The sequence below is a fragment of the Miscanthus floridulus genome, chromosome 2, assembly GCF_019320115.1.
Source record: "Miscanthus floridulus cultivar M001 chromosome 2, ASM1932011v1, whole genome shotgun sequence".
NCBI lineage: Eukaryota > Viridiplantae > Streptophyta > Magnoliopsida > Poales > Poaceae > Miscanthus > Miscanthus floridulus.
In genome coordinates this window covers 20363865-20435236 of record NC_089581.1, presented here as the reverse complement: position 1 = coordinate 20435236, position 71372 = coordinate 20363865, and the positions used below count along the sequence as shown (strand labels likewise).

At 46.9% G+C, this 71372-nt stretch overlaps 2 protein-coding genes, 2 long non-coding RNA genes and 1 pseudogene across 4 annotated transcripts; 1 reads left to right on the top strand and 4 right to left on the bottom strand.

The window, feature by feature from the left end:
• The first annotated feature begins 11397 nt into the window (after nucleotides 1-11397).
• On the top strand, nucleotides 11398-13671 carry LOC136538145 (uncharacterized). The gene is made up of 2 exons (XR_010779213.1): nucleotides 11398-12292; nucleotides 12921-13671. It is a non-coding gene; the product is annotated as an uncharacterized lncRNA (long non-coding RNA).
• An 837-nt stretch (nucleotides 13672-14508) lies between these two features.
• LOC136538144 (EPIDERMAL PATTERNING FACTOR-like protein 2) lies at nucleotides 14509-15652 on the bottom strand. Its single transcript, XM_066530123.1, has 4 exons — nucleotides 15574-15652; nucleotides 15363-15488; nucleotides 15204-15250; nucleotides 14509-15047 (listed from the first exon to the last, which is right to left on the bottom strand). The coding sequence occupies exons 2-4, from the start codon at nucleotides 15445-15447 to the stop codon at nucleotides 14787-14789; spliced, it is 393 nt and encodes a 130-aa protein (XP_066386220.1). The 5' UTR covers nucleotides 15448-15488; nucleotides 15574-15652; the 3' UTR covers nucleotides 14509-14786.
• A 2762-nt stretch (nucleotides 15653-18414) lies between these two features.
• LOC136536188 (uncharacterized) lies at nucleotides 18415-32860 on the bottom strand (annotated as a pseudogene).
• Nucleotides 32861-44576: 11716 nt separating this feature from the next.
• Nucleotides 44577-45156, bottom strand: LOC136538143 (uncharacterized). The gene is made up of 3 exons (XR_010779211.1): nucleotides 44902-45156; nucleotides 44754-44795; nucleotides 44577-44625 (listed from the first exon to the last, which is right to left on the bottom strand). It is a non-coding gene; the product is annotated as an uncharacterized lncRNA (long non-coding RNA).
• A 6271-nt stretch (nucleotides 45157-51427) lies between these two features.
• Nucleotides 51428-58788, bottom strand: LOC136538142 (homeotic protein knotted-1-like). The gene is made up of 5 exons (XM_066530122.1): nucleotides 58235-58788; nucleotides 57890-58012; nucleotides 57632-57776; nucleotides 52804-53036; nucleotides 51428-51946 (listed from the first exon to the last, which is right to left on the bottom strand). The coding sequence occupies exons 1-5, from the start codon at nucleotides 58601-58603 to the stop codon at nucleotides 51746-51748; spliced, it is 1071 nt and encodes a 356-aa protein (XP_066386219.1). The 5' UTR covers nucleotides 58604-58788; the 3' UTR covers nucleotides 51428-51745.
• Between the last annotated feature and the right edge of the window lie 12584 nt (nucleotides 58789-71372).

Here is a 71372-nt window from a genome sequence, read left to right as displayed (position 1 = left end):
TACACGGTTTAGAAGAAAATTGCTTTTCAAAATTTCAAAACCACACTATTTGTGCACGTGTATCCGTTTCCAACAACTTTCATTTACTACACCGGCCGCTTTTGTTCAGAACAGGGGCATTCAATGTGAAGTAATTGCGATCTTGAGGAGCATAGGGAAGCATCTGTATCTGCACTCCACGTTGCACGGTGGTGAATAGCAGCACGAGTGCACGGCACACGAGGCCTGAAACTGCATGCTCGGTGCCAGCGTCAACGGCGCCGAGCTTGGCGCTAGTATCTATGGCGCCGAGCTCGGCGTCAGGGTGCCTGTTATGTCACCTTCCACGTTCGCTCCAGCCCAGGAGCTCGATGTCAGAGACGCTGACGCCGAGACGTGTTAGCTCGGCGTTAGCATCGATGATGTAGAGCTAAGAGTTTAAGCTAAGAGTTCATATTGCGAAATCTTTCCTCTAGAGATCCATTCGTGAGAAACTAAAAAAAAGCTACAAAGTAAAAAAAAATCGGTCGGACGGGCCGCGCTCCGTGTCCGTGTCCTTGACTTCCACGTCACAGACAAAAACACGAAGCAACTTGGCGGGCACATGCCTCACGACGACCAGGTCACTCCCAAGTCCGAACAACCCCTCCTGGTCCAGTGTAAGCGAGCCTATTGCCCTATTGGCTATTGTGGTTTTTGTGAAGCATAGCCTGATAGCCAGCACATGAAGCACATGCACGCACATTGTTGCCGCTGTGGCACCCTACCTCTGGATAGAGGCTAGCTGCTATCTGTACGTGTGGAACGGTACCATCTTGACACGCGCGCGGTACTATCTGGCCTGGCGCCATCTTGTGCGCGAGCAGTGCAGTGCAGTGCAGCGCTGCAGCACGCCACGCCAATGGTCCAGGGGTTCAGGCACCTGCCAGACGGACCAGCGGTCAAGCGCCCCGCGGTAGTGCTGCGGTCCCCGGGTCGGGTGCAGACATGCAAGAGCGCTGCACGATCAAAAGATGGCAGCCGGGACGGGAGTCCCGAACAGCAAGCGCAGCTCCTCGCCAGGCATTGCTTCGGCCTGATAGGATAGTTTTGCCGTTTCGGGCTCTATGCTGCTGCATTTGCTCATGGGCAGGGCCCGCAGCTTGCTACAAACACGGGCCGGGACTAAAAACTGTACAAGCCCATGTGACCTAGCCAGAGGCCGAGAACAAACACTGCAGAACCCATCTGAGTCTGCTAACATTATTCTTCGTAGTTATAAAAAAACAGTATTCTTTGTGAAAAAATACAGCAGTACCATGAGCGTGTTTGGAACTTTTACCGGATCCTGTTTTACCTCACCTAGCAACAAAATGGATTGAGCAAGTCATTCGGATCTTATGTTCACCTATCTCGGTTTTCGCGTTAGCAAAATTTTCCTTGCTGCCTAGCTCTCTCGGGCTAGCATGCGTCTCATGGCTTGCGCCATCGAGGGGAGCGTGGCAATAGTTCCAAACACGCACGATATGTCTGTGCAGCAAGAGAAGCAAACCAATGCTTGCAATTTCTGAGAATTCCTTATTTACCATCGGAATTTGATATGGTGCCTTATTTGTCCTAACGTCCTATTTGATTCTTATGAATTGAGAGGAATTGGAAAATAATGTAATAATTAAATGAGAAACACTTTCTAGATATTGGTTTTAATCATGAGATCTAAACAAGCCCTAAAAGTTTTTTTTTGTCCTGTTCGCTTGGCTGATAAACCATAGCTGAAAGTACCGTTGACTGATTTATTGTGAGAGAAAAATACTATTCGTTGGCTAAAAAGTACAGCTTGTAAGCCAGACGGACAGAGCGTTTGTTTCCTTATTTACAGTATCCGCTTAAACTTATCTGCTGTTAAATGGTAGTCCTGGAAAAAGACATTTTCGTCTTTACGTACATCATGTAGTAAAATTTGTCGTGGTTTACTTCCTTACCGCTCAGAACGTAAACATATGATTAATTTGGACTTTGAATGACGCCATGTACAGAAAGCTAAAGGGGAGCGCTGGCGCTCGGACGTCCGATGGATACCGATCCATCGGACGGTTCCGTTGATGCACTCCCCAGCACGCGCCCCTTTCCAGTTCCACGCATGCCCTTTCCCAGTCCACACGCCCTCAGTACACCCCCATATCGCCCCGTTGAAAGGTTCTTGTTTGATTTTGGTAATTGAGTGACAACCTAGGTGGACTAATTGTGTTTATGTGAGATACACAGGTGATTAGTCCACAGGTACATGTGTGTGAGCAACATATGCCATGAAGGTGAAAATAGCTTGGAAATGTTGCAAAGCTCACACATGTGATGATGAAGGAGCTTAAATGCACATGAGACATGACATTGAGTCATGTGATCAAGGTGGAGAAGATCAAGACAAGACTTGGTTTGATGGACCGGTTGCAAGCGTGAAGGGCAAGTCGAAGGCTTTGGAGTGATGGACCGCGTGACGGTGAAGCTTGAGCAAAACTTGGCGCCGATGGACGATGGCAACGGTGAAGAGCAAGTAAAGTCAAGATCGATGAACCAATATGATCACAAGATGATATGAAGTGGATCATCTCATTGATTGATCGTGTTGGTGCATATGTTGCATCGACAATGGAGGAGATGGAATGGAATACGCAAGGCAAAGGTATAACCTAGGGCATTTCATTTCACCGGTCATAGGTGTGTAGAGAAGTTTATGACCGGGTTTAGGATAGATGGCCGTACTATCAAGAGGAGCAAACTTGTTTGCATATCGGTCATCTAGTGTCAGTCGAGTGATCTAACTTTGCATCGTCGCTAAGATCGAGTGGCGTGGCAAGTTGAGTGGCTAACATCCTTTGGGAAATGATTGTGAAAAACTAACACACATACACATGGTGGTGTACACTTGGTAGTGTTGGCACATCTATAAAGGAGGTGGTGTTTGCAGGGTTGAGATGGGTTTGGAAGAATGGAATGCCTATTTTCTATTGCGCCGGACGCAAATTCTTGGGATTGGCACATTGGAGCAAGGGTGAAGAAGTTAGAAGTGAAAACGAGTTGATCGCGAAGATGCTGACGTCGGTCAACTGACCGGACGCTGGGTCTGAAAGCACCGGACCCTGGCAGCGTGCGTCCGGTCAAACTGATAGGTCTGCACAGTACAGAGGGTATTGCACCAGACGCTGGTCTGTGTCCGGTCAAGGTGGACCGGACGCGTCCGGTCGAAGAAATACGTCTCGGGGAGCTTACTAGAAACGACCGGACGCTGGGGTTTCAGCGTCCGGTCAGTTGAAACTGCTGCGTCCGGTCAGGTCAAGTGACCGTTGGAATCGGGACACGTGGTCATCTGCGGGCGACCGGACGCTGAGGTCCAGTGTCCGGTCAACATGACCGGAGCGTCCGGTCAGCCCGACAGTTGCCCAATGAAGGGGTAACGGCTAGTTTAGCCCTTGGGGCTATAAATAGAAGTGGCCCTCGGCCATGGCTGGCGTTGAGCACCTAAGGAGACTTAGTGTCCATGCTTGTGAGTGCTTGGGAGCCCTCCATCACACATATACTTGATAGTGATCATTCGATTGTGTGAGTGAGCGATTCTAGTGTGATTGCATCATGAGGTTGCATCGAGTGGCACTAGGAGATCGAGTTGCAAGCCGGTGGTGCTTGTTACTCTTGGAGGTTGCCACCTCCTAGACGGCTTGGTGGTGGTCTCCGTCGAAGCCCACAAGAAGCTTATGCGGTGCTCCGAAGAAGTGCTTGTGAGGGGCATTGTGCTCGCCCCACGGAAGACGCGAAGAGCAACTCTAGTAAAGCGTGTTATTGAGCTACCCTTACTCAAGGGGTAGGTTCTTGCGGCGCCTGACGTGTGGGCTTAGCGGGTGATGTTAATTAGTCGCCGAACCACCAAGTGAGCGGTCGACACAACAGGGACTAGCGTGTTGGCAAACACGTGAACCTCGGGAGAAAAATCATCGTGTCAACCTTGTTCTTCCCGTTGGTTTGCATCCCCATTTCACAAGCTTACAATTACTTTTATACATATTAAACTTGTGTAGTTGCTCTTGTAATTGCATAGCTTGTGTAGCTTGCTAATTACCTTCTTACTTGTGTAGCATAGAAGTAGCTCCCTTGCATGGCTAATTTGGTTTTAGTAATCTTGTTAGTCACATTGCTTAGTTTATGTAGCTAAGTATTTGCGCTCTCTAATTAGACATTGGTTGCCTTGTTATTGAGCATTGCTAGTGAGCTTAGTTAGCTTTGTGCTTTTGCTTACTAGCATGTGTAGGAGCTCCCCATTGCTTAAAGTACTAGTGGCATAGGTTTGTGTGACCTTGCTCCTAGAATTGGTTAGGAGAGCTCTAGCTAGCCCGGCACCTTTCTTGCATAATTAACAACTTTGCAAGGTGCTAGTGAAATTATATAGAGGGGTGTAGTCTTGGCTAGACCGATAGTTTTAATTCCGCATTTATATCGGTTAGCCGTCACGATTAATTTTAGAAAAGACTATTCACCCCCCCTCTAGTCCGCCATCTCGACCCTTACACCCGTAGTCCGTCGTGTCCGCCCCACGCTCGCGACGAGCATGCTGCATGCCCAGCGTGCCCCCATGACCACAGCACCCCGCGTCTACCGGCCCCAGCACCTCCGCCCGCTTGTCCTCCGACGAACCACGCGCCCCCGCCCGCCCCGGCTCGCCCCTCCCCGGCCGAACAACATAGAAAGCTGGAATAAAACACGTGCAACAACACGGAACAACTACTGCAACATTAGGCTGAAGCAGCTGAAACACCATGAACATATTATTGCAACAACACGGAACATTTGCTACAACATTAGGCTGAAACACCATGAACATATTATTGCAACAACACGGAACAAACTGCTGCAACAATAGGTTAAAGGAGCTAAAACATTTGGAACATATTATTGCAACACTGGTGTCAAGCATATAAAACAACGCTCGAATAAAAAACACTTGCAACAACATAGAATAACTACTGCAACATGAGATTGAAGCAACTGAAACATTTCGGAAGTATTATTGCAACATTTGTGCGAAGCATATGAAAATATCCAGATCAGAACGATTGCAACATCGTCTAGAAACAAGTGAAACATTTTGAAACGGTGCTATCTACAAACCTTTGAAACAAATGCAACGTGGGCAAAACATCCTTAGATCTACTTGTGCAACATCCTTACTATTCAACTGCAACATACCTCTAAAGCGTCTGAAATAACTGAAAGATACAATTGCGGAATGATAAACAGGGAAATTTAAAAATAAACATCTAGCGATAGGGACGAGGATCCGTCTGAGCCCACCAAAAACATCCTCCACACAAGGTACTTCTCAAGTATCACATGCAACAGGGGTAAATAAATCATAAGTACACAATGTACTCGCAAGACTTACCCGACTAGTGGGAATAAATTCCCAACTCTAAGGAATATGAGAAGCTTTATGGCTTGCTGGTTTATTTTAGCAGAAAACAATACTAATAGTGAGTCCTTATTTAGGTTGTTATTATTGGCCGCGTTAAGTTATTATCTATGCAGTCTATATAAGCACATATTCTATTTTCAAGCAAGAGTTGAGCAATCAGCTCCATTTCATCACCTTCCATCTTTCAGTTCTTAGTACGAAGCTAGAGTTAAGACAAAATCGTACCGACTCGGCGGCGATTCACGAACCAATGTGCCCAGCTGGGTGTCCCGAAAATACATGCTCCGCTTGTACCCTAGGCACAAGCAGGTATAATCCATCACTCTCCTATCCCGGGTGTCTAGGTCCCCGTCCAAACTTGGACTCCAAGCCCCCACTCCTAAGTCCCGAACTCAGTGTGGTGCCAGGACCTCCACCATCTCCGCCTCCAATCAGTCGGTCCGAAAAGAGCCGGATTCATGACAAGAGAGCAACAAGTCTTCCCTACGCCCATACCCAAGTATGCGCTTGGGACAATAGATCTGTGACTTGCCTAGCGTCCATTGCAACGACCGGTCCTTAATCGACACGGATAGAGAAAAAGTGTAACCAAGTTATGCCCTGTTGGCCACAGGACACAACCCCTTACACCCACTAGTACCCAAACCATATCCCTGTCCGGTCACCATTTTCCTTTCCACCATTTTATCATGAGTGATCATATTTTATCACCTATTTGCGAGTAACGACAAGTTACTCACGCTACCGATATTCTAAGCATAGCAGCTACTTGACCTGTACTAGTAGGACTCATGGGTAGATATATTTATGCAGGTAGTTTACATAAAATTCATGTAACTTAAATACACATCACATATATATATTCAATGATCATTAAAAATAGGAGTTATGCACCGGGGCTTGCCTTGGGCAGGTGATGGGTCAGTAGGGTCAGCACCAAACGGCTTCGGGGCTCCATCCTGCATGAGGCTCTCCTCCTCGTACTCCTCGATGACCTCATCGTACTCCTATTCGTCGACAGGCACGAATTATACTAGCTCGTGATCTACATGCATAAAATGATGATGCAATACTTAGTAATCTAGCAACAGCAGCTCTTAAAATAAAGTACATCCGTCTAACTACTACGCTAGTGCTACCGACCATGGTATTAAGTTATCTATTGTTATCAATAATAAGTATGAAGTATGGCATTTATCATTATCGCAACTACAGCTATCCTTACTCCTAATGCTGATTTACGCTATATACAATAAAGCAAGGATAATAGCTACTCTACTTATCAACCTACCCTAGGGCTATAAATTTTACATCAAGTACCTACCAACCTAGCAAGCCTACTATAAAATTTTTATATCTATAGCTATCACCAATCTTCCACAAATATTAACCTACATAATATTAGCTCTCTAGTTTTGAATTTATGACCCAATCCTTGTCACAGCTAACTACAACCTAACTGTACTGACAAGTAGATGCTATTTTTGTGAACCTAACAAAATTAGTCTTACTATTTTTGGATCACTACACAATTTACTACAAATTTCCAAAGTTCAGCTTGAAAACTAAATTGAATAAGCATTAACAAATTCACTGGAAAGATGAAACCGCTTCCTACTTCGCGGCCCACGCTAGCACCGGCTCGGCCCAATCCGTCTTCCCGCCCGCGCGCGCATGCCGCCACCGGCGCGGCCCAAACTGCATCGCGCGACGCAGCCCAACGCAAGCGACCCACAATGGAGCCGCGCGCGTCTGGCGCATTAGCAAAAAAGCCCCCACTATTTCCCTTATTAGCAGAACTAACCCAAGCACTATTATTCCAAATCACAGGTTTTACATCTACCACTCTCTCCTTTCTCTTCTTCACCGCGGCGAGTTCCCCCGGCACCCGTGCGTGCACCGGCGCGACGGCACGGGCACCGGGCGGCTACGCCAACCACAGCCAACCTCCCCCTCCCTAGTTACCGAGCCGACTCTTACCTAGGAGCGAACGCGATGCACCGGGCGAAGGAAATGCAAGCCGGGACGCAACAGCGCGGTTTGACCATGGTGGCAGAGGTCCTGCAGCCACGACAATGGCGTTCCGGTGAATGACAGCGAAGCTGGGGCAAAATGGGTATCTAGTGAGCTCCAGTGACTCACCACGGAACCCTATGATGCGGTGGTTTGTCCAGAGATGGCCCAAACCGAACTGGCCGTGTGCAATGAATTGAAACGGTATGCCTTGGTTACACGGCTTGCCGACACCGCAGGCCACCCCGGTCTTAAGGATCCAGCGGAGCGGCACTTCAAACTGAGGCATAGGGCGGCGCTACAAGAAGCGAGGTGGGGTCGGTTGGGCTGCTGGCTACCTAGCGGAGCTGAGAATGCGACTAATTGGATCACGGCGCTGCCATGATGGCGAATCGAAGGAAGCGGCCCTGCCGGCCGTGGCGACAGCGGAGACAGGGGAGTTAGGCATGGCCTGGCCCAGCACTGTCATGGCCGTCAACGCAAGGTACAAGTGTACACGAGCCAAGGGGAACCACGAGGCGTGCTCCAGGCGGCTGGCCGCACGGCCGAACACGCAAGCCGATGAAGCTCGGCACTGCGTCACTGCAGGCGGCGCCGACCAAGGAAATGCAACAGCGCAACGTTGACGCCTAAGGGAAAGCGGAGCAAGCGACTGTCCTACGTGCGTGCAACTGCACGGCGTCAACGACAATAGTGCCGCGTAGGCGGTGCTCGTGAGCGTGGTGTGCCGTGCAGCCACGGTAGTGCGAGCTGCAGCACGAGACCCGGTGGCTCAGCCGACGCGTGCGAGGGCAGGGCGCGGGCAGGCGTCCAGGACGCGGCACGGCAGCAGCGGCGATGCTAGTTGAGCGCTAGCGTGTGGTGGCAGGCGGCCATCCCCGCAGCACAAGGGCCATGCACGTGCGTACGTGCATAGGCGCGGCAGCGCGCGCTGGCAAGCCAGCAGCGATGCTAGGCCAAGCAGAGGGTGGTGACCGCGCCCGGAGATGGACCATGTGCCGTGCACGCTTTTTAAAGTGGCCCAAAACTCAAACCCGAATGCTACAACCGCCAAACCAGTTGTTCTACACGGAAAAGGGTACCTAAGGCTAGCCAATCGTGCAAAAACATCTCACCTCTTCTTAACCCGGTCGCTCTACAAAATTTGCCGAACATGGCTTCGTCGACCCCTTTTCAAACTTACACGAAATGACTTAAACTTCGAACGGTTTCGCGTCGAATTCCAATTCCGGCCTACTGGGTATACTAGCTAGCGAACCTTGTCCTCGACCACACCTATTTCATCGTCGCCTACGAAGTACGTACTACAAACTCTATCAAAGTTCGCATAAACATGCTATAGCATTTTCGTTCGATAAAAAATCGCTTAGAATACTAAACGATATTATGCGACATGAAACGTAGCATTTGTTTCTTGTTTTGGATAAACGTTTCAAGTGCCGAACATTGATTTATACTTCATGTTACACACTATTGCATATAAGTATGATGCTCATGTAGTGTTTTAACAAAAACAGTACAATGTAACACCGGGGGTGTTACACAACTGAACCTGCGCGGCTGCGCGGGGCAATGCACCACTGATTCCGAGCAACGCACAGCGCGGCCTCGGAAAACCCCAACTTGAGAGTAGATACTGAGATGAAAGTACGTTCAGAGAGGGCTAAAAGTTCATCTTTAACCTCCAGTCTCTTCTCATCAAAGCAGCTATGGCATAATTCTTGGAGATGCTCTAGGAGGCTCCATGAAATCAGCAGCGGTAGGGGGGGCTTGAGCCCCCCTCTGGCCCGCACACCATTAGATCTGTCCTTGGAAATGAGGTGATCGTGCATCAATCCATTTTGTTCTACGAAAATATAAGGAGTGAGTAGCACTTGCGAGCATAGCAACTGGCATTTGTTGACTGATGGCTAGAAAGGTGTTGTGCAGCAGGGTTGGATCACAGGAAGGTCGCCGCCTCACTGGAAGCCGAGCTTGATTTTCATCATTGAATGTGGTACTTCATCTGTCGAACAAAAATGCAATTCACTCTCAAGTGTTCAAACGACTTTGAGTTTGATCAAATCTATGCGAAAAAATATGAACATTTAAATCTGTCCTTGGAAATGAGGTGATGGTGCATCAATCCATTTTGTTCTACGAAAATATAAGGAGTGAGTAGCACTTGCGAGCATAGCAACTGGCATTTGTTGACTGATGGCTAGAAAGGTGTTGTGCAGCAGGGTTGGATCACAGGAAGGTCGCCGCCTCACTGGAAGCCGAGCTTGATTTTCATCATTGACTGTGGTACTTCATCTGTCGAACAAAAATGCAATTTTCACTCTCAAGTGTTCAAACGACTTTGAGTTTGATCAAATCTATGTGAAAAAATATGAACATTTAAGATATCAAATAAGTACCGTTAGATTAATTATAAAATATATTTTTATAGTAAACTTATTTGAAGATATATATGTTGGTATTATTTTTCATAAACCTGATTAAATTTAAAAAGTTTGATTTCTCTCAGATCTAGAATTTTTTTTTTTTTTTTGAGATGAGTGAGTAGCAACTAGCATCGACGAAGGAAGAAAAGGAGCACAGGAAAGCAGTGGGTACGGAATGGGCCGACAGACGTTATGGGCCGAAAGAAAAGGAAACGGACGTGGAGGTGGTTTTGACCTCGTCCAACCCAAATAGCATGCCATATTGTCCAGATTGGACACAAGCATATATAGATCCGAGTTCAAGTCAAACGGTCATTCTTATGCATGTTTGTATCCCTACATGCTTTGAATCCAAAGTCGACGACCATGTGCCCACTCATACTTTTTCTTAAGTTCGAAGTGAAATATGGATGGTTGCATGATAAATGTGTTAAAAATTTAAATGACAATTATGCGTACGTTCAGATTCCCTTTTGACAAAAGTTGTGTGTGCCTTCAGGCTTCACCAAACTGCAGACTACTCTAGAAAGAGCATTATTGCCCTGTTCGCTTGGGTAGTCGACCAGGCGCCGGAAACCAATGACCGCATTCTATTTCGGTGCCCCTACTCAGCACAAATTTGATGGGAGATCCTCTCGCCCCTGAGGTCCATCGACACCTGGTCGAGCAACTCATGTCCTTCCCTTGCTGGTGAAATTGGCTGCATCAGGAACTGACGAAGAGCAAGCGCAAAGGTCTAATTTACCTTTGATGGCTGTGGTGGCATGACAACTCTAGAAAGAGCATTATTGCCCTGTTCGCTTGGCTGATAAGTCATGGCTGAAAAGTACTGTTGACTGATTTGTTGTGAGAGAAAAATATTGTTCGTTGGCTGAAAAAGTACGGCTTATAAGCCAAACAAATATGACAATAATACTATGACCTTTGGGAAGCAAGAGGGTGAGGTCTGGATTGCAGTTGTAGCAAGCACACTGTAGCTGAATCGACTTTGGGCTGTCTAGTGCCTTGCTGTTTGGTCGCTTATGTAATTTAAATACAACCTTAACTTTTTTTGGCTCCTCTTAACACAACGATAATTAGATTTGTCATGACATCTATTTTCATCATATGTTTATTTGGTGTCACAAATGTTAATATTTTTACATGTATATTTAATTAAACTTTACTTTAAGCAAAAAGAGTGCATCTAGAACTGCATTCCTTTTTGCACGGAGGTAGTAAAACTTGGAGGCAATACCTCTCATGACTGTCGTCGCGTTTTGGTTTCTGCAACCGTAATGGTCTGGCATAAATGTTCCGGATGCTCTGCTTGTGCAAAGTGAAACGGAGGGGACAAAGGAATCCCAAAGGAGACAGGCGCTTCAACTCCACGCAGACTGCCCGCTGCTGTGCTGAGTGCCGAGGGAGGCTCGGAAGTGACATGACCTCTTGCTAGGAACTACTCCTAGGAGTAGGAGCCGAGAGCTGACTTGATGACTCGAGTGAGAATTCATGGTGGCTCAGCAGTGTCCCTTTCATGGTGGGCAAGGCAAAGAAAGATTCGTCTCCGCCCGCGTCAATGCATCTGAGAATGCGGTCGTTAGACTGTCTCCAAGAAACGAGTAGACCTCTAAACACGACAACCATTCCTAGCGCACCCATAACTCACCCCTCTCCAACAGCGACGCAAAAGTGGAGTCCATCCCGAAACGGAGGACGACCACACGGCCGAGGACGCCGCCGAGCTGCCTACCTCGCCCGCCACGGCCTCGACGTTCACCCGCGCCACGGCCTCCCACACAGCCGCCTCCACCCCCCACGTCCCATACCACACAGCCAGGTCCCTGCCCGGGCGCAGGAACGCGCGGTGGAGCCAGTGGAGGAAGGTGGCGGCGGACCGCACGATGAGCTCGATTTGGGGATGGGAAAGCTCGATTCGACGGTGGGGAAAGTCGATTCGGAGGCGAGGAAGCTCGATTCGGGCGCCGGGAGGCTCGATTTGGGCTCTTGCGAGCTGGAGAAGAAGGCCGGCGGAGGTCGTGCTTGCCGGCTTGCTCGTGCTCGTGCTTGCCGGTGTGCTCGTGCTCGTGCTTGCCGGCGTGCGCGTGAAGGCCGGTGTGCTTGTGCTTGCCCGCCGTTGCTCGTCTGCTTCTAGTGCTTTGCCGGCGTGCTCGTGCTAGCCGGCGGAGGTTGCGTGCTCCTGCGTGCTCGTGAAGGCCTGCGTGCTCGTGCTTGCTGGCGGAGGCTCCTGCGTGCTCGCATGCGTGCTTGCGGTGGAGGTCACGGCGGGGGATCCGGTGGTTGCTGGTGGAGGTCGCGTGCTCGCGTGCTTGCAGACTCTGCTCGGAGATTTGCATAGCGAGGAGAGAGGCGACGCTTTTTTTGCTTTTCGTTTGGGCTGGCAGGCAAAATGCTTCGTGTGGTTGGGTCACCTGTTGAAGCCGGTATTTGACAGGTAAAACACTGTGTGAGAGTCATTTTTTTTTGGTTTAGGTAGCTCTGTTGGAGTCAGTGTTACCTATGAAAACGGAAGAAAACGAATAGAAAATAGCTCTATCGTTTTTGTTTTCATTTTTTTATGAAAACAGGAGCGACCGAAGAGCCGGAAAGGAAAAGGGTATCGGGATAAACGGTAATACGAAAACGGGTAAATACGATCAGAAAATAGACATAAACAAACGGTAAGCAAAAACTTAAGCCGGGATTGCACGTCGCATATCATAGCTCAAATATAGAAACCAAGGTGCATTAGTAAATGAATAATATACCTAGCAGACAACACATAAATATTATTACATTGTTTCTCTGCTGTCATAAGTATTCCAGGCAGCAAGCTGATCACTGAATTACGGCAAATCAGTTCTTCTGATTGATTGATGTTTCTGCTATGGTCAAATAACGAATACTGTCAGACAGTACTTAGTAGCAAAATTTGTTCAGGTCGTGCCTATACTGAACCAGTTACTCGAATGCTTGAAACTCTAGAACTTCAGATTAATATTAATCGATATGAAAACACATAATTAAATGCAGAGCAGTCTCCAATCAATAACTTTCTAACATCAATTTGTACAAAATAGCAGTTGGACACTGCATGGCTGGCTGCTGTGCAAACTACGCTAGGCCTACGATGGTTCTGGCGTGCGCGAGCACATCGACGTTCATGAAGAAGCGATTCGGCATTGCCAGGAGCACGTCGGTGGTCAGCAGGCTGTCGGAGGCGTGCTCCACGCCGAGCGCGGTGACCACCTGCTCCAGCCACCACGATCTCCTCGTCCTCCAGCCCGCGACATCAGCCGGTCTGAGGGTGCGGCTGCCAGCGTCTGGCACCGGAGGATTAGAGGAAAAGAAAGAGGACAGTGAGCGGGGGAGGCCGCGTTGCCGTTAGGGATGAGGGTGCGGGTGCGGTGTTGTGTCTTGGTCCAAGTTGGGCAAGCTCTATGGATGGACTGAGCTCTTAGCAGGTCTAATCCAGACTTAATAAAAGCGGGATGCAAAACGAGATATCCCGATGAATAATGTAAATACGGACGGACAAACGCTCTACCGTTTTTGGTCCGGGTCCCGTTTCACTCCGTCCCATTTTCGGTCCCGTTTCTATTTATCCTGGAAAAAACGAAAACGACAGAAAAAAAAAACGGTATATGGTTGCGGACGGGATTCACACCGTCCGTTTTCATCCTTAGCAGTAGTCACTCACACACCATGATTATGATTACCGTCTGAGCATTACTTGGACGCCTGCTGCCTAGTAATTCAGAGCTGAGACTACTATCAAGTTCTGAATGTTTGATTCTAGTTTAAGCTTATTTGCGCCTTGTTTTGTGCAATGTTGGTGCTTGGCATATACATTTTCTGATTTTCAACGAGGCTGATGAAAATAGCAGCAAGAATCGCCAATCCTAATGCAACGAGATCTCTGTATCTGTTTTGCCATGATGGCTGTGACTGAACTTGCCATCATTCCCGCACAGCCGTGCTGCCCTGCTCCGTATCAAATGCTTACGGTACAGGTTCTTCAAGAGAAAAAAGACAGGCGAGCAATGATGCACGTACCTCCAAGGTTGAAAAATTGGTTTGTCCTACTATTTCAGAGCCTTTTTCTTTTAACAATTTTTTTTTTAAAAAAATCTTTCAATCGCTCTGTCCATAAAAACATGATATGGGTTTCGTGCTGAAAAAAGTAGTTTACATTTGATCAAATTTCTAGTAAATAATATTCAAATTTATGGTTTCAAATTAATTTATTATGAAAATATATTTTATAATTAATCTAATGATATCTATTTGACATTATAAATATTGATATTTTTTTACTAAAACGTGATACTACGCTATGCTAGAATTGCATGTTTTTCTCGCCGGAGGGAGTACCTTGCATGCTAAAAAAAAGATCAACTTGCTACCACCGTACCACGGTAGCAAAATGCTGCAGGTGATGCAAAATTAGATCCTGACTCACGGTGGTTACTACTATACTTGGCGGCTTGTTGCTACTTGCTAGTACACATTTGAACCTCGTCATGCACATCAATAGTCAACTAACGTTGGACATTTCTGCATGCGTACCGCATGAGACATCTTTGTATAAAGAACACTTAAACATCAGATTAGCCCTTCTCAAGAACTGAAATGATGCTCTAAATAATTACACCACAGCACAGCTTAGGCTAACACGAAGCAGTAATAATTAGTTTTGAAACGAGTGATCACCAAGACAAAAGTGCCGAAACCGAATTACAAGCATCTTTCCCTAGCTATATGCCTAGTTGCGTACCGGCTACCACTACCACTACCAAAACCTAGCTACTCAGTGAATAATACTAGTGATCAGAAGGTTTGCCAAACAATTAACCATCTTCTTCGCCGTGGATCGATCATCCAGCAAGCACAAAACACATAGCTACAGCATGGGCTCATCAGCGTGCTATCAGCAGCTGGGGATCAGATCACGGATCCAGGGCTCGCCGGTCCGCGCACCGGCACCTCCAGTTGAGAGGCTTGTAGTCGGTGTAGCTCTCCTCGACGCTGCCCAACAGCCCGTCGCGGCCGCGGCGCCGGGGCTCGGAGGCCTCGCCCCCGCGGCTGTCGATCCGTGGCGCCACCGGCACCTGCACCGCCTCGCACCGCCCGCACGGCGCGCACTTGCCGTCGCACCGCGGCGGCCTCGACCCGATCAGCGACTCCGCCATCGCCGCCCCCTCGCCAACCTGCATTCCACATTTGCCCAACAGCACAAGCAATTGGTTGTTGGTAGGTTGGGTTCACTCACAAGTACCCATGCGGCAAGAGAGAGAGAGAGAGAGAGAGAGAGGGGAAAATTAAAGCAGCATGAAAAACTCCAGGGAAGAGAAGATGTCACTGACCTTCGATGAGTGCGGATCCTTGAGCTGGTAATGCAGCGCTCTAGTACCTGCAATCAAGAAAGCGGCGCACTTGCATAAACATCTACGAACCGAAGGCAGAGTGAGAGAGAGAGATTGGGCGGGGCTAGGTTTTAGGCAGGCAAAAGATGTTTTTTTTACCGTCGGCAGAGCGCAGGCCGTGAGAGGAAGAGGATAGCAGGAGGAGAAGCAGCAGGGATGTGGAGTAGTAGAGCTGGAGTTCCATGAGAGCTTGAGCTTGATGACTGAACGTCGCCTAGCTAGCCACTGAAATGAGGTCGGCAACAGTAGGTAGGGTGCCCGGCTTATATCGAACAGAAGGATGGACGCTACAGTACCAACATGCTCTTACTGTTCACATGGGCAGGGGTTCCTTGTGCCTGTGGTGTTCACGAGAGAGAGAGAGTGCGTTCAGAGAAGAGAGAGAGAAGGGGGCAGCCGGGCAGGAGGTGATGTACAGCAGTGTACCACTACGGATCAGGTCATTGAATGCGCTGAGGCCATAAAGACTTCCGCCGGCCATTGCTTCCGGCTGTTCGGCGGCAGCGAGCACAAAAGCTGAAGGAGAGAGAGAAGCCGGAGACGTGAGGTGGTGGACTGGTGCTGGTGCAGAGACGAGAGATGGCATCGCGAAAACGACATGAGCCTTGCACGATCAGGGGGCACGGATTGCTGTGGTCCTTCGATGAAGCTAAGCGCCGCTCCATGAAAAAGAAAATAATAATGCAATTTTCGGCGCACGCTGAACTGAAGCAGTGCGAAGCAGCCAAGCAGGGGAGATGCAATGCAAGCGACAGCCAAGCCGAAGCAGCTTTACGTGGAAGTAGCCTTGCTGCCAAAACAAGGGGCCACGGGTCGTGTCCTGTGCAGATTCTCCCCCTGCCGAAAGCGATCACAGAGAGGTCCGAGATTGTAAAGTTTTGAAATCGGTTGTGACGTAAGGTGTTAGTACGGGTGTTCGGATACTAATAAAAATCAAATTATAAAACCCGTAAGTAATCTAAAAGATGAATGTATTAATCATAACTAATTCGTCGTTAGCATGTGTTACTGTAGCATCATATTGTTGTTAAAAGATTTATCTCGTAAATTAGTCATAAACTATATAATTAATTAGTTTTTAGGCCCTGTTTGGTTACCCCTCCTAAAAGCTTTAGGAGCTAAAATCTGGATAAAATCTGTCTAAAGAACCAAACACCCCCTTCTAAAACCTCCTAAAAGTTTTAGGAGGCTGGTTTTTCTTTAGGAGCTCCACCCCCTCCTAAAACCTCCTAAAGTTCTTCTTGGACCCCCACTACCCCTCATTTATTACCCTCTCCCCCTCTCTCTCCTAAAGAAGGGTAAAAGTGTCTTTGTTCAACAACATTTATTGCTTTTAGTCAGTTTTATGAGGTGCAACCAAACACTCTTTTAGAAGGTTTTAGAAGGCTGCCTAAAACTTTTAGGAACTAAAGTTTTAGGAGCTCGGAACCAAACATGACCTTAGTCTATATTTAATACCTCATACATGTCAACCATTCGAATATGAAGTAAGGAACTAAACAAGATCTCGACAGCTGTGAATGGCATCGGAGAAAGAAAGAACTGGCACTTGTAGCAGAGTAGAGTACAGTAGTCCATCACACCAGCTGCTACCATTCATAATCCTGGTACTCATCCCTACTCGGATAGCCAGGCGCCAAAACATATTTTTCACAAAGTTTTTGCTTCGGTTTTAAGACCTCGTTTAGTTTCATTTGTCATGGTAAAAGATAAGCTCTTAAACTTTTGTGGCTAAACTTTAGTCTTGCTTCAAGTGTTTAGATCTATGATAAAAGTTAGCTAAAAGTGCAAAATAAGGTATCCTTCACACCCTAATGTTTTTGGCCCAGTTTTGCACTTCCTTAGGTGCAAATGGTAAAACTTTAGCTCCCTTTTTACTCCACCTGTTTAGATTCATTTGCCCAAAACATGGATTAAAAGTGCTGGGTAAAAGTTTTATCACAGGAAATACTCACTACTGCATCCTAGCAATAATCAGCCTGTTCGGTTGGCTGGTTCATATCGTTGCTGGTTCGTGAAGAAATACTGCTGGCTGGTTTGTATGAGAGAAAAATACTGTTCTGGCTAAAAATTTACGATCATTTACGACCGGCCACAGCCAAACGAACAGGCTGAATCTCGTTGTCTTTTGGTGTATAAACAGTCAGACAAATTAAAAGGTAGTCAAAGAACAGTGCAGTGCTAGTGTGCTGCACTGGGGAATGGGAACGCAGCGTGCAACAGATAGAAAAATTAAAAAGGAGGTTCAGGTCAAGCTGGAGGAAAACCTGCTACGGCACTAGAGCAGCAGCGTCATATTACGCGACAGGAAGTCAATAGTCGTAATTCCCGCCATGCATGGGTTCTCTGCAGTCTGCGCCAGAGCCCAAGGCATTCCACAGCACTACAGCAGCACTGCAGCAGCTTCGTTTTTTATTGCGATGCATGGATACAAACCGCTGGAAACCTGCAACAGAAACGTATGTAGGACCAACTGGGCCGTCCGCTTCATTTGCCACGGCCTGTCGCTCTCCTCTTTGGTGGGCTGGTCATGTTGGCCCAGATGCAATCATCTTTTCTCTGGGCCGAGCGACCGCGGCGCCGGTATAGTTCGGAGACGGAGAACGAGGCCGAGAGGCAGGAGGGCGCGTAGTTTTCCAACCAGGGGAAAAAAATATGAGTTGATTTTTTTTTAAGAAAAGAGAGGCTCTTTTATTGCTCATTGTTCAGGTTGCAATCTTGAGCCATAATTTGCTCGATACAAACTGAAACTACATTACGCCAACCAGCCAAACTGTTCGATCTCCACGCCAGTCGTGCGAGCTCATGTGCAGCGCGATTTCCCTCTCTTCTCGTGTGGACAACATTCCACCTCAGATATCAAACTTCCGATCTGGCTCGCCTCCTCCGCTGTTAGGCATAATGGTCCTCTCGATCCCTCGTAAGGTTCTTCAGTAGTGTTTGCACAGAGCACTGAAGTTGATCATCTCCAAAAAAAAAAAGTTGATCAGTTACCAGGAAAAAGATACCTAAAGGACCTTTCAGAGTCACAGACGTGCGTTAACTGAAGGAAAACCGGCAGAAACTTCAACAGTGTCGTAGCAACAGTAACAAGGGATTTGTGTTATAAGTTGGCATAGGACAAAGGGATCGTTGTTCGGAGAAGCAAATATGCGGTAAACTTCATTGCATTCGGAGAACAGATTTTGGTCCAGTACATGAGTACATGTTCAACTGAGATTCTGAAGCCTGAAAAGGAAGAGAAAAGAACCTAAACGGCCCAAAATTTGCAGGAAGGGTAGAGACCCGACACCCCTTTACATACACTGGGTTCTTTACTGCTTCCAGTATAACTGTAATCCTTTCTTAAGAACAAGAATATTTCCCACATGTTCCTCTTTGGCCGAGAAAGATCCAAAAAGAATCTGTACTAACCTGCACCATCTAGTACACCCATCTTAATAAATAAAATGGTCGATCATGTGGAAGATCACGTCAGCTCCATCAGAGTTCAAGAAATAGGTCTTGACCTGCAGCACAAAAGGAAGAAATGGAAAGAATGGATCAATGCTCAGACAGCGACTAACTTATCTTTCTTCTTAACAAAACACTATTTCTAACTCATGAACTGATTGCCAGGGGGGTTAATCACATACCTGAATAGTGCTATGAGCAAAAATCCTTTGTCTGCTTTTCTTGAAGCTAACATCTACCCTTTCCCATGAAAGTCTATTCAGACCTTTGAGCATCACCTCTGAAGTTACAAGGTAATCCGGTTAAGAGAAAAAGAATCTCAATAATTATAAAGACACATAACTAATTTAGCAGACACAAAAGAAGAACAAATTTATAGCTATGGATCAACGGCTCAACGTAAAAAAATATTATGAATGAACATGCAATTTCTTCATTCCGGCTAAAATAAGAGAACTGTGCACCATACCTTCCATTTCAGTAGTTGTTTTTGCCTGATAAATCATCGCATCTGAAAATTCAACATCCTCAACCTTTGGCCCATCCACATATACAATGTGTGGATATCTATCGTTGTTTATAAAACTTTGGGGCTGATGCACAGGAATTTTCAGATTCAGGAACCCAGCTTAAATACTAGAATGATTTTATAGTGAATATATTACCTTAGGAAGGTCGTGTTGACGACGAATTGAAGATGTCCTCCAGCCAACGATAACTAGTTTATTAGTTAAGGCCAAGGTTTTGGTAGTTGGTAGTTACCCAATAACTAAACCAATAAGCTTATATGATGTGCAAACTGGAAGGATTTACAACAAATTAACAAGGATACAGTCATTGCAAACATTGGAGTAAGCAACACGCCGCTTGAAAGAGCGGAGAGCTGACCTAAAGCATAAGCAAAGTGTATGTTGCAACATCAGCACTAACTCCACTTTTGTGAAACAAATAGAATTATTTTTTATTGCATACATGAAATGGAGACCACCATAATCAGTAACCATCTGTAGAAGAAGTGGTGGTTTCTCATCTTCAATATCTTTCATGAAGAGATGTTTTCCACTTTTCCCAGCAATCCAAGACAAACGATATGCCATCTTTTCTAATTTGTTGGAACCACGAAGAAGTGGTATCTGCTAGTTCAGATCAGAAATCGAATCAGTCAAATATGTGGATTCACCATGGCTACAACAGATGCAGCCATGAGACCCGGTAGTGTTATACATGGGCCTTCTTAGATTTTTCTTTTGAAGTCACAGAGTATAAATGACATTGTCTTTAGCATATTGATATAAAAGATCATGGTTGATCTCTAGCATTTGGGACTGTAAAAGTACAAATAAAGACTTGTATTATGTGTCACGTATGAAGAAGTAACATTGGGTACTAGTATGAATATGAGGAAACAAGTACATGCATTTAGTACAGTAGAGCAATCATATGTGAATTCTAGCAAGCAATCATGCAAATCAGATAAAAGAAAACGAGGACATCTTATGTTGTAGCACCTACAGGCACAAATTTGTTATTGTAAGGAAAATGATGCATCTAACTGATTACATTTCTTTATAAAACTCAGTTTATAATTAATTCCCACTCCCCTGTATAAAATTGGACTAATAATGTTATACAAAAACCTACAAATTCAACAGGGATTACCACACATCCACACCGCAATAGGTAGGATACCTGAGAAAGTAATTAAACATCAAATTCCAAAATTAACAGTGGTTGAATTTTTTTAACTTAACCTGTTTGTGTGATCTTGTACCGAGGTGTGGTGTTGCAAAAGTGATGAAGTTAATAGGCTCCAAACCAGCAATTTTCCCTCCAAAGCTATGCTGGTTACTAGAATAGTCAACAGCATGATTCTCACACTTTTCATGAGAATCTTTTTGTGTCTCACTCTCATATAATAATGCAATAGCGTATCTTGCAATTAGTCCACCCAATGAATGTGCAACGAAGGAAATCTTGCGAAGCTCTGGTCTACTGTCAACAACAGAAGTTACCTTCATACAGAAAAGCAACAGTTAACTCAAGGAAACATGTGCAAGAAGCAATAGGTGCTGCTGTGATATTCGATAAAGGAGTTAATAATGAAAGAAGGGCAGAAAATGGCCATTAATGTAAATTATAGAATGTCCATTTTTTATTAGCTTTGCAATATAATACTGTTTCAACGTTAGTTCATTGGCACTTACCTCCTCTGCCAATCTTCTACCCATCACATCAACTCCATCAAAGGTTCGAGCAGCTGAGTTGCACCCACTGCCTGTGCCACCCAATAAAAATTGCCATTATATAGCCAAGCTAAGCAGAACAAAAACGGATAGAAGGGTGCTTGTTCAGATGTCAGATAAGTTTTTGGGATTAAAAGTAGAATTTTTCCTATTGCTGTTTAACTCACAGTGAACAACCACATCTTCAGGGTGTTTCTTGATGAAGTGTTTTGCTGCAAAATGCCAATTTTCTGCACTGCATAAATGAAGGGACACATGTTTGTAAAACGTGGAAATGGGTGTCACCCAGCAATGATATGTAAAAAATCACTGAAGTTGACTTGTTCAGTTAGAACTATCATAAGGTGGAGTGGATATTTTAGTCGACTACAAGATTCATTCACGATTGCAAATTGCATGTGTAACCCTACCGCTTGAAGGCATTGCATATGAACGCAATGAACCTCACTAGCACTCTGGCAGGCTGTTTGGGGGTGCCCCGAGGGACATATGCCAACATTATAGGCTTACAGCATAGGCGTCAGATTGTCACTCAAGGATGACATATAACAGTGTTTTTTTTACTCAAGTAAAAGAAACTCATTCTCATTTCAAAAAAGAAAAAGAAAAACAATATTGTACATGGATCATAATCCTTGAATGAGCAGTTCAGGCTATAGCTGCTGTGTTCATGTTACTGAACAGTAATGCCTCGTATCCTAATGGATTCAAGGCTACTGCCAGTCTGCCACCAGTTAGTCCCAGGATCACCGTGCCATGCCTTTTCCCAAATTGCAAGGCAGCAAAATTTGGTAGACTACCTGCGGATGCAGATGTTCACTACTGCTACAACTGAAACTTTAAGTAAAGCCAAAGCAGAGTTTCAGAATGGGAGTGTAAAACAGAACCAATGATGCGCACAAGAGGGAACCAGATCCTCTAACGTACTGCGAACTACAGCAGAGGGACGTACCTACGCCCGATGACGTTCGTTGGGCATCCGACGGCGCAGCAGAAATAAGCACCGAAGCCGTCCAATTCTTGCCTCGGCCCATATACTCGACCGAAGCCCAGTTCGCTGAGCTCGCCGCTGAGTAAAAAAGGGTGCTAGACCGACGGAAAAGGGCGCGAGACCGGCGGAAAAGAGCGCGAGGCTGGCAAAAACGGGGCGAGGTTGACTGAAAAGAGCATGAGGGAAGGAGTCGATCGCAGAGGAACAGCTTGCCGCAAGAACGATCTTCTCTACTCACGTAAGTCTCACGTCAATAGTCTGCCCTTTAATGTATTTGCCATGAATGGCTTACGGAATTCATCATAATTGCATCATTATGTTTCTATGAACTTGAAGGTCTCCTTTTCTCATGGATGAATCATTTAGTTGAGATCCTATTGGGATGGATGCAAATCAAAGCAAATCTAACACTCCTGTCATGGGAGAACATAGGTGTGTAATAAAACTTCTTGCTTCTTCGTTAGAAAATTTCCAGTCAACTAAAACTATTTGCTTCTTCTCCTTTGTCTATACATCCTTTGTCTATACAGAGAGGGCTTGATCCCCGGTCTAGTGCCTCACCTTGGCATGGAATTTACAAATTCTGACGAAGCTTGGGCATTTTGGCTTAGCTATAGTGGGCAGAAGGGCTTTGAGGTTAGGAAAAGGTATACCAATAAAAGGCCATGTGATGGCAAGATTACATCATGTACAAGCACTTTTCAGGATTCATGTACAGTTCCACAAATGCTAGTCCACCGAATGACTTGTTGATTAATGCTAGACTAAAGAAAAAGGATGTCCAAACAAAAAGTTCAAAACAAAAAAGAACCTGGCTCGATAAGAAGCACAAGGCTAGAAAAAAGAGAGAAAACAAAGCTACATCTCATTTTGGTGAAGCGGGTAATAATGATGTTGTACATGGACAAGAGGCAGTTAGTGGTGGAGCACAAGCACAAGAGGGATTATCTCCATTGTTTCCTGAACCCTTTAATTCAAGGGGTGCACAAGCACAAGGTGCATTCTGTCCATTTTTTTCTGAAGCTTCAAGTTCAGGTGGTACACAAGCACAAGCACAAGTTAGCTTCACTCAAATGTTGTCGGTAATACGCTCATATAGCTATTTTACAGATGTTGAGATAATATTTCGTTTTTAAAAGAACTTACTTCTTCATTTAACTTACAGGGACCAATGACCAATGACCTTCTGTCTAGATTCTGGGGATCTTGTTATGAAGAGCTATTAGTATTTTGAAGTATCAGCTGTATGCAACATAGCGGATGCTCCTAGGTGGATATAGATGTTCATGTTTCTTTGGCCACAAATCAGTTATCTAGTGCTAGATGCTATGCTCCCAGGTGGACAAAATAAGTTTTTTTTGTTGCCAGTTTGCAAGTATCTTGGAAGCCAAAACTCTAGTTCTGTACATATAATTTAGCTTTCTTTTGCTATGTTGCAAATGAGCGTTCCAGTACCATTGGTACATATTCAACCATTCAGAGTTCTCAAATCGAAACAATCATCACAACAGCACTGAAGTATCAAATTCACAATAATTATACTCTCAAATTGGTAAGAATTATCCAATCATCATAAACAAGGTTGAGCCACAATCTCAACTGACAACCGTTATATAGTCACAATTCAACACAACTACTGTACTTATCTACTGCTAGTCTGAACTTTGGAGTTCGGCTTCTCAAGGTGCATATGAGGACAGCTGCGAGTCGCGACCGGCGAGAGCGAGCTTGGCTGCCGAGGCGTGGCGCGGAGAATTGAACCGATGCTTCTGCTCTCCGCAGCACTTCCACTGCAGCTTGGTTGCCCTGCCGTCGCGGCCCAAGGCTCCCGGTCCCGGAGGCGGGAGGCCCGGACGGAGATTGTTCGTTCGTTTGCCTGCGGTAGCTGCCCATGCGGGTTTTTGCGCTGTGTTCTCCAGAGGTCACTCGGCCGCTCCGACGCTTTCCCTTTCTGCTTGGTGCTTTCCTTTTCGTCCGCAGTTAGTGACGCGTCGTCATCGTCGAGTCATCGCATCCGCATACTCGACCATATGGTTTGTGTTCTTTTGCTAGGCATGTGGTGAACGTCTTTTGTTATGTATGCTAGGCGGCCTGGATCCATGTGAGTCATCCGCTTGCTGGCTTTCCATGCCTGCTGCATTTTCACGCACGGCACTTCCATAACTGTGTGAGCCCACAGACATAATCACACGATCCAAATGCATCCACCCGACAGTATTAATTCCAATTCCAAGGCAGACCATGCGCCACGCAACGTTAACACCACCCGGGGTTGTGTTGACACTAAAAAATGTCCTAAGGTGGTTCTGGGCATCACCAACTAGTTGTCCGGCGTCAACAGGTTGGTTGCCTTCCGTTGCGAAATCAATGGAAATGGGGAGATTCCTCGGGTCGAAAAAACAGGTTGGTTGCCAGTGCCACACACTACACAGTGTGATTCACCAGGCATTCGTGTCGTTCTTGGCCACCCATTTCAGTCCTCGGTAATCATTGGCCGGTTTCACCACCGTCAGAATCAAGGAGCATCTGTCCACCGGGTTGGTTGGTAATGGACTATTGGTAAGCTACCTTGATCGCGACCGTCCCTAAGGATTACAGGCACCAGCGTTAGTCAGAATAATCGCCGTTCCAAATCCAAATCCAGAAGGGCATGTTCCAGAACAGAGGGCGACGTTCAAAAAGTCTGACCGATTAGGCTATGGGAAGCTACCCTCTCTCTCTCTCTTCTAGAGAAGAGACTGTTTGTTCTCTAGAAGCCGGCGGCAATTTTCGACCTACTGCAGTTGCAGCTCCGCTAAACCCGACGAACGCATCCACCTAGAGCGATCTCGAGCTTTCTCAAAGGAAACTGACAGAGTAATAGAAAACAAGGTGACACTTGGCTACTGTACACGTAAGCAGGAACCAAAACTAGTCTCCTCTTCCCTTCCCCCCCTCCGTGACGTGAAACGCAAGTGAAGGTGATCTTAAAATGGGGTTATGATCGCCTTCTGCCTGACTTCGTAAACGCTGACCAAGGTTAGGTGTTAGTGGTCGACGATCTTGACGGAGACGGGATAGCTGCAGTAGGGGCAGTTCCCGAACAGGATATCGAACGACCTGCCAACACGAGGAAGACAGACACCAGGCTCGTGACAAAATAATCAGAGGATCAACACAGCAACAGCATCACTATGAGGATTTTGGTAACTTCGGTTGGTTCAGACGTACTGCCTGGTCGAGGTGATGGAGCGCAGCCAGTCTGTCAGGCACACGGAGTGGAAGGCTCTGCTGCAGCTGGGGTTCTCGCACGTGTAGTCCGTCGCGCACCCGCTGTGAGCACCGAGTTCGTCATCTGGAGCATCAGAGAAGAGAACTGTGATCAAGATTCAGGGACCATGATGTGAGCAAAAGGGGTTGGATAGTACAGACACATGGTAAATTCGCTCACCAACTGGCAGATGCTTGGCATAGCATATCCCACAATCAGCTTGCTCGTCATCTTTGACGTTACCACCGGCCGAAGGGGGTGCAGGCAGTGCATAGTCCAAGAAGGCTGCCAAATTCTCAGGGAATTTTTTCTTTGCATCCCTAGTATAGAGAAAAGGTCATATGTTTTAAACACAAATTTTCACATGGCCGTTAATGTAACTCTAGAGAAATTTCAGTTATCTGATCTACTACTGGTATGGACAAGTAGCTGTAGATTTACGGGAAAGAAGATACAGGTCAACAGAGTTTATGTTTAGCACATGTTACATAGGCAAGTTCAGTAAATATATATTTTAATTAATGCAAAAATACATTAGTACATCTACATCAGTATATAAGAAAACGTGTACAATGCAATGCAGGAAATATGTAGTATACCATTTTTTACAATCTTTCTCCAATTTAATATCAGCTGATCAAGTTTGCTGTCTGTGCCCAAGAAGCGACACCTGGAAGAAATGGTGATGCATGGGATCAGCCATGGTTGGCTTCAAATAGAGTCCTGAAATCTGACCTTACTGTGGTAAGGAGTTGGGCTTGCGTGCATCAACATGCAACAAAATGTAGCAATCGTCACCTAGTGATTTCAGGCACAAATAGCAATTTAAGTAAACATACACAGAAGGAGCACAACTATTACTTCCAGATGAGTAAGGGGATTACCTAAAGATATATGATGATGACACATAGCATAGGATGGCTTTGTTGGATCAACAATCCAAAGGACCTTATCAATCTCATCCATCGTAGACCAGAACTCTTGTAATATCTTCAGGTGCTGATTGTGTGAACCCAATAATATAGCATGACACAACATAACAATCCATGAATAGGACAACCATATGATTCAAGCACTAAAAAAAGTTCACCTACCGCTTGGAATTGGCAAAGAACATCTTTCAGTCTTGAGCTTTTTTACCACTGTATTTTTTGGGGGTAAGGTATGTCCTGTTAATGAGACAAGTTCAATTATACGGCATATGACTATGGTTCTGAAATTTCATGCGATGGCAAATTATAATAAAACAAGCCTAGTTTATGGAAATATCAGGATAGAGACTAACTGCAGAGATTGAAGGACTTTCAGGATAGCCCATGGGCAGTGTGATCTCCAGTAAATGAATCCGTCCTGGTTCATCCCTGGCAGATACATAAGCGGATAAGCCATAATTTCAGACAATAGAATAGAATTAAAGAGATGCCCAAAGAAACGCTGCTACACTTGCGATTGTTGTTCATATGCATTACAATGTTCAGGCAGGTTTCTGAAACAACCTTTTCGAACAACTATCAAACTGACAAATTTCAGTATGTAATACATGCGCTAGCCTTGCTCAACCGCCTCAACGGCAGTAGTTTTTTCTCCAAGCAATCGTACACTATAAATATATAGAACGAGGTTAGTGCCGATTGGCAGCACATGAGAGGAATCCTTACACGACGCGGAAGGTGAGACATGACACTCCATCGTCCCCTGTGGTGCTCACCACCTGCTCCCACCCGATCTCTTCGATCTGCACGCGCAAACGTCCAAATAGAAAATGAACAATGTCACCAGCCCACACATGGGGGAAAAAAGAAGGAAACCCAAAAAAATTTTGAACCGATTCCCTTGCGGCATCAGTCGGCGCAGGCATTTCGTCGAGCGGCTGGCGTACCTGCGCGAACACGGAGCTGTAGAACGCGAGCGGCCGACGGGGAGGTGGCCCCGCTTCCGCCTGCGCATCCTGCCGAGTATCCGTTTCAACCTCCTCGCCCGCCCGCGCTTGCGGTGCGCGAGAGTGTAGCCAGCAACTCCATTGCTAACCGGCGCCAATGGAAGTTGTTCCACTCGAGAACCGAGCGGGCGCTCGGTTGGTCAGCTGAGCAGGGGCTCAGGCTGCCCGGCCGCGGTTCGAGCGCTGGCTCCCGCGCGGCGCCTCACCTTTAGTATCCGGAGACTCCCCGTGTGTTCAAAAAAAAAAAATGTTCCACCCCAATGCGATACTGACGGCGGAAGCGGAAATTGCGTGAGGACCATCCGAGAGGTGCCGACGATTAAAGGCCCAGATTTCCCTGGGCTCAAGACAGTCCGGAGCCAAACGGCCCATATCAGTCACGGTGAGCGTACATGCACGGCCCAGTCCACCTGACAGGAGACCGCCGCCGCCCAGAAACCCAACCCAAGTCACGCAGACCTCTCCGCCGCTATGGAGTCACGGAGAGCCGACACTTCTTCCCCACCTGGCCGGCCGGCCGGCGGCCGGACTGCGGCACCGCTCCTGATCGCGTAACTCGTAAGTAAAGCCCCTCCTGCACAACCCAGCCTCGTCGCGTCTCCTTGTCCAGTAGATTCCGCCGGTGGCGTGGCATGGTGCTGCTGCTGCTCAGGGACCTGATTGAATTGGCTCCGTTCGGCTTACTAAATTTTAGTTGAAACGGGCTAAAAAATATTATTCTGGTTAAATTGTTGTGAAAGAAAAATCCTATTCCGATTAAAAAAAAGAGCTGAACAACCGAACAGGGCCAATTCAACCCTTAGAATAGTTTTTTGGACGATTAATTGTATGGTGCGTGCAGAATCGTACTCACCCTGAATCGTACTCACCCTTAGAATAGTTTTTTGGAAGAGTAAAGTACATTAGCACTTTGGCAGTGAATTTGTTGGGTTGTCTAGCCTAGTTCGGTAGTCCTCCGAGCTATTTATCTACTAGTACATTGTACGTGCCCTTGCACGCGTACACATGATGAATAAATGCATTGCAAGAGCATTATAAGAATTAAGATTAGGCTAAATAATAAGGATTATATAAGTTTAGTAATAAATTCTCGTCATGGCGCATATGCAAAAGGCAGCAATACATTTAAGAACTGTGGGCTCTTCATCATACAGCATATAAGTTTTTAAAGTCTTTATGCAGACAGAGTACATCGTCCAGGCAAGCTATATTGCATATTGCATAGTCCGGAGACAAAAGGAACTTCGCCTGAGATGTTTGGAACCTGGAATGCAAAAGTGGGGTGTGAGTTAGATTGTATAGTGTGAGGCAGTACGAATCTGCATAGAAAGAAAGAAAAAAACATTCTATCGGCACGAAGTTTGCTCACCTTTTCATCGTCAGTTTCACTGTGAAATAGCTTTTTCTGCACAAAGGATTTCCTGGTATTTTTTGGCGACCTAATTTTTTGGCAGACATAATATTAAAAGGAAGTATGTTAGGAAACATTTTGTCTGTTATGGCATAGAACACTATATATGTATACTTTGATCATAGATTATTTACTCAGGTGGGTTGTGACGGGTGGGGGTTTCATCATCGTCTGGTACATTCCCAAGGGCAAAAATAATTAGACCTACTATAACTCTGAATGTAACTGAACAAATCACGTGCAACCCAGGTGGTAGGATTAGAAGCTAAGACCAGAATAAAAATCGGACTCTAGATGGCAGGATGATGGGACCATAGGTTTCAAGGCGATAAGGTCTGACATTGAAGGAAAAATTAATATGTGCATAAAACCTACAATCCTCTTTAAGAACCAAGCAATAAAATCATGAAGTAGAGGGTAACAGAAAAACATAGTCCTTCAGTCTGGATAGAGCTAAAAATGGCACCACATTAAAAACCATGTAGGTCAAAACATGAGCATTCGTTTTTTTTTCTTTCATGCCTAGGTACAAATCCAATCTATGAAGATCTAAAATGGAATAGAAAATGAAAACAGGTGGCAACTGTCGGTGTTTCGTACAAGCACCGGCAAGTAAATTTATAGTAATGCGCGTTAGGCTCGGATGGTGCGCTAAAGGACACAGGATTTATACTGGTTCGGGCTGAACGTCCCTACGTCCAGTTTGTTGCTGCTTGTGTTATTAGCACCATAACGATCTGTAGTAAGGGATACAAACTGCCGAGAGAGGGACTGGTCCCAAGTCTCTGATCGAATGATTGAAAGGTGGTCAAGAGCTTCGTGGCTGCTTGAATGTGTGTGAATGTGTTCTATTGTTCGGTCCTCTTTTTTCCGTCTTCCCTCGATGGAGGTAGCGCATCCCCTTTTATAGATGAAGGGGCTGGCTTTACAAGGGTGAGAGCTCCAGGATGCGTACTCTACTTACCTTGTGGCTCATGTCTACCTGGTCAGGTCCTCCCTTCTCATGAGTGCGAAGGAAGATAAGTGCTTAAGATGTCGTCAATATCTCTGTAGGATGTCAGATCAGTCACAGCATGCTGCCCCCAGGGTATGGGCTGTAGTACAGTGGTTTTGACTTAGGGGCCTCCTCCCAGCCTTGCTCCACACGCCTTCTGGTTCCCATGATTCCTGTTGGGAGGATTCGGGGTCGGGGTCCGGTGCAGCGCCGTGGCCAAGGCTCTCTGACTTGGAGGACCTGAGGGGTCGGGAAGAGGGCCCCCTCTGCTTCCTCGGGTCCACAGCGCGGTGACGGAGTATCCGTCGTTCATGGAGATAGCAAATCCGTTCTTGGAGTGTAGCGGTTGTCGTATATCTTCGTTGGGTTCCGTGTCCCAGAGCTGAAGGCGGCGCCTACAACTCTACAGAGTGAGGTGCACGCGCCTGTAATACCTTTTGGGCTCTGCGGCGCCCAGAAGGGTCTAAAGCGTCAGTCCTGTCGTTCCCTGGCAGTTCTTTTCCTGTCAGGGTGCAGGGTATGGTCGTTGGAGCCATGGTTGACCCGAACGTCTTGTCTCGTCCTGTACCCATCATTATGAGGGATAGATATCGATCAGGGCGAGGCTTGTTCTGGGCCGTCGGATGAGACGGAGGCCAGTCCCTATCTCTTGGGCGAGATTAACCCTATCCCTCCGGGATCGGGCGAGGTGGAATCTATCCCTTAGCCCTCGGGCGAGACCGAGCCCGTCCTCAAGGCGTCGGGCGAGACGGAGTTTAGCCTTGAGCCTTTGAGGCGAGGCAGGGTTATCCCACAAAGGCGTCGGGTGAGGATGACCCCACCCCTCTGGGATCGGGCGAGACGGAACTCATCCCTCAGCCCTCGGGCGAGACCGAGCCCGCCCTCAAGGCGTCGGGCGAGACGGAGTTTATCCCTCGGTCCTCGGGCGAGACCGAGCCCGTCCCAAGGATGTCGGGCGAGGCGGAACCGAACTCCTGTCATTCGAACAAAGGATGACATGGCGCCCTCATGTGTCCAGAAGTTTTTTACGTTTGGTGGTTATCGGTTCCACCTTCTGGGGTACCCCGGTATTAGGTCCCCGACAGTAGCCCCCGAGACTCTAGGTGATTCGGGCAGAACCGCCTGGAGGGTGTTTTTTTTTTTTTAATTTTTTTTTTTTTTTGATTTCGCCGAAGCTAAATTGCCGGAGGGTGCGCGCGAGCGCACCCGATGGGTGTAGCCCCCGAGCCCCCGGGTGACTCGAGTAGAGTCGCCCGGGGGATTGTATCGGTCCCTTCGCGGGTAAGGCTAAAGGATTTAGTTTTTCATCAACTGGGTGTTTTTTTCGAGTGGGTTGTGGCGTCCTGTTTGCTGGGCCCTAGGTGGGCCAAAGAGAAAAGAAAACGGGCCTTTGTGGCTTGTGCTTCCCCGGTGGGCAGCGAGCCCGGATTCGTTTGGGGAAGGCGAACCGTCCGCTGAGATTTTCGGGGTGAGAGGATAGGGATTGCGGGCGCGTGTCCCGCGACGTGACGCGGTGGCGCGCGTGGCAGGCCCGGAGATCGAGGCGGACGGTTGCCCTTCTCGTGTCCGTCGCCCCCTATAAAACTGCGGGGTTCGCCCCCAGGGTTCCGTATTTCGCTCCCCTTCCTTTGCGTTCTGAGACATCCGCCGCCAATCTTCCCAGCTCCTCACGCCCGCATCGCCACCGTCGACTGGCTTGCGTTCGTGTTCCAGCCGCCGTTAAGCTCGCGCCTGCCCTTCCCCCCTGCTGCCTCAATGGAGTTGTGGGGCAGATCAAGCATCTCTTCCCGGCGTCTGGAGGGCCTCGTTCGCCGTGGCCTTCTCCGCCCCCAATCCGCCGTCCAGGAGTGGTTGCTTCCTGGCGACGAGGGTGAGCCGGTGCCGCCTGAAGGGTATGTCGTCTCTTTTGCCCTCTTCCATGAGCGGGGATTCGGGGTACCCGCGCATAGATTCCTTCGGGGGCTATTAGATTACTATGAGGTAGAGCTGCAGCATCTAACTCCCAATGGGATACAGCATATGGCAGCGTTTGTTGCCCTGTGTGAGGGTTTTCTGGGGATCGATCCCCATTTTGATCTGTGGCGGCATTTCTTTAGCGTTAGTCTGTCGAGGAGGAAGATTGGGGGGAAAGAAGTAGACGCACCGATGGGGTGTGCCAGCATTCACCTGCGCCATACCCGATCGAAGGGCTACCCGTACATGCGTCTGGCCACATCCAACAAGGGATGGCATTCGCAATGGTTTTATGTTAGGGATGATGCGAGTGCCCCCCTACCGAAATACACCGGACGTCTTATTGTGGATGCTCCGGCGTCATGGGGCTGGGGCGTCCAGACTAAAGACAAGAAGCACATCTCCGACCTTCTCTCCGCCCTTCATGCCCTGAAGGGTCGGGGTGTAAAGGGGTCGGGGATTATCGGTGCTTACCATGCGAGGAGGGTGGCGCCACTGATGGCGCGCGTGCTTCCCCTGCATCGGATGATGCCAGGGATATCGTTCGAGGGGACGGTGCTCGTTGACGAGGCGCTCCCTTATTCGGAAGTGGCGCAGCGTGTCAAGGAGGCGACGGAGCCGACGAAGGATTCTGCCGGCAGGGTCCTCGACATCGTGTATCCGGTGCCCGGGCATCCTCCAATGCGGCCGGAGCCTGGGTTCTTCGAATTCGTAAGCCCTCTTCCCCTGCACTCTTTTCTTTCTCCTGAATCTCCCTTTTTAAATATTGGCTTTTGTGATGTTGGGGCTAGCCGAGGGTGCTAGTCTTCAAGGATAGCCCGGCTCCACTGCCGAAGGACAGGGCTGTGGCGGCGGCGAATCGGCTCGCGGCCGAGCGGGACAAGAAGGCAAAGGAGGAGATGAAGAAGGCGAAACGACTGAAGCAGGAGGCACGGGATCGGGGAGAGGACGTGAGCAGTGAGGATGACGATGACGATGATGATGATGACGGCGACGACGAGGTAGCCGTCGACGTGGATTGGGGCGTCCTGGAAGATGAGGAGACGCTGACAAGTGGCCACCCACCCGTGCAGGGGCCCTTCCCTTTCCACGCGGAGGGAAGTGGATCGATGAGGTCAGTGGAGGCCGACGAGTCCGCTGCTTCGTATGGCGTGCCGGCCGAGGACCGGTGGATGGGGGAGGGCGAACCCATTGCCGCCATCCCCGAGGCGACGATGGTGGGGAGCAGCTCCGGTGCTGCACCCCGTGAGACAATAGAGGGGGACGGCTCCGGTGCCGCGCCTGACGAGACGGTGGAGAGGAGCGACTCCGGGGCCACGCCCGACGAGATGAACCCCCCTGCCCCGGAGCAGGGGGCAGGCATGAAACGGTCCCGCCCAGATGAGTCAGGGCAGGGGTCTGGGGATCCATCCCCAAAACGCTTCCGTCGGCCGAGGACGTCAACGTAAGCTGTTGATTCCTCTGTTTTCATCCTTTTTCCATTTTTATTTTGATTTAATGGTTATTACCTTTGCGCAGGTTCTTGCGGACGGGTCACCCCCTGGGGCTGGCGCCCAAGAAGAGTCTCGCCCTTCAAGTGGGACAGACGGCGTCGCCTGGAGCCACCCCTGTTTCGGGCAGGAGTGGTGCCGATGTCGGGGCCGCGTTGGCCGAACCGACGGCGTCCATGGTGGCTCCCACACCCGCGGAGGTTACTAAAAGAGCGGTCTCTTCTGTGGCGGGTGTGGAACAGCCGGCCGAGGACCGCATACCGCTGGTGACGGTGGTCGTGACTGCGCCAAGCCAGGATCAGCCGGACGCGGTCGTGGTGGCACCCGAGGGCGTGGTGCAATCCGCGTCGCCAGGCGCCCATGTGGATCCACCCGTGGTGCTCGAAGCGGCCCAGACGGAGGAGGGTCCAGCCGGAGGGTCCTCGAGTGCGGCGGTGGTGCCGCACAGGGTCAGGAGGGAGCCGCCACCAGCCCCTTTGTCGGGAGGAAGCCGCTCCCCTGCGCGAGGGGAGCCGCCGCTCCAGTGGATGGATGCTCAGGACCCGACGTCGGCTCTTTTCTCGCTCGATGATCATTCCGAGAGCATGGAGCGAGAGGGTCTTGACATCGGGATCTCGACCATGCTGAACGCCCTGGACCAGGCCAGAGGAGCCCTCCGTGAGATCGTTATCCCTACCACTCAGGTATTTTCTGGACTTTCTTCTTTCTTCATGTGTTTTTGTGTTCTCGTATTCCTGATATCAGTCTTCTTCCTCCTCAGATTCTTGTTGCTCGTAGCCGGGATAAATCCCAATTCCTCCGTGAACAGAAGGCGGAGAGGGATCGCCTTTCCGAGGAGGCCCGGCTGCGAGCAGACTTGGCCGCCCAGCTTGCTACTGTCCAGGAGCGGGAGGCCCAGGCGCGTCAGGATGCGGAGGAGGCGCACGGGATGTTCGAGGACCTGTCGGCGAGGTCTAAGCTGGATGGAGAGGAGATTGCCAGACTCAAAAAAGAGCGAGACGAGCTGCTGCAGAGGAATGCCGCGGCCAATGAGAAGGTCGGCGAAGTCCTGAAGGAGCTGGAGATGGAGCGGGACCTCCGGCGGAAGGTCGAGAGTAGGGCCACAACCCTCCAGCAGAAGGCGGACGAGGACGTCGAGGTGGTCCGCTCTCTCCGGGCGGAGCTTGATGACGCGGTGAAAGGAAAGTTGAGTGCTGAGAACGCCGCCACCAAGCTGGAGAAAGAGGCTGTCTATACGCGCAGAGCCCTTTAGGCTGAGAGTGATGAACACGACCTTCTACAAGCTGCGGTCGGGGTGGTCCTTAACGCCCTGAATGTGACGGAGCCGGTGGAGACCAGCCCTCTCGCGGCTCGTGTCGGAGGTATCACGGCTCGGGTGGGCCAGCTTGAGGAGAGTGCCTTTCACGCCGGGATTACCCAGGCCTTCACCGTCGCCCACGCCCACTATGAGAAGGAAATAAACCTGAAAGTGATGAGCGAAGGCTTTCCGTCCACCTACGAGGATGAAGAGCTGGAGGAAATGGAGCAGATGGTCGCTCCCCTTGCGAAGAACCTGGCAGACAGTCTGAAAAAAATGGTTCTCCCTTCGCGGGAGTAATTAATCGAACAATTTTGAGAACAGCTTATATGTAATATGTGGACAAGTGTCGGTATTTTTTCGAGTCTGGACGCCTTTCGTGTTTTTGCGTCTTAATTTCGTTTCGTTTGATTTTTTGCGATTTGATTTTTTACGGTCTTACCAACATGTTCCCCTGAATTATGCCACTGATTATAATGTGAGGGGATTGAGGAGGTAGCCGTACCTTAACAGCCCCCGAGTAAGGTCCGACCCCCGCACCTGCCTGGGGTCGGGTGTTACTGGAGACCGGAATCGTGGTTTTGGTGGCAATGGATGTCATCGCGATAATCCCCGCCCTGTCTTCCAACAGAAATCCCAACTGGGGACTCTATGGGCTCGGCAAGGTGGGGCCTTTGTCCCTGCATTGTTTGGCCCGAGCCCCCGAGCCTTATTAGGGTCTGATAGGGGTCGGCCGTTATTTGCGTGTTACCCCGTCCTCGGTTTTCGCAATCGGAGGGGCTGAGTGAACGACACTTGCCTCGACGGCTTGAGTACCGCGCTCAACGAGCTCGCTAACGGGTACGTTCGTGTGGAATCCGGGCCCATCATTTGCTGATGGGGTTGGCAGAGCCCTCTGGGGGCACTCCACAACTTCTTAACCCGCCTCCCGGCAGATGCCTGAGTCGTTCGATAAGCTCAGGGGGCCCGATGGCCTCTCCTCGATGGAGATTCTGTGGGTTTGGCTTGAGGTTAGAATCGAACGAGAGAAGGTCGGGACGTCCCGGTTCGCTTCCGAGCGGGATCGGGCAGGGCCGCTGGGGCTCGTCTCGGTTATCTCTCCCTGGCTCTGTTCGGCGTGAGGCGGCCTCGAGCCCTTTGCGGGCCGACCTTCGAACCTCAGCCTTTGGTTGCCTATATCGAAATGAGGCGACAGCCGTTTCGTGGTGCGACACGAATCGTTGGGATGCAATTTTTTGCATATGAAATATTTTGAATGCAAGATTTAATTGAAAGTAAAGGCGGTGACGTTACCTTGGTGGTATAAGTGGTGGAAAAGCTCCTATCAGATGGGTTCGGGCCCTGACGTTTGTGGCGAGGTTGGAGTAACCTGCATAAGAATCGCTATTCTTTGTTTTCGTGTCTCGGTGATGATCCGAGCTGTTCGATTAACTTGGGCAACCTGACAGCTTCTCCTTTGGGGGAGATTCTGTAGGCGGACCCCTCCGATCCCCTCTTTGGGAAGGCAGACGTCGAAACTAGAGACGCGAGAGACGTTTGAGCATGATTTTTCTGGTTAATAGAAACGCCGTAGCAATCGGGGCGTAGGGTTTGCTAGTTCGTCCAGTTTTACTCAAAGCTTTGTGCCTGTATGTCGCGCCCTTAGTTTCAAGCGTACGGAGGGGTCGGGTGGAGAGGATGTCTAGATTGGTAGTCATCCTCGACAGCCCCCGAGTGATGCTCGCGTCCCTGCTATTTGACGGGGCCGGAATCTTGCGAACAAATTTTAACGCATGAAGTGAGAAAGCTGAGAGGCTTATCTTTCTTTGGTCGTTCGTTCGTCGCGTCTTCTGGGCCGAACGGCCGACCCAGGAGATCTAAAAGGTCCCGTCGCCGGGTCGTCCGTGGTCCCAAGCAGTGTTCAGTTTGACTAAAGTGGGATGCCTCGTAGACCGGGGTTCGTCCCGTCACCTCTGGCGCGTCCCCTCAGATATCAATCAGCATTGATTGCGTATTAAAAAAAAAAGGGAAGGGAGAGGGTTTTTCGTCCGACCTTTCGCCTTTCCTTAGTTACAGCGCTTCCTCTTTAAATAGGGAGGGGGAGAGGAGTGCTCATCCCACCTCCCCCTCTGCCTCCGAGCCGCTATCTCTCCTTCTTCCTTTCCGCCAAACGTGTCCGTGCGTCGCGGTGGTTCCTGAGTGAGGAAGAAGTGATGCCGGAGAGAGATAGAGAACTTACAAACTTGCTCGTGAGTCTGGTGGGTGATGTCGAGCCGGAGGTTATCCAACGTAGATGAGATGGTGCGCGCGGCCCTTGCTGAGGAGTCGCTGCTGCTGAAGGAAAAAAGGCGTCGGTGGGCGTCGTACGTCGTAGACTGCGCCGTCGTTTGCCGCGCTCCTCCCTTGGCGGGAGGCGTTTCCTGCCCATACGCCGTTGTCAGGGTTATGGCTGGGGATGATGGCGTAGTCCCCAGACGCCATGGCGGTGGCATTGCTGCCGGGGTTGCGGCTGACGATGATGGCGTAGTCCCCGGACGCTCCGGCGTTGGCATTGCTGCCTGGGTTGCGGCTGACGACGATGGCGTAGTCCCCGGACGCTCCGGTGGAGGCGTCGTAGATGGTGGCGCCTTCGAGGATCCAGCGAAGATGTCGCCGATGGAGAGCGTGGCACGGCGGCCGCAGTAGTACTTGTGGTAGAGCTGAACTGAGACTCGCCTTTGATGGTTTTCAACCGGTAGGCGCCTGGACGAAGTATTTCCGCGATGATGTAGGGCCCTTCCCAGGGCGGGGAGAGTTTGTGGCGATCCTTGTTGCTCTGCACAAGGCGGAGGACGAGGTCTCCGACGTTGAAGGCTCGACCCCGCACCCGTCGGCTGTGGTACCGCCGTAACGCTTGCTGGTACTTGGCTGAACGGAGGAGGGCGATGTCGCGGGCCTCATCCAGCTGGTCCATGGCGTCTTGGTGAGATGCCTCGGCTCCCTGTTCGTCATATGCTCTGATTCTTGGTGCTCCATAGTCGAGGTCCGTCGGGAGAACGGCCTCGGAACCGTAGATCATGAAGAAGGGTGTGTAGCCGGTGGCCCGGCTAGGAGTCGTCCTTAGGCTCCAGAGCACAGCTGGGAGCTCAGCGAGCCATCGCGCGCCGAACTTGTTCAACCGGTTGAAAATTCTGGGTTTGAGGCCTTGAAGAAGCATGCCGTTTGCGCGCTCGACCTGTCCGTTCGCCCGGGGGTGCGCGACGGCTGCCCAATCGATTCGGATGTGCTGTTCATCACAGAAACGAATGAATTTCCTACCGGTGAACTGCGTGCCGTTGTCTGTGATAATGGAGTTCGGTACTCCAAAGCGATGGATGATGTCGAGAAAGAACAACACAGCTTGCTCGGATTTGATTGTGGATATTGGCCGAGCTTCAATCCATTTTGTGAACTTGTCTATGGTGACAAGCAGGTGGGTAAAGCCTCCGGGCGCTATTTTAAGTGGCCCGACCAGGTCAAGCCCCCAGACCGCGAAGGGCCACGTGATGGGGATCATCTGGAGAGCCTGGGCCGGGAGGTGTGTTTGCCGAGCGTAGTATTGGCACCCTTCGCAGGTGCGCACAATTTGCTCGGCATCGGCCACTGCGGTGGGCCAATAGAAACCCTGTCGGAATGCCTTTCCAACCAAGGTTCTTGGTGCGGCATGGTGACCGCATGCTCCACCGTGGATGTCGCTCAGTAGGAGTTTTCCCTGTTCGCCAGGGATACAAAGTTGCAGAATTCCGATGTGGCTTCGTTTGTAGAGTTCGCCCTTTACAAGAACGAAGGATTTGGCGCGTCGCGCGAGCCGTCGGGCTTCCGTCTTGTTGGTTGGTAGTACGTCGTGGAGGAGATATTCGATGTAAAGCGTTCTCCAGTCATTGGGAGGGTCGGACTCCATGGCTGGGTCTTCTTCAAGCTCCATGACCTCGGGGTCGGGTGGAACAGTTGGCGGATCGGCATTAGGGGTCGGACTAGAAGGGCTACCGTCGGCTTGTTCCGACCCCGCGTAGCGTACCGAGGGTTTGTGTTGGTCACTGGCGAAGACGCCTGTTGGAACAGGCTCCCGGCTGGATGCTGCTTTTGCGAGTGTGTCGGCCGCTTCGTTGAGGCGCCTGGGGATATGATTGAGTTCGAGGCCGTCGAATCTGTCCTCCAGACGTCGGACCTCTCGACAGTATGCCTCCATCTTGGTATCGTGGCAACCTGACTCTTTCATGACCTGGTTGACGACCAGCTGAGAGTCGCCCCTGACGTCGAGGCGTCGAATGCCCAGCTCGATGGCGATTCATAGGCCGTTGATGAGCGCTTCGTACTCTGCAGTATTGTTTGATGAGGGAAAATGAAGTCGAACCATGTACCTCATGTGGACCCCGAGGGGGGATACAAAGACTAGTCCTGCTCCGGCGCCCTTCTTCATCAGCGATCCGTCGAAGTACATTATCCAGTACTCTTGATCGACGGCTGCTGGTGGCATCTGGACCTCGGTCCACTCCGCGATGAAGTCAGCTAGTGCCTGAGATTTGATCGCCGTTCGGGGAACATAAGAAATGCCCTGATCCATCAGCTCGAGTGCCCACTTTGCGGTTCTTCCCGTTGCGTCATGGCTACGAACGACCTCGCCGAGGGGGAACGACGTCACCACTGTCACGGGGTGTGACTCGAAGTAGTGGCGTAGCTTCCTTTTGGTGATGAGGACGGTGTAGAGGAGTTTCTGGATCTGAGAGTAGCGGGTTTTGGAGTCGGATAACACCTCGCTGATGAAATATACAGGGTGCTGCACCTTGAAGGTGTGCCCCTCTTCCTCCCGCTCTACTATTAAGGCCGAGCTAACCACTTGGGTGGTGGCTGATATATATAGTAGGAGAGATTCTCCATCGTATGGAGGAACTAGGACCGGTGGTTTAGTTAAAAATTGTTTAACCATGTCAAGTGCCTTCTGAGCCTCGGCTGTCCACTCGAAACGGTCCGTTTTCTTCAGGAGTCGATAAAGGGGGAGTCCTCGTTCGCCGAGGCGTGAAATGAATCGGCTGAGGGCGGCAAGGCACCCGGTGATCCGCTGAACCCCCTTTATGTTTTGGATTGGGCCCATCCTCGTGATGGCTGTTATTTTCTCTGGGTTGGCCTCGATGCCACGCTCGGAGACGATGAAGCCGAGCAGCATGCCCCTCGGGACCCCGAAAACACATTTTTCGGGATTGAGTTTGATGCCGTTCGCTCGGAGTTTCGCAAAGGTACGTTCGAGATCGGCGACAAGGTGGTCAGCCCGCTTGGACTTGACTACAATGTCGTCGACATAGGCCTCAACGGTTCGCCCGATGAGATCTCCGAAGCAACTAAGCATACAGCGCTGGTACGTTGCCCCAGCGTTCTTCAGACCAAACGGCATTGAAACGTAGCAAAATGATCCAAAGGGCGTGATAAAAGATGTCGCGAGCTGGTCGGACTCTTTCATCGCGATTTGATGATAACCTGAGTATGCGTCAAGGAAACAGAGGGTTTCGCACCCCGAGGTGGAGTCGACTATTTGGTCTATTCGTGGCAAAGGAAATGGATCCTTTGGACACGATTTGTTGAGGCCAGTATAATCAACACACATCCTCCATTTCCCGCTCTTTTTCCGGACAAGAACAGGGTTTGCTAACCACTCTGGGTGGTACACTTCCTTAATGAATCCTGCGGCCAGTAGTTTGGCTATCTCCTCGCCGATGGCCCTGCGTTTCTCCTCGTCGAAGCGGCGCAGGCGTTGTTTCACCGGCTTGGATCCCGGGAGGATTTGGAGGGTATGCTCGGCGACCTCCCTCGGGATGCCCGGCATATCCGAGGGTTTCCATGCAAAGATGTCCTTGTTAGCGCGGAGGAAGTCGACGAGCGCGCTTTCCTATGCGGAGGAGAGCGCGGTCCCGATTCGGACTTTTTTACCCTCGGAGCTACTAGGATCCAGGAGGACGTCCCTGGAACCCTCTGCTGATTCGAACGATCCAGACGACTTCTTTGCGTCGGGTGTCCCTTCAATGACCTCCTCCCTCAGGGTGGCGAGCTCTTCGGACGCGATGACCGCGGATGCGTGTCCGCAGCATTCGACCTCGCACTCGTAAGCGCGCTGGAAGGAGGTGCCGATGGTGATGACCCCACGGGGGCCCGGCATCTTCAGCTTCAGGTATGTGTAATTGGGTACGGCCATGAACTTCGCGTAACATGGTCGTCCCAGAATGGCGTGGAAAGTCCCCGGGAACCCCACTACATCGAAGGTGAGGGTCTCGGTCCGGTAATTGGATCGATCCCCAAAAGTGACGGGCAGGTCAATTTGCCCCAGTGGCACGGCTTGCCTTCCAGGCACGACGCCATGGAAAGGTGCTCGAACGGGACGGAGGTGCGTTCGGTCGACGCCCATCTCGTCGAGCGTCTTGGCGTACATGATGTTGAGGCCGCTGCCCCCATCCATCAGTACCTTGGTGAGCCGCTTTGGACCGACGATTGGGTCGACGACAAGCGGATATCTTCCCGGGTGTGTGACGGCATCCGGATGGTCGGTCCGGTCGAAAGTTATGGCAGATTCCGACCACCGGAGATAAGCTGGCATAGCCGGTCCAGCGGTATAGACCTCTCGACGTGCGACCTTCTGGCGGCGCCTGGAGTCGTAGGCCGTTGATCCCCTGAAGATCATGAGGGCCCCGGTTGGAGTTGGGAAGGCGTCGTCCTTCCCCTCCGTGTCGTTAGTGGTGGGAACGGGCTCCTTCCCCTGCTCCTCCTTGTTAAGGCCCCCTGCCAAGTATTTGCGCATAAGGCCGCATTCCTTGTATAGGTGCTTGGCCGGGAAGGCGTGGTTTGGGCATGGCCCCTCGAGCATTTTCTCGAAGTGGTTCGGAGTGCCCTCCGCGGGCTTCCGGCCACTTTTGCGATCGGCAGCGGCCGCGAGTGAGTTGTCGCGCCGTTGCTTCTTATTTTTCCCTTTGGCGGGACGGTTGGAGGCGCCTTCGCCGGCGTCCTCGTCCCTCCTTGTCTTTCCGTCGGAGCGATCAAAGATGGCTCCGACCGCCTCCTCTCCAGAGGCGTGACTGGTGGCGATGTCCAGGAGTTCCTTGGTAGTACGCGGTCCCCGGCGTCCTAGCTTGTGGACCAGGGATTCGCAGGTCGTCCCGGACAGAAAGGCTCCTATTACGTCGGCGTTGGCGACGTTCGGGAGCTCGTTGCACTGTCGAGAGAAGCGCCGGATGTACCCGCGGAGGGTTTCATCGGCCTTCTGACGGCAGTTCTTGAGGTCCCATGGGTTTCCAGGGCGTTTGTACGTGCCCTGGAAATTACCCACGAAGATCTCAGTCAGATCCGCCCAACTCTGAATAGCATTGGACGGTAGGTGCTCCAGCCATGCTCGTGCCGAGTCGGCCAAGAACAGCGGGAGATTGCGAATAATAAAATTATCATCACTTGCACCACCGGCCTGACATGCGAGCCGATAGTCTTCGAGCCAAAGCCCGGGATTTGTTTCGCCAGAATATTTAGGAATGTTAGTAGGCGGTCGATACCTTAGGGGGAACGCAGCGTTGAGGATGTGCCGGCCAAAGGCCTGAGGGCCTGGCAGGACGGGGCTCGGGCTTCGGTCCTCGTTGCTGTCGTAGCGCCCGCCCCGTCGGGGATGATAGCCGCGGCGCGCTGCTTCTCCATTGTCGCCGTGGGCACGTCTCCGGGCGTCGATGATGCTACGTACGTCGCGGCCACGGCCGAGGCGTTGATGTACAGGGACGACGGAGGGCTGCCCGCCGGCTGGCGGTGTTTGGTGTACGGACGCGTCTTTGGTGGGACGCACTGAGGGCGCGCGCTGGCTGGTGTCGGGTTCGCGTCGTCGAGACAACGAACTTTCCGCCTGCTGCGCTGCTGCACGCTCGAGCAACGTGCGAATCTCCCGATGAGCGCGTCGATCCTCGGACGTCGCGGCCTCCGGGAGGCCATGCAGCAAGGCGGTTGCTGCGGTGATGTTCTGGCTGGCTCGAGCAAAGTAAGGAAAGGCCCCATCGTCAGTGAGGATCCTTTGATGTACGGTGCGGGCCGTGGCGCGCGCGCGCCCCCCGTCTTTGCGGCGTTCAATCTCGCGATTGATGTCCGCGTATTCCCGTGCGAGCCCTTGCCCGGCCTCATCGATCTCTTGCTGACGAGCCCTTAGCTGCTCCATCCTTAGGCGAGATGGGGCTGTCCCTTCTTCCCCGGATCTGCTGTCAGGATTGTTTGTAGGGGTGGCCTCTTCCTTGGAGACGCTTTCGACGTGACCCTCGGGGGTCTGTGTCACGTAGCATTCCCGGGAAGGGTGGTGGCTCCCCCTACTGGAATCTGAGCTGGAGAGGGATACAGGCTCCTCGTTAAGGAGCTCGTAGAGGGTCTCCATATCCCGCTCAATCGCTCCCACGAACTCGATGTCCGTGGGTGGTTGAACCACACGCAGCGCCAGAAGACGGCCAGCGGTCGCCGCAACGTTGCGGAGACCGAACGGAAACGCTGTCGGGGCGCTCCATCCGGACCCTTCCGAACACATGGTGGTGTTTTGAGAGGTCTCCTTGGGCGACGGGACTCCCCGGGAGTTGCCCGGTGGGCCCCTAAGCCTGAGACGACTGAGGTTGATCGAAGGGGGAGAGGGAGCGGCTGAATGAGTCAGCGCCAGCTCTCCTCCTAGTGTGACAATGAAATCCAGGTCGCCGAAACGCACGTGTGCGCCCGGGACCCAGGTGATTGCGTGGGTGGCCATCCGAGACCTGATTTGGAACGCGCAAGGCCCCTACCTGGCGCGCCAACTGTCGGTGTTTCGTACAAGCACCGGCAAGTAAATTTATAGTAATGCGCGTTAGGCTCGGATGGTGCGCTAAAGGACACAGGATTTATACTGGTTCGGGCTGAACGTCCCTACGTCCAGTTTGTTGCTGCTTGTGTTATTAGCACCATAACGATCTGTAGTAAGGGATACAAACTGCCGAGAGAGGGACTGGTCCCAAGTCTCTGATCGAAGGATTGAAAGGTGGTCAAGAGCTTCGTGGCTGCTTGAATGTGTGTGAATGTGTTCTATTGTTCGGTCCTCTTTTTTCCGTCTTCCCTCGATGGAGGTAGCGCATCCCCTTTTATAGATGAAGGGGCTGGCTTTACAAGGGTGAGAGCTCCAGGATGCGTACTCTACTTACCTTGTGGCTCATGTCTACCTGGTCAGGTCCTCCCTTCTCATGAGTGCGAAGGAAGATAAGTGCTTAAGATGTCGTCAATATCTCTGTAGGATGTCAGATCAGTCACAGCATGCTGCCCCCAGGGTATGGGCTGTAGTACAGTGGTTTTGACTTAGGGGCCTCCTCCCAGCCTTGCTCCACACGCCTTCTGGTTCCCATGATTCCTGTTGGGAGGATTCGGGGTCGGGGTCCGGTGCAGCGCCGTGGCCAAGGCTCTCTGACTTGGAGGACCTGAGGGGTCGGGAAGAGGGCCCCCTCTGCTTCCTCGGGTCCACAGCGCGGTGACGGAGTATCCGTCGTTCATGGAGATAGCAAATCCGTTCTTGGAGTGTAGCGGTTGTCGTATATCTTCGTTGGGTTCCGTGTCCCAGAGCTGAAGGCGGCGCCTACAACTCTACAGAGTGAGGTGCACGCGCCTGTAATACCTTTTGGGCTCTGCGGCGCCCGGAAGGGTCTAAAGCGTCAGTCCTGTCGTTCCCTGGCAGTTCTTTTCCTGTCAGGGTGCAGGGTATGGTCGTTGGAGCCATGGTTGACCCGAACGTCTTGTCTCGTCCTGTACCCATCATTATGAGGGATAGATATCGATCAGGGCGAGGCTTGTTCTGGGCCGTCGGATGAGACGGAGGCCAGTCCCTATCTCTTGGGCGAGATTAACCCTATCCCTCCGGGATCGGGCGAGGTGGAATCTATCCCTTAGCCCTCGGGCGAGACCGAGCCCGTCCTCAAGGCGTCGGGCGAGACGGAGTTTAGCCTTGAGCCTTTGAGGCGAGGCAGGGTTATCCCACAAAGGCGTCGGGTGAGGATGACCCCACCCCTCTGGGATCGGGCGAGACGGAACTCATCCCTCAGCCCTCGGGCGAGACCGAGCCCGCCCTCAAGGCGTCGGGCGAGACGGAGTTTATCCCTCGGTCCTCGGGCGAGACCGAGCCCGTCCCAAGGATGTCGGGCGAGGCGGAACCGAACTCCTGTCATTCGAACAAAGGATGACATGGCGCCCTCATGTGTCCAGAAGTTTTTTACGTTTGGTGGTTATCGGTTCCACCTTCTGGGGTACCCCGGTATTAGGTCCCCGACAGCAACAATGAGGCTTATCAGGTACCGATTACTGGTGGAACAACTCTGAATTTCACTAACATGTACTCTGCACAAGAAGACATATAAATGTAGAGTATAATTGAAGAGTAGGGAAACCCAAAATAAAACCAATGGAAGAGAATCATTAGATAATCACAGAAAAAACACTGATTATAAAGAATTTAAGGAACGTACCTGGTCATCATTTGCTAGCTGAATTCCTTCAAGTGCTTATAGCTGTAAGGGACAAAAAAAGGGACAAGGGGTGGGATCAGATTTTAAATGTATTCTAATGCATTTTTAGTAGTATATATTGAATCCAATATCTAAAAAGTTGTATTACCTCTTAATCTTTTCTTTGTATGCTCTTGCAAAGGTTAGATTGTGATACCATGAAAGGTCCTTCGGCATTGTTCTCCATATATGTGCTGAAAGTTGGCCACATGCTATCAGGCAATACATATACGACCTATGCAAGACATGGTTATTACAGGAGATCAAAGTAAACATGTATGCAAAAAAAGGATAGCACAGTAACAGTAGGTAACAATAATAGACACGCCGTTATTTAACCAGAAATTGTACATCCAGAGGAGTTTTTGCAAACTTTAAAATTGCAGCCAGTTGACAAACATAAAAATAGATAAATAAGTCAATAATCAACATATGAAAGTAGGAAAAGAAAGGCAAAGGAAACATGATGAGGTCCGCTTTACTGAAGGTAAGTATGAAATGTACTATGACATTCACACTTCTCTTGGAATTTTTAGATGCTGCGAGACTTTGATCTGATCAACAGGCTCTAGAAATGAAGAGGCATCACACATCAGGAAGACAGGAAGGCAACAACAATCTTCCAATTGGCCAAGATCAAAGGAAGCAAGGGGCAAAAGAAAGGAGTGCAATCAAAATACCTTGGTATAGTGGCTCAATAGGCAAGAAACTGGCTTGCTGGAGTACAGAGCTGCCTCTTGCTTGCACCTAATCGATGCTATCGCCGGGCTGCCTAGCTGATACATGCCTCGTTACAATATATTATTTTATCCTTTCTAAATTTAATATACACATTCAACCATGAGTACATAAGAACATAGAATGCTATTCAGGTGCATATAGGAGCGGTAACAATACTAAACAGAGTATTATTAACTTTTGGCAGCATGGCGAAAAATAGACCGTCCTTGTTTGGTATAAAAAAACAACCTTGATCTGGATACACCTTTTGTACCGCAGCCATATAGCAAATAAAGGCAGTAATAATTCTTGCAAAGCAGTAAGGATTTATGAAGTTGCAACTGCTGATGTGTGTACCTTGGTATAGTTGTTTGGTCCACTAAATCTTCAGCTATGTGACCCAGTCACAAAGGTTGCTGATGATTGTGCTAATCTATCACAGAGCACCTATTTCAGCAAAGTGGAGGCAAAAAGGGATGGAACAAAAGAAAAAGACTCACAGAAATGAGAGAAGGCCTAAATTATGCACAAGGTATGAACATGGCCGTGCATGTACCAAAATCTAACACGGAATGGAGCCCCAAATGCTGGTAATAATGCAATTGCCTAAAAAAAGAAGAAATACTGAGTCTTGAAGGATAGCTTGTGCATGAGGAAATGTAAAGAACATTCAGACAAATATCTCAGTTTAGTGCAAGTTATGTGAATATATGCCCACTAAAAGATGACTGAAATGGAGAAGCAACCATATACCTCTTAAATTTAAGTTCAGTTGATGTGTTTATCTGAAACATAAAGGCCAAAGAAGAGTAATATGTACGTCGTATTTCACACACGCAACATATTGCAGATAATTAGTGGCAACGACTAAGCTATCGGTATGCATGCTGCAGTCTCACTCGATATGAGCACATTAAGACACCATTAACTATGCAAAATTCCTACAAAGACATATCCTGACAGGTTTCATTAAGTGCTGTCAATCATAATGCTTGAGTTGCTGCAGCATTCCAGTCTACTCTCTGTTAGACCAAATTGGAAATAAACCTAAGATTAGATAAACTCCCAAAGCAAGAAAAGAAAGACCTTTGTTGTAAGCAGTCTCAAGCTCCTGCTCGTAATGTAGGGCAACGAAGGCCAGCTTTTTTGTCTAAGGATGTTCATCAGGCGGTCAGTCAGATCACAACCAATAAGATCCAACCTAGGAATAGCATGAAGAAGCAAGAACCTTGCTTATAGAGACCAGAGAAGAATAATATAAGTAGGTCGTATTTCACACATGTAACATATTGCAGACGATGTGTGGCAATGACTAAGCTATCTGGTGTGCAGGTTGTAGTCTCACTCGATATGGGCACATTGAGACACCATTGCCTATGCAAAACTCCTACAAAGACATATCCTTACAGGTTGCATTAAAAACTGTCAATCATAATGCTTGAGTCGCTGCAGCCAGTCTACTCTCTGTTAGACCAAATTGAAAATAAACTTAAGATTAGATAAACTTCCAAAGCAAGAGAAGAAAGACCTATGTTGTAAGCAGTCGCGAGCTCCTGCTCGTAATGTAGAGCAACGAAGGCCAACTTTTTTTCTCTAAGGATCTTCATCAGGCGGTCAGTCAGATCACAACCAACAAGATCCAATCTGGGAATAGCATAAAGAAGCAAGAACCTTGCTTAAAATATTAACATGTCATGAACCAACTGCCCATATGTAAAAGTAAATTTCATATAATGAGACGTAAATACCTTACAATGGCCATGTACACATTTATGCGACAACTGTATAAAAAATGAAACATGGTAGCTAGGATAATGACTGCCTCTTATATTATTTTTTTGTCTTGTAAGGGATGTAAAAAAACGCCACTGCTGGGTATAGAATTAGGGGTGCAGACTGATCACCCCTACAATTAAATTTAGTTGCTGTATCTAAAATGAATATCCGTGCTGTTGTAGGTTTTACGATGGATGTTCATATAACATGGAGGTAGGTATTTTTTCAGTCTTCTCTCAATTTTCTGATAGGAATCCATTTGTGGACCAACAATGTATGTAGTCATAGAGACATTCTCACATGCACAAACTATTTTTGAATGAATCTAGAGATTACCTGACCGAGAAAATCCAGCAAACTAATTAGGGAACTCGTAGGTATGTACAGGTATCGAACCACGAATAAAATCTAGCAGACAAATTAGGGAACTCCTAGGTATCTACAGCTATCGAACCGCGAAACCTGAAATGTTCATGTCGTTGCCTTATTGAAGCTAACCTTTGGTATCGAAATGGGAGTGTTTTTTTTTGCAAGCACACTATGATCATGCACCTGATAAATATGTGTCGAAAGACCCAAATAAACTTGGAAAGTTGCTTCCCTTGGTTTCATACAGTAATACTTCTAAGTCTAACAAGCAGGCCAGGGACTCCAATGGATTTGAAAGAACAACAGTGCACATAATTGCAGGGAAAACTCAAAGAATAAGGAGAACCAAAAGCCTGACAACGTCATCTTTGGGAATAGGTCATGTGTTCATTTGCATTAGTGGAAAAACACATGACAACAACAAGAAATATATACAGGCTTAGTACCAGAATATGATTCTGAATAAATAAGCTGTGGCTATAAAATTTCAGTGGCCATTTCTAATCTATATCTATATGATTCTTAAAATTTTAATGAACCTATGGTACACGCTTAAATGCTTTGGACTCCCAAATAATAAGTATAATGCAGTAGCATTTGGAAAATGTATGTATATTATGTAATTGTATCACCCAAAAAAGAATTCAAGACACCTTGGTAAATCCAAATGCACTGCATTAACATCTATAGCTAATATCCATTTTCATAATCTTGTTAGTATTAATGACTGGGAACAAAGAACAGAGGACATATGTAATCAAAAAAATTTCAAGAAACCTTGGCTATTCCTAGTCCACCGAAGCCCACGTTTGATAATGGCGAAGTAGCAATTTTCTCTCCACCGCACTGTCATTTATACTTAATATATTTGTTGACTAAAAGCATTCATGTTTGGAAATCGACCACACAGGACATATGAGAAGAAGCGTCAAGGAATGTAAATTAGATATGTTTGGAAAGCACAAATGACCTAATGAAGAGACGACCAAGGATGTAAATTCCACAATCATTTGAGGCTATTTCATGAAGTAGAAATCACATAGGCATCGACAAAATCATAACTACAAAATCGAAATAGTTGAGAACCTGGAATTGTGGTACGCAAGCCAAATCAAAACATGTTAATGAACCATCCCAAGAAGAAGATGTGGGGACAACAAATCACAGTGTCATACATACCTATGGAAGGGAGCAGCCGTGCCGTAAACAACCGGCGGGGCTCATCTGCTGCGTCGTGCCCGAGGACGACGGCCTTTGGGGCCCTTGCGGCGGGAGGCGACCAGTGCCACCGGTGCAGCACACGGCGGGGGGCGGCGTCGCTCCGCCCCTGCGGCGCGGGGGAAAGGGCGTCGAGGAGGAGGGTGCTGCTGGCGCCACGGCCGGCAAGGAAGAAGAGGCAGGTAGGGTTTCGTCGCCGCCACCGGCGAGGAAGAAGAGGCAGCTAGGGTTCCGTCGAGCACCCGTGGATTGGTGGAAGGATGCAGCGCAGGGGAAGGTGCGACGGCGGCCACCGTCGAGGCCCAGCCGCGCCACTCCGTGGGCGGAGACGGCCACCCACGAGGCGCTGCGCCACGTGCTGAGGGCGCCGCCGCTCCAGGCATCCGGCATCGGTGGGGCTGGCCGGCACGCTAGCATGTCTGGAGAGAGGGAGAGGGGCGGAGAGAGGGAGGAGAGGAGGATGGCCGGCGCCGCTCGCTGCCGTCGCCGTCGTCCGCGAGAAGAGAGAGGGAGGGAGACGGAGCCGAGAGCAGGGAGAGAAGACGGGCTATTTTCACGGACGGGGAGGGAGCGGAAAGAAGTGAAACTCGATCGGGTAGAAGCCGAGGCAAATGATTCCTGATCGGGCAGAAGCCGAGGAAGAAGGCAGGACAAGGAGCTGAGGTAGAAGCTGTACAGTAGAAGCAGAAGCTGATTCGGTAGAATCTCGCGGGAGCAACCTAAGCCATCGGATTGCAAGATCCAACGATCGAAAAAAAAACGGCGACGTGGACGGTGTCTCCTTCTTGGAGTCCGGGCTTGTATGGGTTAACGTCTTCACTCTAGTCGTCCAGACGTCTCTGATTAGTATTGATCTGTTTAATTTCATCTATATAGCGTCCATGTTATTGAATTTTCACAATTAATCGTTCATATCATCATTAATCACACGTAAAAGTAAAACTCAATAGGACCCATAGACGGCTGGTAGGAATGCAGCCAAAAAAATCTACATTCGAAAAACAATAATAAGGCCTTGTTTAGATGTAGACGGATTCACGTCAATCTACGTGTGTTGGGTGAATTGGAGTATAAATTAACTAAATTTCACCTTAATTTAACCCAACATGTGGATTGAGTTGAAACCGACAACATCCAAAACTTAAAGTGTGTTGTAAAACCAAAGTCAAAAATGGGATGTGAACCTAGGACTTTGGTGGTGGCCAATTAAATGGAGAAGAGGGAGAAAGTCAAGAGTTCAAACACTGTAGTAATCCATTCAGTGTGGAATCACTTTCAGGCTTTCAGCTGGTCAGCCTGTTTGCTTGTTGGTTTCAATCAGAGCTTATCAGCCAGCTAACAGTTTTTTCCTCTCACAACAAACCAGCACTAGCCGGGCTTATCAGCTCAGAAATCAACCAGCGAACAGGCTCAATGTAAGAAGTGAAAAACAAGCAAGAAAGTGAATAACAGAGAACTCTCATTCCTCTCTCATTGTGTCCCTCTGTTCTTGTGCTTGTGATTGTGTGCCTGGAACTCGGTTTCTCAATAAAGTGCACCAACTTTCCCTAATTTTGTTTGGTGATTGTTTCTGGGCTAGTTTTTGACTATCGAATTGTAAAATGGATTTCATTATTGTGCTTCTCTTGCCGAGATTAACAGGGTCCCTCCCTCCTGAGCATTCTTTGGTCCCGACTGACTGAATCTTGGCTGAAATTGGCTGAAAAATACTATTGTGGCTGAAATGTTGTAAGAGAAAAATACTGTTCCGACTAAAAAAAGAAGCCAAACAAGCCGGATATAGAGTAAGCCAAACGGAGCCTTTGGCTCAAGCCTGTCGAATCTGGTCAGGATGATTCATGAAAACTGATTACATCGGTGTTGCAAGGAGCACCCCTGCAGCTTGCACGTGGACGTGCTCATGAGGTAGCATGTTTTGGCGTCAACCGTAGTGGCATCTAGGTTCCATTTTGACCTATATATTTTGATCCTTATTGTCTTGAAACTATTGATTTACATATTTTGGTCTCTGAACTTGTTAAGGTATTTTTATCTTCATTCCTACCAGCCATCTATGGGAAATTAAACATACCATTATTGTAGATTCAAAGGACATCACTAGGACAACATAATGTTAAGGCCATAGAGTTTAGCTCTTTTGAGAACTGAAGATGAAGATAGGTTAGGTTAAATGCCATTCTATCCTCCAAGGGGGAAAAATAAAAATGAATGACAAAGCAACTGAAGCCCGCAGTTTCCTGTTTCCTGTGTTTTTACTGTGAAAACAAACATTTTCATGTGAAATTTTCGAGTTCCAAAGGATCTAATACTAGAACTAGAATATCTTGGAAGTAAAATGCTATTCTTTCTATGGTCTAAGGTGGAGAAAAAAAACATATAACAAAGCCAACAGATACTAGAACTAGAATATCTTGGAAGTAAAATGCTATTCTTTCTATGGTCTAAGGTGGAAAAAAAAACATATAACAAAGCCAACAGATACTATAGAACTAGAATATCTTGGAAATAAAATGCACATACAGAAATGACAAGATCTGAGCAGTATCATTAGATTAGGAACAAACTAGCTAGATCACGCAAATTATTCAAACATGTAGCAATCAGCAATCCATCTGTCGGGTTACGCATACAACCACACAAAAGCAAAAGCACACCACCACATTGTGGAGCAGCACCTAAAGCATAGTTCATGCACGGAAGCATAGGCGCATAGATAGAGTAGCAATGGTAACAAAATAATTAAGCATGGCCTCACAGCTCATGCATGCGGCACAACATTAGATAGCTAGCCCTGTCTTCAGTACTTCAGACACTTAGAACCATTAGTCCTTTAGCTAGGTCGTGGTGCGAAATGGAAGCGATGCTGGTGGCTAGCCAAGCCGGTAGAGCCCGCCATCATTGATGAAATGGCCGTCCATGTAGAAGGCGTTGGTCGTGTGGTACCCGTCCATCATCAGGTGGTGCATTTCCTCAGACGGCTTCCAGTGCCGCTTCCGCTGGTTGATGAACCAGTTGTTGATCTGCTTCAGGTCAAGCCCGGTAGACTCGGCCAATGCCACCTTCTGAGTCTCCTGCTCACCCATGTGAAGAGTTAATACATATCCAATAGGGAAAGGCAGGCTATGCCGTATACAAAACATTCAACAAAATAAAGATATAAAAGAAGTTTATTGTAAGCTCCTGGACTTAATGCTTGTTTCACTTAGAACCCTGAACTTGAAAATTGCATATTAGGATCTTCACTTATATAAGTATCAACACATACTTCAGAGCACTATAATTTTCTGTTCAGCCATGTATAGTTCCCAAGTGAAACCAATGGAAACTCTTTAATCTGTATCTGAGAGAAGGCTTTATATTTCAGATAAATTTAGTTGCTTAAAATTAATGGTATTTAGCAAGACCACTGTTTTCAACAGGATCAAGGTTACATACCTTTTATGGTCCCTTGCGGGAGGGATTTTCTTGAAGCCCCTATTTGTTGTGCAACTATCTAATGTGTAATAGCTCTCCTGTGTTTTCTTAAACTCCTCGCAGCTTAGGCTGTGGGGAGTAGCACTCCTCATGCATGTAATGACTGTTGCTTCTTTCTCCTTATTATAAATCAAAGCTGGGAAACCATATCTTTCAACAACAAAAAACCGATAATCGCCCGCCACTCCCTCATCAATAGTAGACTCTGACATATTTTGACTCACTTATTACATGCTAATATGCAAATTAGGGAACATACAACCATGGGAGATCAAAGACCCATATCTAGCTTAGATTTGCCAAATGTGTTTTATGCATGCTTCCCCTTGAATTACCATGTGCAATCAGTACTAACATTGGATTTTTACTGGCTATAAAAAGCTCATGAAGACTTGGCGTCAAAATCATATGTTGCCAACAATTTTAAAAATGGATGAATAAAAAGAAGACGTACCGAGGGGTAAGGCCATTTGTAGTGCAGATCCCACCAGCTAAGGAGCTGCTGGCGAGCCTCCTTAGGGAGCTTCCCTTTCTTCTTCTTCTTTGACAGTTCTTGCTTGAGCGAGCTTAGATAGCCACTGTATTTCTTCAGGAGATGGTGCTTGAGCTCTTGGTCTACACCATGTACATCAACTTCAGGGAGCTCTGTCTCTCCTCCGCTACCTTCTTGATCCTCCTCAGAAGAGCCTTCAAGCATAATAGATAGAACTGTTAGCTAACAAAAGAAGTGATCAAGCAGCATATTCATAGCCAGATTAGAAAACACAAGTACTGAACTTATTTACTAAGAGTCTAAAATAAATGTTCCATACAAGCAAAGCAATAAACAGTAATTTTCATGTGCCATAGTTAAACAAGTGAACTTAATTACTATTTTATGAATGTGAAGTGTGATGATCTAAGGTAAGTAGCACAGCAATCTGATTCTATACAAAACAAACATCATCCAACTCCCGCGTGACATCAGTCTTGGGAATTTACATTGGGCTATTGTCCCCCAATCAATCTAACATCTCCAGTATACCCATTGAAGTACAGATATCACGGACAAGTGCATTTGCACTATTTTAGTTTGTGAACCTAGTGCATTCCAAAGACGAATATAAAAAGTATGGATGTTTCTGCAAATATTACTTTGCTTGCATGATATTTTGATCATTTTTATATTGTGGGTAAAATATTATATTGCAACTGTATGTGCACACCATGTTCTTTTCCCAACAGTCAACATTGCATTTGTTTTTCTATATTAGCATCTTAATATTTAACTTATGCTTTTCAGAACAGGCATAAATGACCCCTGTACACTTTTCGTTTTGCCAATTATCAATATCCATCTTGATGGCAACATATTTGGAAGCAATATAGAAATAAGCAAAGGAACACAGGTTTAAGACTTGAATAAAATGTTTGCCTATGTAAGAGCACCCTAACATATATGGGAAAATGAAGTATGTTCTCCAATATTAAGTTATAATTTTTTGCTTTAAGAAAACAACTCTGCTCTTGTTGTTTCAACACATCCGTTGCCTAGCCCAGGAGCACAGGTAAAGGAGGGCTGTGATAAGCTTGGCAAGCTACTGCAAAACCCTGCCGTGCATACTAAAATCAAACACTTAGTTATCTTTATATAAGGTCAAGAGCCAGGATGTCAACCTTCTTTTAGTTTCATTTCATACACCACAGTGGTCGGACCTTGTGCTACTCAGTCCTGTGCATACCTACCATGACCATGGGTCAACCACGGTTTGTCATTTGTGAGCATGCTACTATGCAGGACTATTTAGCCTGGAATGTTGAGAAAATATCTGATATGTTTGAAAAAAAAGAGTAACATGACCTTCTTTAACTGTATAAATATCTTTTTATTGCTCCACGAAACCAACATTCGTATATATATTTTTGTATAAAGCAAATAAATATTTTGTGTTTGTGCATTCTGACAGAAGCAACAGTGAAAATATTATTTTATTTCGAAAATGACTTTTGAGCATGTGACACGACATGAGACTCTGTTCGTCATGCTGTTAATTGGGATAAATTAAAGCAGTGTGAGGTCACGACTGACACATATATAGTAATAGTAAATTATCATAATTATTTAATTTTAATGTCAATCAAAACTCATGCCAAATGTGTGCGGTTGTCTATGAAATGAAGAAAGAACCATTTGCTCACTAAAACATCATTAGATAATGGATGTAGAAACCCATGAAATTGTTTTGGGGTACCACGGGAATAAGACAAGAACTTTGTGGAAATATTTGGATGGCCTTGTTGAAAACGTGGAAAACCAGAAATAAAATGAAGAGCATCACAGCTTGTACATGTTACAGCAGTCTAAAAAACTTCTGGAAAAGATTTCATGATACACTTACAAAATAGTATTGCCAAAGGAACCCTTAGGAGTTGTTCCATGGTCATTCTAAATGCTTTTCAAATATTTTCCTAGTGTTTCATTTCAATACTTTTAAAGCCCTTGATTCCTTTTCCTTGTTCCTGACAGCAGGGTTTTAAGGTAAATAATGTTCTAAATTTTAAATTTATTAATGGTTTGTGGAAGATATTATCAAACAATTCCAATATTAAAGAAAATGAAAAAAAGAAGATGGTATGTGATAAAGAACTCTAATCACAACATTTTATGTGATACTGAATATTGAGATAAACAGAATTGAAATCCATGAAAATGATAAAACCAACAGCAGAAGTGATGAGAATCAGAATCCGGTAATCTCAAAAAGAAAATAAAAATGAATGCACCTGACTCCAATAACCAAGAATACAAACATGCACGAGATGCAAATCAAATGGAAGATTTCACACAGATGGAAGTGCCAGATTGTTCCTTTCCTCCAGTCGCGTTGTCTTTTCCACTGGTGTTCCAGTGCAAAATCCGTCGGTTCTTTATCATCCATTTGTTTTATGTTGCTTTGTTTTATGTTGCATGCTTCTGGTATCTTTTTTGGTCTTACCTCGAGACAAATGGAAACTCGTGATATCTGTGTCCCTGCTTTTGCATGACCTTGAAAGAGTGCATGCAACCAAGAATCTTGGAGTACATGGGCAACATCAGTCAGAAAACGCAGTGTTGTTTTGCAATTAATAATTCAATGGTTTGTCTGTGGCCCTCATAACCAAAATAGATTGTATTATGCATATTTAAGAAAATAATGCATGAGGTCTACAAATAGTTTCTTTCAGAAAAAAAGGAGTCTACCGAGAAGGTCAAAGAACAGTTGGAGCTGAGAAGAAATCTGAGTTGACAGCTGAAAAATACAAACGCAGGTGAACTTGGACTCGCCTCGGAAGGCATCCAATGTTCCTTGACCGTCATTATTTATGTGAGAGAATGCACGGGGAGAAGTCTGTTACAAAATACAGGGACATAGAAGTACTAGTAGACGCACATATAATAAGCCTAGCAGATCTCACATCCATTGCAAGAGAGATCTCACATCAAATAATGGGGGCCGTTCAGCGTTCATGCGCCTAACTGTTTCTATGGTTCTCGAGGCACACAGACCATTTTGTCCACTGCACTGCATGGACCGGTCCCGCATATGATGCTCCATTCACTCATCTGCCTGCCTATGCATCTCTGAACATTCAATTTTTGCTGCGTTTCTTGGCTTCCTCTAGCCATTTTTGCAGCATTCTACGACATCAGATGGCAGCTTCTTCGCTAACATGCTCCAATAATGAAGTGATTGTGTGTGTTGCGTGTTTAGTTTTAGAAAGTTGGAAGTTGGGGCTGCTGTAGCACTTTCATTTTTATTTAGCAACTAGTGTTCAAACAGGGACTAATTAGGCTCAAAACGTTCGTCTCGCAATTTCCCACCAAACTGTGCAATTAGTTTTTCTTTTCGTCTACATTTAATGCTTCATGCACAGGCCACAAATATTCGATGTGATAGGTACTGTAGTACTTTTTGGGAATTTGGGGTGGAACTAAACAAGGCGTGAAAAACTCTGGGCTGGGAGTAACTGGTAGCACGAGTAGTTACTATAGCCTCGTGATAGATCATTAGAAAGGCCCTGCCATGGATCGTCTCGATCCACCTGATGTGTTCATTTAAAATTAGCAAAGACTACTCAAAAGCTGATGGCCAGGTGTTCATTTAAAATTAGCAAAGACTACTCAGAAGCTGATGGCCAGATCTGTGTCCTGTGCTGGGAACGCATCATGCACAACAAGAACATCTCTTGAGGAGAAAGATGACAAGAATGTTCTGGCTAGCTTGCGTGACAGATGGGGGATGACTCCCCATCTCTCTCTCTCTCTCGGTTTCCCCCTCTCACTCCTTTCATATTCACACCACTATACGTGTGTGTATTCGTGTTTCACTGACATACGCCAGTGAGACTCCTCGGCCATGGACTGTTGCTTGCACAATGCCACAGCACGCCGTACTGTTGCCCTTCCCCCAAACCCTAGAACAAGGTAAGGGCTCCGTAATTCCCTGGGGTTCCCATCATGGGAAAAGATGGCTGCCTGAACCAGGAACTACTCGCAGAGGACACATGCAGCACATATTCCATTGGAAATGGAATCAATCAAAGCAGCACATATTCCATTGGAAATGGAATCAATCAATGGACGACGACGAACAAGGCATCCATGAGAACAACAGCCGAAGTTGTAGTACTAGTAATAGTAAATCACAGGTGATTTCATCCTAATCTCTATGCAGTATTACAGCAGAACGCAAGGAAGGAATGGGCCGGATGGAGTGTAGTATGAAAAGAATCAGAGCTCTCATGTGTGCTAGATTGAGCTGCACTGCTTCACATGTGTCACATGTGTGAGGACTATTCCTTTCCAGCAGAAGCAAAGATCGATGGAAGCCAGAGAGAATAATCTCACAGATGCATGGCCAGGAAAAGCAAGCAGGGAGAAGATTCTTTTGGAAACCCTGATTAGGAATGCTGCCGCATTAAAACATGAAGCACAGAAAAGACATTCATCTGCGCTGCGCAGGTAGCTATACTCAAAACATGCATGCACAACAAGATGCTCTTAAAAAGGGAACTATATAGATGCCAAATTGCTGAGAAACCACATCAAAATTTTTGTGTTTTTTAGATGCAAAAAATCAACAACATATGCTCAACCAAGAAAGAGGACAGCAAGATGAACAAGAGGGCATGATAGATGGGCAAGGGCAACCAAGAGGACATGAAGATCTCAACAAGAAGGCATCACTGCATGAGGAGACAACCGATCTGATCCAAAAAATCATCTGATGTAAGAGGAGCATGAGACGCAGCAATTTCAGTACCAGAGGAAAGGATATTGCGCAGCGATCTTCCAGAGATGGAAAGCGAGTTGAGCTGCGACTCCACCCTTCGCATGAACTCCATCGCCTCCTGCAGCGGCCTCGTCAGCTCCTCCCTGAACTTCACCAGCATCTCGTGGTACGCCTCCTACGCGCAAATTAAAACCGAGTTGAAAACAACGACAAATAATGCCACCGTGCGTGAATAAACCTCGAGAACAAAACACAGAAAGATGTATTCTTTTGCAGAAAGGGGGTCACCATGAACTGGTCCAGCTCCGGCTCCGTCGCAGCGCCCAGGCCGCCGAGCGCCGAGCGCTGCCGCGCCTCCAGCTCCTGCGCCATCGCCGTCAGCCTCGCCGACACCTCCGGTGGTGCCCCCACCTGCAAACACCCACACGGCCGTTTGAGAAAGTTCTGAACACCGGATGCACATGTCTACATGAGCAGCATGCATAAACTATAGTATGCTATGTAAAAGCAAGCAGAAAGTATATGCATGTGCCATGCTTGACATCAGATGTGGGGAAACTTCTCTAGCAGAACAGGAAGCAGGAGCGCTAGTGCGCTACTGTTAGACTGCTACTAGTACAAGGTCTTGCTTGCCTTCTTGCACTCGAGGTAGGCGGCGAGGAGCGAGTAGTAGTGTGGGTGCGAGACGATCTTGGCCTTGATGGCCTCGAGGTCGCCTGCGTAGGGAGACGACGACGAGGGCTCCTTCGCCTTGACGCACGCGTCGAGGAGGTTGCCGCCGTTGGCAAGCTGCAGCACCGGGTTGCCGCTAGCGCTGCTGTTCCCAGTGGTCGCCACCGTGTTCAGGGTGAGCGGCAGGCCTGCGCTCGGCGGTTGCTGCTGCGGCGGCGCAACGACGGCGCTGAGGGAGGATGCCCACGGGAGGTGGTGATGGTGGTGCTGGCCGTGGCCGTGGCTGTGGCTACCTGCGCCAACTCCAAAGTGGTGGGTGATCTCCTCCATGGGAATGGGCGGATCTCCAGTGAAGTAGTGGTGTAGCGATCGAGCTCTCCGCCCACTGTCCCCGCGAGCTCCTGCGCAAACGCAAAAGGGGCGCCTGGAGGTGAGATGAAGTTCTTGGGGCGAGGGAAAGAGAAAAAGGGTTTGGGGAAGGAGAGGAAGGGAGGAGGATGCCTCGAAGTACTATGCCTTCTCTCTCTATGCTATCATTAAGGGAGGGCGCGCGGCACAGTATGTAGGGAAAAGGCTGGAGGCCAATGCAGCTGCCTTTGGAGAGAGGCAGTGCAGTAGCGTGGCGTGGTGTTTGTGGGGTTTCTTTTTTCAGGTCAAATCAAAAGGCTTGAGGTGGATTTGCAGGGAGTTTCTATTTTCTACTCACTCTACTCTAAAATAATATAATTCTCATTTTCTTTTAAGTCAAACAATTTCAAATTTTATTAAATCAAAAGGCTTGATGAGCTGCCTTTGGAGAGAGACATATACTCCGTTCGCCTAGAAAAACGTACAATTTTAACACAGTGTCATGTTTTTAGTATCTTAAATTTGATTAATTATAGATAAAAATATATCTATACTTATGATATCAAATAAATATCATTAGATTAATTACAAAATGTATTTTTATAATAAATTGATTTATAGTCATAAATATAAATACTATTCACTAAAAACTTGATCAACCGTGAACTACTTTTTCTGATACGCAACCTATAGTTGCATGTTTTCTTTGACAGAGGGAGTAGCATGCAATAGCTAGCACACATAAGTTACTCAATCTGTCCCTGAAAGAATGCAATTCTAGCACACAGTTCCATGGTTTAGTATCTTTAATTCGATCAATTATAGATAAAAAAATTATCAATATTTATGATATCAAATAAATATAATTAGATTAATTATGAAATGTATTTTCATAATAAATTACTTTATAGTCATAAATGTGAATAATATTCACTAAAAATTTAGTTAAACACGAACTACTTTTGGTGGCACACAACACGTAGTTGTATTCTTTTATGGACGGATAAAGTATTTAGTTTAGTAAATACTGCCTTCTTCGCGTAAAAAGAGTCGTTAGGGATTTGTGCTGGTCAAACTTTTTAAAATTTGACTAGGTTTATATAAAATATTAGCAACATTTGAATCTCCAAAATAAGTTAATTATGAAAATATATTCAACGGTATCTAATGATACTAATTATGTACTATATATATTAATATTTTCTAATATATATTTAGTTAAAGTAAAAAAATATTTGATTTTTTGAGAAGTAAGAATGATATTTCTTATAGAAGAGAGGGAGTATAGAAAAGTGTTTAAGAGCCTGCCTTGGTGCTCAAGTGGCTGGTGGCTGGTCTGCTAGTCCAGGCTCGGAAACAAAGTCGATGTTAGGGCGTGCTTGATTTTCCTAGATGGCTTGCCTAGCCTTGCCTCACCTGGCTATCACGAGACACGAGAACCTTGTCCGCCCTCTCAAGCTGGCAAGGCAAAGGGGAAATTTCTTACGTGCTATTAAAAAAAATCGTAATATTTTATGTGTCTCTGCAAAAGTTCAGCGGTCTTCAGCGGCATTGCTTCAACTTTTTTGTGCCCTCCATACCACTGCCGTCAATTTGGGCTCTAACGTCGTCAAACTGAAGGTGTGAAAAGACGAAAATACTCTTAAGTCTAAATATATCATTAATTTTTTTGAGCATCTTAACGACTTCAAATAAAAAAACTCAAAACTAGAAAGTTGTAGATCTGGTCGAGATCTATAATTTTCATATAAAAATTATCTTTATTTAATTCTGCAAAAAAAAGATATGATTTTTCTAAGATATATTAATCATATCAAATCATATTTTTTTGTAGAATTAAATGAAGATAATTTTTATATGAAAATTATAGATCTCGACGAGATCTACAACTTTCTAGTTTTGAGTTTTTTTATTTAAAGTCGTTAAGATGCTCAAAAAAATAATGACATATTTAGACTTAAGGGTATTTTTGCCTTTTCACACCTGTAGTTTGACGACGTTAGAGCATAAACTGACAGCAGTGGCATGTAGGGCATAAAAAAGTTAGAGCAGTGACACTCATGACCGCTGAACTTTTCAAAAGCACACAGGACATTATGATCTTTTTTAATGACACACAAGGATTTTTCCCAAGGCAAACCTTGCCTACACATACCTCAAGGTAGTTAGGCAATTAAAAAAAGTAGTGTTAGGCAAGACAATTGAAGGAGCAAGACTGTTCTATATCCTTGCTTAGGATTGTTCTATATCCTTGCTTAGCAAGATCAAACAATATCCGGCAAAAAAAAACTAAGCATCCCCTTAGTGTCTGGAGTCACGTGCAGCGTGTCTGAATTCCTATATGTATGTGAGTACAAATAAGTAGACATGATGTTTATGCTTTGCATGTCATGTGATATGGATGCATAAATGTGTTGCACACAAAAAATATGTACTAGTTATAGGTTAAGATTACCCAGGAATACTACTTAGTCATAGGTTAACATTACTTAGGAATACAAACATGTGTTGTCGACTGGTTAAGATAGATTGTCCATTTGGATGTCACAGTCGTCCATCAGGTCAGGTAAACCATCCATCTAGACTTAGCAAGAATTTTGCAAGTGTTAAAACACCCATGTTTGTACTTAAGAGTGTGTCGGACGAACTATCCATCAAGAGACAACGGTATTCCTAGGTGAAATACGACTAAGTGTTGGGCGGACAGACTATTTGACAATGCGAACGAACTATCGGTCTGACCTTGCAGACTATGACTAAGTGTACCCAACACCCTTCTCACCCCTTTCTGTTGTGCTTTTATCGTGCCCCGAAGTGAACAATTGTAATACAAGCTTATCTTAATGTCTTGAAAGTATCTAAGAAGACATAGACATCTTCTCTACTCACTCATATCATTTACCCGTTGCTTAGTGTTGTAGGACAATTTTGATTATTAGCTAGTTCTCATCAATGGAAATTGATACCTTAGAATACTCTCGGATAAAAGCTACGTTGAAATTTGTGCGCTTATAGATTTATTTGTCTGCCACATTAAGTGTCAACACTTGTGATAAATGGAAGACCTCGTTCTGTTATAACTCTCGATGTAATTTTCTTTTAGACTCTCGAGTCATTTTTTAGTGATGTTATAGATTTTTGTTATAAATATTATAATCCATCACTACTAACACTACTACTATAATGATTTTACGCAGCGGGCGAAATCGGTTTTTCGCGGCGGGCAAAGCTGTCCGCCGTGGTTCAAAGGCCACGGGAAATCATGGCTTTACCGCAGCGGGCCAACTTGCCCGCCACGGTTAATCGATTAACCGTGGCGGGCAGGTTAGGATACCCGCCGCGGTTAATGATTTGGAAAAAACAAAAAAAAACCCTAGCGAGCCCAATTGAGCCCATCGCCAGGCCCAATCGAGCCCGCTGCCAGGTGCGTCGGATCTGCTGCGGACGCGCTCGCTGTCGTCGTCCTTGTGTGTGGATCTCGTCGGCCTCCGCCTCCTCGTGCCGATGGAGCTCATAGACCCGCTCGCGGTCGTCGTCCTCGTGCGTATGGATCTCGCCGGCCTCTGCCTCCTCACACCGCCAGAGCTCGCGGACCCGCCTGGACCAGCCGCCGTGGTGGCCGGGATATCCTTGCACCAGATCTGGGCGGCCCAAGGGAAGGCGGCGGCGCTCCTGGACCAGACCTGCATGCATATACAGGGGAGAGAGTGAGGTTGTGGAAGAGAGGGAGATGAGGAGCGAGGGCAACCTACCTGAGTTGGGGGAGGCGCGACGCAGAGGATGGGGAATGGCCGCCGCCGCGGCGCCGCTTTGGTGGAGCTGAATCTGGTGGAGCCGCCGGGAGAGCCGCCGCGCCGCCGTCTGCTTCGTGAGGGAGGGGAGGGGAGGGGAGCGGGGGAGGCGCCATCGGTGGAGGGAGAGGAGGCTCCTCCCCCGCGCGCCTCACCGTCGCTAGCGTCGCAGCTCGCCCGCGCGCCACCGGCCTATCTGCGAGAAGGAGGGGGGAGTGGAGGAGTGTGGCTGTCTACGAGAAGGTGAGAGGAGGCTGGCTAAGTGTTGGAAACCCTAAGTGCCATATTTATACTAGAGCGGTTATTGGGCTTCCTCTGGGCCGATTGGGCCACGCCTTTTTTTCGTGACGGGCCTTGTAACATGCCCGCCTCAGTTAATATATTTACCGAAGCGGACAACTTAAAATGCCCGCCGCGGTTAATAGCTATTAACCGTGGCAGACATTTTAAGTTGTCCGCCTTGGTAAATATATTTTCTGTGGCGGGCAAAAGTGACCGTCACGGTAAATAAATAATGTCTGCCTCGGTTAACCATGGCCATTAACCGTGGCGCACAAAATAGGTGCCCGCCTCGGTTAAGATTTGGAGGTGTCATGCAAAATCAATCCTATAGTAGTGTAATGACATCACATTTGTCGGTGTTTTCGGACCATCGACGAGTAAATTTGTATTTGCATGTCTGGCTCGGATGGTGTGTTCAGAGGACACAAGGGTTTAACTGGTTCAGGCGGAACGTCCCTACGTCTAGTTCGCTGCTACTCGTGTTACCAGCACTTGGTTTGCAGTACGGTTACAAACAAGCAAGAGAGGGAGAGGATCCCAAGTCATCTTCAACATCAATCATTTCTCTAGGTCTTATATCACCAATATCTATGTTCTTCATTGCATTGACTAATTGAGTGCCTCTCACATCATCTAGATTCTCATCTCTCTCTTGGGAACCATTTGTTTCATCAAATTCTATATCATGAACCTCCTTAAGAGTACCACTAGCCAAATTCTAAACTCTATATGCCTTGCTAGTAGTGGAGTAACCAAGCAAGAAACCTTCATCACATTTCTTTTTAAACTTGCTCAATCTAGTGCCTTTCTTCAATATGTAGCATTTACAACCAAAACCTCGAAAGTATGCTATGTTGGGCTTTCTTCCATTCAATAGCTCATAAGGTGTATTCTCCATCATGGGGTGATAATAGAGTCGGTTGCTATAATAGCAAGCCGTGTTGATTGCTTCGGCCCAAAATGAATGACTCACATTGTACTCACTCAACATTGATCTTGCCATGTCAATGAGTGTTCTATTCTTTCTCTCAACAAGGTCATTTGATTATAGAGTGTACTTGGCCGAGAATTGATGTCTAATTCCAAATTCATCACATAACTCATCGATTCTAGTGTTCTTGAACTCACCACCATTGTCACTTCTAACTCTCTTGATTGTTGTTTTAAACTCGTTGTGAATGCCCTTGATAAATTATTTAAATGTTGCAAACACATTATTTTTGTCCACTAAAAAGAACACCTATGTGTATCTAGTAAAATCATCCACAATCACAAATCCGTATTAGTTTTCACCAATGCTAGTGTAGGTGGTTGGTCCAAACAAGTCTACGTGCACCAACTCAAATGCCTTAGATGTGCTCATCATGCTCTTCTTAGGATGTGTGTTACCAACTTGCTTTCTGGCTTGACATGCACTATATAGCTTCCCATGCTAGACTTAGTGAGCAAACATATTGACAATTAAGCTTCTCTAGCATTGAAATCAACCAAGTATAGATTCTCATATCTAAATCCTTTGAATATCAAGTTAGAGCCATCTACACTTATGATCTCTACATCATTCACACCAAATATGCACTTGAAACCAAGATCACACAATTAAGGTGCCGATAATAGATTAAAGTTCAAGCTCTCTACTAGTAGCACATTGAAAATGCTCAAGTCATTGGATATTGCAATCTTACCAAGACATTTGATCTTGCTTTTGCCATTGTCACCAAATGTGATACTATCAATCTCATTGCTCTTATTTTTATTAATTGAAGTGAACATTCTTGTATCACCGGTCATGTGTTGTGTGCACCCACTATTAAGCACCCAATGCCTTCTTCCGACTTTATAATTAACCTACAAAAGAAGATCAATTCTTTTTAGGTACATAAACTTGCTTGGGTCCTTGAAGGTTAGTTACCAAGGCCTTTGGTACCCAAATAGCCTTCTTCTTTGTGCCCACAATTGGTGTACCAATGAACTTAGCCTTCACATCATTGGCACTCTTAACAAGCATGTAACAAGAATCAAATCTAATTGAGGATAGATTAGGTTGCTTGTTCTTGTTAGTCTTGCAATATTGCTCTATATGCCCAACTTGCTTGCATCTATTGCAAAACCGACTATTGCCCTTCACAAAGCTAGCTTTGGGAGTGACAAAGGCCGTCTTGCCTTTCTTGAGGGTATATCCTAATCCCTCTTTGTTGAGAGAAAACCTTTGACTACTCAAGCACTTTAGCAAACGGACATCTCCACCATAGGCATTGCCTAAGGCACGAGTGAGCTCATTCACCTCCTTCTTGAGAGTCTCATTTTCCATCATTAGTGAGGCTTCACAAGTGAAACCATCACTCAAAGGTGAAGTTGAAGTAGAAGTGCTACAAGAAGTGTTAGTGGGAGCAACTACAATGGGCTTATAAAAAGATTCATCACATTTTGACTTGCTCGATGAGAGAGGAGTGGGCCTTTCCAAGCTTAGAGTGAGCTTTACCAAGCTTCTCATGGGCTTCTATTAGCCTCTCATGAGTGGCACTTAGCTCATCAATGGATTGCTCAAGAAATTTGACTTTCTTGCTTAATTCTTTGTACTCCTTTCTCATCATCTCAAAGTAAGTGTTCACTTGCTCACATATGTCCATGAGCTCCTCCTTGGTGTACTCCTCCTCATCATCACTCCTACAAGCATTACTTTCACATTCATTATCATCACTCACATCATATTTTACCTTGGTAGGCTTTGCCATGAGGCACATCGATGGAGTGTCGAAGATGGAGGGCTTGTTGTTGATGACGATGCTTGCTAGTGCTTTCTTGATAGATTTCTTGCCATCATCACTAGAGCTATCACTATCCAAAGAGCCATCACTATCCCAAGTGACCACATAGCCTCCACCATTCTTCTTCTTTTAGAAGGTCATCTTCTTCTTCTTCTTCTCCTTCTTGTGCTTCTTCTTCTTCTTCTTATCCTCATCATTGTCACTATTGTAGGGACAATCCGCTACAACATGATCGGGACTCTTGCAATTATAGCATCTTCTCACATATTCTTTGCATTTGGTGTGATCTCTTCTCTTTCTTGCACCATAGCCCTTCCTCTTCATGAATTTACCCATCTTGCGCACAAATAGAGACATGGCCTCATCATCAATGTCACTAAGATCCTCATCATCACTTGATTCTTTCTTGGACTTGACCTTGTTCTTAGATGATGAGCTAGCCTTAAATGCTACACTCTTCTTCTTCTTGTCTTCTTCTTCCTTCTTGTCATCCTTGTCAACCCCTTCTATTTCCACACGATATATCTCTTGTGTCATGACATTACCCAGTACTTGGTTAGGGGTAATCTCCTTCAATCCTCCTCTTAGAATAAGCAATCTCAATATCTCAAATCTTGGAGGTAAGCACATCAAGAACTAATGAGAGACATCATAATCACTAATCTTCTCTCCCAAAGCCTTCAAGTCATTGATAATTACATGCAACTGATGGAACATCTCTGGAATGCTCTTATCATCCTTTATCTTGAAGCTTGTCAACTTATCCTTGAGGATGTACAACTTGGCACTCTTCATCGCCGGTGTGCCCTCATATGTTTTCTTCAATCTCTTCCACACCTCATTAGCTCTATCATAATCCTTGATTTGCTTAAACACCTTGGAATCAATGGCATTGTATATGGTGTTGAGAGCCATTGTATTACATTGCTTGTTGATCTTGTCTTGGTTGGTGAGATTGTTGGGACCAATGATAGCATAGTCACTCTCGGTCACATCCCATACTTGATCATTGATTGAACCAAAATATATCTTTATCTTTCTCTTCCAATAATCATAGTATGTGCCATCAAAGAACGGTGGTTTGCCCCCCACATGGTTGAACACAACTTGAGCCATAATTTGACATCGAGGTTGTTAAGCCTTCAATTAAACGGTGACTATGGCTCTGATACCACTTGTAAGGTTCTAATATGGCTAGAGGGGGGATGAATTGCCTATTTAAGAATCTACAAATCAACTAGAGCAATTTGATTAGTATGACAAATAGTTAAATGCAAACTTGCTCTAGCTCTACAAGGATTGCAAGCCACCTATCCAATAATTCTAGTTATTATAATCACTAGACACATAATTTACTAAGTCACTACTCACTAAGAGCTCTCACACTTACTACACTAAAGAGCTCTACAAGATGAACTAAAACTACAAAGCAAGCTCTCAATTCTAGTTACACTAAAGAGCTTGCTACAACTAGTTTGCGAGAATGTAAATGAGTGAGTAGGGTGATTATACCGCCATGTAAGGAGTGAACCAATCACAAGATGAATACCAATTTAATCATCGGAAGAACACCAAAGGGCAAGAGACAACTAATTTTTCTCCTAAGGTTCACGTGCTTGCCGACACACTAATCCCCGTTGTGTGGACCAACACTTGGTGGTTCGGCGGCTAAGAGGTGTTGCACCAACCTCGTCCACACAAATTGGATACTACAAGAACCTATTCACCAAGTAAGGAAACTCAATAAAACTAGCAATCTACTAGAGTTACCTTTCGACGCTCTACCAGGAAAGGCACAAGACCTCTCACAATCACTGAGAGATGGCCATGAACAATTACCAACTCATGCCAATCCTCCTCCACTGCTCCAAACCATCTAGGTGGCGGCAACCACCAAGAGTAACAAGATTATCTGGTAGCGAAACACGAACACCAAGTGCCTCTAGATGCAATCACTCAAGCAATGCACTTAGATTCTCTCACAATCTCACAAAGATGATGAATCAATGATGAAGATGAGTGGAAGGGCTTTGGCTAAGCTCACAAGGTTGCTATGTCAATGCAAATGACCAAGAGAGTGAGCTAGAGCCAGCCAAATGATATTTATAGACACCCCAAACAATAGAGCCGTTTGCTTAATTATTGGGTTGACCGCGGGACAACCAAACATGCAGGTCATGTGCACCGGACGCGTCTAATGTGATGAGGACATGACACCCATGCATATGACCATGTTTGGTGCATGGTATGGAGGGGTAGGAGACTAGCAAGGGTGTCCAAGTCAATAAGGAGGCCCGAGGCTAATTCGGTTCGAGTCCCCGAGGTGGAGGCCCAAAGCAACTCAAGTTCAAGTCTACCCCGGCCTCTAGGACTAGTCTACCTTAAACTAGTCACCCAGGACGCATCCGGACTCTGTTTTCGATGATCCACATATGGTTGGAAAGCTAACTTGATAAGGAAGCTAATCCAAGTGGTCTCACATCAAAAGACCTTCAGAATCAATGAGAATCGTCGAAACAAATCAGCGTCTAGAATCTACCAGGGTGCTACGACATCGTCTTTTGGTCCATTGGACCGTGTATCGTGTTTGGGCCTATTAGAGGCACGTCCAGGGGGGGTGACGTCCAAGACTCTATAATTAGCAGCCGTCGCTCTCCTTAGAGTTTGGGGTTTTGTTTAGTTCTTGATTTCCTCGTGAAACATACATCGTTTTGCTGCAACTATGCCGCCAAGGCTGCTTGCTATGAACCAGGGCCCCAGTTCTTAATCTTGTTCGCCTATGGTGATTAGTCATTTCGAATAAAGACTTGAACTCCTTCTCATTATCATATGCCTCATATTTATTTACAATTTCAGATTGCGTTTATCCCGTTTTTGCTTGTGTTCTCGATTCGCTTGCAGGCAAGCCTTCTCGGCGAGGTCAATCACGTTCGCGTGGTTGATAACCAACGGAGCAGTGGTGTAATGGTTGCGAGGGTCTGAATCAGTCTTGGATCGAAGCCTAGATCATGAATGTTGAGTCTCCATCAATCGACGCTATCATATCTTTCAAAAGATCAGGCCTAGTCTACATCAAGTGGTATCAGAGACCTTATTGCCCGTTAGGAATAACTTTGTTTTTCCCTTTAGATTGTTACTGTTTTTGCATTATCGTCCACAAAAGGCCAAAAAATATACACCGCCACATATTCCCTATCCTATAGCCTCTTTGTGCCTTTGCAATTTTTTTAATTTCAGTTTCCTTTATTGAACTGTTGTCCCTCGCCGCGTCTTAGTGTTCGTTGTGTTCTGATCTTGTTCTTGGTCTAGTGTCAAGTCTTGTCTTCCAGTGTAGTGATAGTTTGTTCCTTTTCGTCAAATCATGCATCCCTGTTGGTTGTTACGTGAGCAAATTGAGGGAAAAAATAAGTGAAGTTGAGAGAGACATATAGTACAAATCTTTATCCTAATCCTTATTTTCATGTTTAAAAAGGATATCTCATCTGATCTCCATGGTTGTAGCTGGTGGATTATTCTTGTGCACAGTTAGAAAGAAAGAAAGCATTAATTGACAGTTATAGTCTCCTTTGGAAATAATATGCACACAAGATTTTCTACTGTTGGTTAGTTGTGATCCTTGTTGGGCATCTCTTTGGTTTTTCCTTGCGCTAATCTAAAAGGAAAGTTCCTGTCAGGGTGTCCATGCCTAGGCAGTCCTACTGCTGATATTGCTTTGCTGGCCGAGAGTTTAGATCACGCTACAGTGCAGCTTCTTGATATTTTTATTTACAATTATTTTTGCAACATTTTTCTGAGTAAAAAAAGAAAGAGGTAAAGGCAAAGAGATGTAAAAACCAAAAGAAGGAAAAAAAACCGCAAATAAAAAAAGAGTGAAAAAAATAAAGAAGGAACGAAAAAGAAAGTGAAAAAAGTTCAGAAGTGCTTGCGTTCTTTTGAGTCCTTGTGCTAAGTTGTATTGTATTGCTTGCTTGAACTAGGTCCAAGACGAGTTTAGGCCAGCGACATAGACTAGCTTGGGACTACTTTTCAATCTTGCAATTTCTGAATTAAATTATTCCTATTCCTTGCTACTATATTGTGCCTATCCAAGCTCCACTTTCTGCTAACCAAGTACAGGTTCGCCTTGCAACTGTTACACTCAAGCTAGAATGGTATCACCGACTGATTGCACCACCTGTTGCTTTAGTAAGAACACTTGTAAGACTATGGTAAGATGTTTAAGAGTTGAGTGCCTTGTTTTTCCTTATCCACAACCTAAGTAGTTGATAGGGATAATACTTTTGTGTTGTCTTTTGCTGTCTTCTAACAATAACAGGTTGTTTGTATCCACCGACTTATGATGGTATAGGTGTTGATGAGTACATAGAGTGAGAAATTGTCATAGATAACATATTTGCAACTCGCTTTATGTGTCCAAGGAGGAAGGTAACAAATACAGCTAGTGTTTTGCAACATTCTACTTTATCTTGGTGGGAGTCTTTAGATCCTTCTGATAAACCTCAAACTTGGAATGATATAAAACTCCTTATGCAAGAAACCTTTGTTAATCCACCTCCTGTTTTGACTTCATATGCTGAGGTGCACCATTTAGAGGAAGAGTCTGTTGTTATTCCTCTTGTTATGACTAACCTTCTGTAGGATAATGTACATAAGCGAGAGGATGACATGGAAGAAAATGAGGAGCTCACAACCTCATATGCAAATTTAGAACCATCACTACATAATGCACCTATTACTCCTGCTGAAAATACAAGTAATGCCCATGGTGCTACATTCACGGAAGGTGAGAATTGTTTTAATGTACTAAATTCTTTCACAAACCATGCTATCATAGAGCAATTGTTAGTGGAACCCTCTCTTGATTTATCTCTGTCCCATGATAATTTGCTTAAAGTTCCTTGTGATAAAGATGAATTGGTTGATGATGCCTTAGTTTTACATGTTTTGGAACCAGTCACTTGTGCTAAAAATAAACATGTTATTCATATTGCTACTAAAACTGATGAGTTCAAACTGTTGTCTTCTTTACATATTTTGGGTTACATTGAATTTGATGTTTTGTGTAACCTAGATTGTTTGGAGGAGAGCCTATTTAAATATATTGATTTGCCTTGGTTTTCTAAACATATATATCATGTTATTGGCAAATATAAAAACAAGGGACAATATATGATACATCGAGTATACATTCGTAGTAATATAAATTCTCCTTTTGTTGTACAAGATTATGATCGTTTAGAGGGCAGCCATAATAAAACAAAACATTTTCTCATGTTCCTCAAAAAAACAAGTTCACTTCCAAGAAGAGGAGCATTGTTGGTTGCTACCTATGTCTGCTAGACCATCTATTCCTGCATTGTCTTTGGTTAGTTCTAATCTTTTGCAGGATAGTGTTGACATATATCGTGTGTATTTGGATCATGGAGTCTACATGCTTGCTGAAATTTTTATGCAAGATGACATGCTAAAAACTTGGAAACATGGTCATGTTCCTTCTCATAATTATTTCAGTTCTCTTTGTCTTCGCAACCCCATTCTCCTTTGTGTTGTGCAGGATTAGTTTCAAGCACAATCGACGCCGAGGACGGCTTTTTGTCAAGAAGGGGAGGATGATGAGGACATGACACCATTGCATATGACCATGTTTGGTGCATGGTATGGAGGGGTAGGAGGCCAGCAAGGGTGTCCAAGTCAAGAAGGAGGCCCGAGGCTAATTTGGTTTGAGTCCCCAAGGTGGAGGCCCAAAGCAACTCAAGTTCGAGTCTGGCTCGGCCTCCAGGACTAGTCTACCTTAAACTGGTCACCCAGGACGCATCCAGACTCCGTTTTCGACGATCCACATATGGTTCGAAAGCTAACTTGATAAGGAAGCCAATCCAACTGGTCTCACATCAAAAGACCTTCAGAATC

Bases quoted from the DNA above. Each gene is read 5' to 3' on its own strand.
- LOC136538142 (XM_066530122.1), bottom strand. From the start codon at position 58,603: ATGGAGGAGATCACCCACCACTTTGGAGTTGGCGCAGGTAGCCACAGC. The intron at 58,013-58,234 runs GCAAGCAAGACC...GGGTGTTTGCAG, and splicing joins CCTACCTCGAGTGCAAGAAG to GTGGGGGCACCACCGGAGGT. The intron at 51,947-52,803 runs GTACGTCTTCTT...ATGGGTGAGCAG, and splicing joins ACAAATGGCCTTACCCCTCG to GAGACTCAGAAGGTGGCATT.
- LOC136538144 (XM_066530123.1), bottom strand. From the start codon at position 15,447: ATGGAACTCCAGCTCTACTACTCCACATCCCTGCTGCTTCTCCTCCTG. The intron at 15,251-15,362 runs GTAAAAAAAACA...TCTTGATTGCAG, and splicing joins CGGCCTGCGCTCTGCCGACG to GTACTAGAGCGCTGCATTAC. The intron at 15,048-15,203 runs GTCAGTGACATC...TGTGGAATGCAG, and splicing joins AGGATCCGCACTCATCGAAG to GTTGGCGAGGGGGCGGCGAT.